This window comes from Oreochromis aureus, linkage group 22, assembly GCF_013358895.1.
Source record: "Oreochromis aureus strain Israel breed Guangdong linkage group 22, ZZ_aureus, whole genome shotgun sequence".
Taxonomy (NCBI): Eukaryota; Metazoa; Chordata; class Actinopteri; order Cichliformes; family Cichlidae; genus Oreochromis; species Oreochromis aureus.
The window spans coordinates 8,365,135-8,426,082 of record NC_052962.1 but is presented as its reverse complement, the minus strand read 5'-3'; the positions used below and the strand labels follow the sequence as shown (position 1 = coordinate 8,426,082).

Here is a 60,948-nt window from a genome sequence, read left to right as displayed (position 1 = left end):
TTTTCTTTTTTTTCACACATGTCAACTTGTTGTCCTGCAACCTGGAGAGTTAAGTGTCAGCAGTGGACGAAGTCAGCATTTGATAGAAAGTGTCTGTTGAGTAGGGATGGGTACCGGTATCCGGTGTGATGATGGCACCGGTTCTGACATAAACGGTAGTAGCCAGACCGAAAAGCAGCGCACATTTCGGTGCTTTATTTCGGTGCTTTTTTTTCCTGAGATGTGATACACTTTAGATTCTAGCCAATCATTTTACGTTTCCGAGGATAGTAGGCGGGCCCAGGTACGTACGTTCTTTTAGAGCAGAGCTACAGATTAAAAATGCCCAAGGCGAAGCGTTCAAAAGTCTGGCTGTACTTCACAGCAAAAGATGCAAACTCAGCAGCCTGCAACAAGTGCTTTAAGCTGATAGTGTGATACTGTGCAAAGGAGGTAACACCTCAAATCCGATGAAAAACCTGGCGACGCATAGGATTTTTTTAAAAGCCGAGAAATGCGCCGTATTTGATAGCTTGCTGCGAGACCTCACACCGTGCACATCTACTGCGGCTGGGTTGCCTGTTATCGGACCCAGAGTTAGCAACATCCCCTAAAAAACCCAAAGAGTAGAGTCCTGGTCCCTAGCCCTGCCAGTGTAGCAGAAATGATGACGGATGATGATGGCAGCAGCAGCCGTTCTTCTCTGCGTGAGTAGCTTCATGTTATTCGTGTGTAATTTACGTTGAGTAGGCTAACAATGTTAATTATATCATCATGCATTAATAATTAATGCATGTAAGGTGAACTAGCAAACACCGTCGTAGTTACATGCGGCTGTCTTCTTGTTTGATGGCAGATACTCCCTTCACCCTGGCCAAAAAGGCTAAAATGACCAAAGAAAAAGTGGGAAACAGCTAAACATGAGAGGTTTTTGGACAAAGTTTATGTTTTTCCATTGTTTAAGCACTGCTTCCAGCCAAGAGTGATACCACATATCCCCTATAGCTGCAGAAAAGGCTAACATTGTTATCTTTTTACAAAAAAACAGCTGAACATGAGAGGTTTTTGGACCAATTTTGTGTTCTCCATTCTTTAACACCGGTTCGAGCACCGTTTAAGCACCGGCACCATTTCAAAAGTACCGGTTTGGTGCTGGTATCGTATAAAACCTAAACGATACCCATCCCTACTGTTGAGTATACACTATATTAGCAATGAGAGATGAGAGATATGGGCATGTTCATCAGTGAAAGCTGGTCTTCATTGCATGTGTGGGTTAGTAGGCAGTTCAAGGTATGTGTATGGCGTGGACCTGTGGATTCAAAATGTCTCCTTCAGCTCCTTTTTCTCTCCAAAAAGCATTTCACATCTCTCTCTCTGTGTGTGTGTGTGTGTGTGTGTGTGTGTGTGTGTGTGTGTGTGTGTGTGTGTGTGTTTTGTTTGTTTGTTTTTTAACCATTTTATTGCGATAGTCTGGACACTTTTTCAACCTCCACAAGTCAATGGACTTGGCTTTTCAACCCAATCTTCATATTCTCTCACTGTAACAACATCAGCCTTCATTTTTCCTCCATGTTCTCTTCCCACTCCTCACAGCTGCTGTCTCCTCCCCCACATCTGCGGCAGTTCTTGGTTGAGGCCCAGTTCCACTTCAGCTTTGCCTTATGTCTTTCACTCTTTTCTTCCTTAGCCATTTCAACTCCCAGTATAGCAAATGTGAAACTCAGATAGTTTTTCTCAAGCCCATTTACACACAATGATGTTGCAGGTAAACCTCTCAGCTTGTGATCAGGAGCGCATGCTTCCATCTGCAGTGATATTTGTACATTCTACTGAACCCACACACACACACACACGTTTCTTGGGTTAGAGGGACAATTTCTGAAATTTTTGGCAAATCAGACTGGACATAGGGCTATTGGGACACCGGGTTCCAGAGGTGCTAGAGCTACAATATGCATATCAAAAATCATGAAAAAAAATCAGCAAACCTATACACAACTTAAAATTTAAACATTTTCTTTGCTCGACTGAGATATAAAAAAGGCTATTTTTTCAGACATTCTGGTGGTTTGTAGAGACTTTTCTGTAGCTCGGTCTATAAGGACAGTCTGGTGTACAAGGTCAGTGATGTCATCATACATATACACAAAGTATCGTCTGTTCTGAAGGGACACATGGTGTGTAAAGCCAGTCTACTGTACACACACACACTGAGTAAATCTGGTTTAAAAGGACACATGGTGTGTAAAGCCAGTTCACTGTACATATACTCACACATGCACTAAGTATAACCTTCTTAGAAAAGAACGTGTATTATAAGACTGTGACTGATACATCATTATAGTAAAATTGAATAAATTTGCTTAGGCTGCTGCCCCCGCGACCCGGCCTCGGATAAGCGGTTGAAGATGGATGGATGGATGAATAAATTAAAAATAATAAAAAGACTACATTTTGGTTTTCTCTGATGAGCATTACAATCTGACATACAAGCTTACATAAAACACCACAGATCATATCTGTTGTGATCTACTAACAGGTGGTCAAAGTGTCATTAAAACAACTAGAAGCATAACACAACAGTGCTTGCATCAACTAGAACAAACTATGTATTATAGAGTTTTCATTGTCCTGAAGAAACTGGCACTGAGTGGCTGACCAATAAAACAGCACCTTTGCACACCAGGGGTGAGTCGGGCTGACACCATGACTTATACATAAGACTTATATCAACACACAACACATTTGTTGAATTACTGAACTATATTTAATATAACCAACTCAATAATCAATTCCTTAAAAGGACAGCATTGTAACAATTATTGAAGGAAAATAAAAGTGAATCCTGGCATTAAAAGACTCAGGCTAACCACACATCAAAACAAAACACTGCCTGTGAGCACAGTGAAGTCAACTACATACTTTTTGAATGGAGAACACTAACCTTGAAATCAGGCCCAGAAAGGTAAAGGCTCAGACTGTCAAAAAGTGCATTTAGTGTTTAACATTTATTTATTTTTTTTAAAGGCCAGTCCTCTGTTGCGCACAAAATCTCGAATGTTTTGAATAGATCTCGTCTCCAAGATAGGTTGTTCCTTTTCTTTGCACTTCAGACACTGCTGGTTGGTGACAGTGATACCGTTTTCAATAAAAGGCTTCATATGTTTCATCACCGCTCCTATCTCCTCCTCAGACCATGGTCTCTTCACACACCTCCTTGATGAAACATGTAAACCTGTTCAATAAAACAAAACAAATTTGAAGTTTAAAAAGATCATGTGAGATGCACTTGTAGGTAGAGATGGTGTTCAAAACTGTGAAAACAAGCTGGTACTTGTCTAAACAAATTGTGTGTGATAATAAATAGACTGTAGACCTGATAAAATTTAAAGTTTGATTGTTTTCATTAACATGATAGTTCATCACACTGCTTGGTAAACACAAAATACATTCAGCTTCTTTATATGTTATATAATGTCTAACCACATGATGTTGGTGTTGACTGCACATAGTGCCTAGTGATGGACATGGCATCTGATTTATATCATACCTTTAGTAACTGAGTCAGGGACAGGAGGTGAACCAGAAGTCACACAGGCATCATTCCCCTGGTCATCTAAAAAATATTGCACAGTATAAATGTATGGGCTTAAAGAGGCTTTCTGCCTACCAATCAAACACCATGGGCACAGAGGGACAGTGACAGCCAGTTCTATTATACTAACTATACACATGGCAATGCTGCTGAACTGGATGAAGTCAACAATACCTTGGGTAATAAGTTTACTGGGAAATGATGTAGATTTTGCACAGGCCAAATCTTGCTTGGCCAAAGCTGATGAAGCATCAAAATACTAGTCATAAAGCATTAGTGTCACAATTAGGAATGGAACAACTAACAATCGACCATGTGAAAATGTACTGATGGTTAGTAATATTGTTCTATACACAATCCCAGGTTATCGTAATCAGCATAGTAGTGTTAATAGTAAAGTCTGATTTCATTTTAATGCAATGAAAAACAGAGATGCAAGTGGCATTAATGAAACAAGAGAGCATCGTTATCATACGTGATGTGCGGTGTTAAAATACGTTACTGCACATTTCACTGGATTTGTCTCTGAACAGGACTAACTCACAGATCCCAGCTCATTACATAAGATATGTTGGGCAAACTTTGAGTACAGCATTGAAAATGTACCTTGAGCTGCAGTCTCGGAGAAGTGAGGCAAATCAGAAGTCACAGAAGTTAATATTTCTTCATTGTCATTGATAGATTTTTCTAGCAAAAAAAAAAAAAAAAAAAAAAAATTATATATCTATATATATATATATATATATATATATATATATATATATATATATATATATATATATGCTGGGGTAATAGGCTGGCCAAAGGAGGAGATAGAAGCCACTGACATAAAGACAAGAAAGGTCCTTACCATGCATGGAGGGTTTCACCCCAAGTTCAGCACCCTGAGGCTGTACGCTAAGCGGAAGGAAGGGGCCGGGGACTGGTGAGTGTCAGCACCACAGTCCAGGATGAGACAAGAAACATCCACGAATACATCACGAAGATGGCCCCAACTGACAGCGTGCTCAGTGAATACCTCAGGCAGCAGAAACCCAAGAAAGAGGAGGAAGGCGAGGAACCATCATGGAAGGACAGGCCCCTGCACGGTATGTACCACCGGCAGATAGAGGAGGTGGCTGATATCCAGAAATCCTACCAGTGGCTGGACAAAGCTGGACTGAAAGACAGCACAGAGGCACTAATCATGGCAGCACAAGAACAAGCTCTGAGTACAAGATCCATAGAGGCTGGGGTCTATCACACCAGGCAAGACCCCAGGTGCAGGCTGTGTAAAGATGCCCCAGAGACAATCCAGCACATAACAGCAGGGTGCAAGATGCTAGCAGGCAAGGCATACATGGAACGCCATAACCAAGTGGCCAGCATAGTGTACAGGAACATCTGTGCCGAGTATAACCTGGAAGTCCCGAGGTCAAAATGGGAGATGCCCCAAGGGTGATGGAGAATGACCGAGCTAAGATCCTGTGGGACTTCCAGATGCAGACGGACAAAATGGTGGTGGCTAACCAACCGGACATAGTGGTGCTAGACAAACAGAAGAAGACGGCTGTAGTGATCGATGTAGCGGTTCCGAATGACAGCAATATCAGGAAGAAGGAACACGAGAAGCTGGAGAAATACCAAGGGCTCAGAGAAGAGCTCGAGAGGATGTGGAGGGTGAAGGTAACGGTGGTCCCCGTGGTAATCGGAGCACTAGGTGCGGTGACTCCCAAGCTAGGCGAGTGGCTCCAGCAGATCCCGGGAACAACATCGGAGATCTCTGTCCAGAAGAGCGCAGTCCTGGGAACAGCTAAGATACTGCGCAGGACCCTCAAGCTCCCAGGCCTCTGGTAGAGGACCCGAGCTTGAAGGATAAACCGCCCGCAGGGGCGTGCTGGGTGTTTATATAATACATACAGTGAGGAAAGTAAGTATTTGAACACCCTGCTATTTTGCGAGTTCTCCCACTTAGAAATCATGGAGGGGTCTGAAATTTTCATCATAGGTACATGTCCACTGTGAGAGACATAATCTAAAAGAAAATTCCGGAAATCACATTGTATGATTTTATAACAAGTTTTTTGTATATTTCTTTGTAAAATAAGTATTGGAACACTTGAGTCAAACTATATTAATATTGCCTTTGTTAACAATTACAGCGGCCAAACAGTTCCTGTAGTTCTTCACCAGGTTTGCACACATTGCAGAAGGTCTTTTGACCCACTCCTCCACACAGATCTTCTATAGATCTGTCATGTTTTGGGCCAACACAGACTTTTAACTCCATCCACAGATTTTCTATTGGACTGAGGTCTGGAGACTAGTGAGGCCACTCCAGAACCTTGAAATGCCTCTTACGGAGCCACTCCTTGGTTTTCCTGGCTGAGTGCTTCAGGTCTTTGTCTTGTTGAAAGACCCAGCCAGAACCCATCTTCAATGCTCTGACTGAGGGAAGGACGTTTTGGCCCAAAATCTCACAATCCATGTCCCCGCTTATCTTCTCCTTAATACAGTGCAGTGGTCCTGTCCCCTGTGCAGAAAAACAGCCCAGAGCATGATGTTTCCACCCTCATGCTTCACTGTAGGATGGTATTATTGGGATGAGACTCATCCTTCTTCTTCCTCAAAACCCAACAATGGAGTTTAGACCAAAAGTTTTATTTTGGTCTCATCTGACCACAGGACTTTCTCCCATGACTCTGGATCATCCAGATGGTCCCTGGCAAACTTCAGACGGGCCTGGACATGGGTTGGCTTAAGAAGGGGAACCTTCAGTGTGATGAATGATTTTAAACCATGACGTCTCAGTGTATTACTGATAGTAGCCTTGCCAACGGTGGTCCCAGCTCTCTTCAGGTCATTGACCAGCTCGTCCCGTGTAGTTCTGGGCTGATTCTTCACCTTTCTTAGCATCACTGACACCCCACGAGCTGAGATCTTACGTGGGGCTCCAGTCCGAGGAAGACATTAGCCTCTTCCATTCAGGGGCGCCTGCAGGAGTCTTGCAGAGGGTACGCACAGTCACCTGCACGCGCTCCATCGCGCACACGCACATGCGCAGCACGCAGCACTGTCGCTGCACCGAGCTGCTTGGCAGTGACTCTGGAGCCCTTTCCAGCTTTGTGAAGGTCTAAAGTTTTGTCTCTTGTGTCGTTGGACAGCTCTTTGGTTTTACTCATGTTGCTGCAACACTTTTGACAGATTGTGGGGTGCACATGTGTCTTTATGAAAGCTAATGGCATCAAACAGGTGCTGCTAAATTAGAATCATGAGCAGAGTGTAGTTGGACTGTTTAAAAGCAGAATAACAGGTCTTTGAGGGTCAGAAATCTGCATGATAAGCAAGTGTTCAAATACTTATTTTAAGCAGTAATATACAAAAATATTTTAATAAAATCATACATTGTGATTTCCGAATTTTCTTTTAGATTCTGTCTCTCACAGTGGACATGTACCAACGCTGAAAATTTCAGATCCTCCATGATTTCTAAGTGGGAGAACTTGCAAAATAGCAAATACTTACTTTCCTCACTGTAAATGGTATTAACTACACAGCAAAGTACAAACAGAACTGCAATAACATTATCTAAATACATAAAAATGTAAATTTTAAATATTTTATCAATACAACTGCAAAGTCTATAACACAGAATACAATAATTTCAGTACCTCGCAATGTGGAAGCATCAGGGAGTTGCTGTGATCCAGTAGCCATCCCATCTATGTCATCTATAAAATTGAAAAAATGTTATTAGACTATGGAAGAAATATAGTATCATCAGAATCCAACTATTTTTAGACATTGAATTTATAACACTGAATTTTTATCCTCCAAATTTCCTGCAAAAATATTCACCTGCAAAATTCACCTGCAAAAATTCAACTGCAAAATTCACCTGCAAAATTCACCTGCAAAAATTCACCATCAAATATTCACCTGCAAAAATTCACCTGCAAAATTCACCTGCAAAATTCACCTGCAAAAATTCACCATCAAATATTCACCTGAAAAAATTCACCTGCAAAAAATTCACCACAAATATTCACCAGCAAAAATTCACCTGCAAAAATTCGCCTGCAAAATTCAACTGCAAAAGTGATGAACTTAAATGACCCAAGCCAGAGCAATCAGCACTAGATCGAGTCGAGCGGCTCTCAGCCAATTAAATTACGCTGTTTGATCACATGACATCGTTAGCCAGCAGTGTGTCTCCTGAAAAGAGAGCTGTTTAGAGGTGAGGGATTAAGTTTTTCTCCTAAATAGAGATCATTACAGGACGCCTAGTCCTACTTAAAATCCCATTCATTTTTCTTTTATTTTATCATCTACTCGAACTGAGGAAAACGTTTGACTAACTCAAAGAAAATTTCCGCGCCTCCCCTGCCTGTCTGCAGAGGCAGTTTTGAATTCAGGAGCAGCAAGATGGCAGCGGCAAACCCTGGCGGTTCTCCGGTAAGTATATTATGTTTTATCTTCAAGTTTGTCTTTTGAAACGTTAATTTTATTTAAATCCGTTGGTCACGTATAAAAGTACACAGACGGGGTCTTTGCTCAACTCGTCTGATGCGTGTCTCACTAAGCGCTACATGCTACCATCCTGCTAACCGAGCTAACCTTTACATGCTGTGCTCTACAAAATAGGATACTCGGTATAAAACCATACTCCACAGATGTTGATAGATAGTAGTGATGGTAAATTTGATTCTTTTTACTGAATCGAGTTTTAATGAGTCACTCACCAAAGTGAATTGGGTTTTTTGAGTCATTTGAGTCACTGAGTGAGTTGACCAGAGAGTGCAAAAAATGTACATTTTCACTCAAACTTAATTTTTTTCTCTTTTAGTGTAAATCCTACTGCTAAGATGAGTGATTCTTAAAGAAAACAACTATTTTATATACCAAAAAAGAGCAAAAGAATTTCTAAAGGGAACATTTCTTTTGTTTATTTTTATTTTATTAGTATTTTCCTTACATGTGTCAAATATATATTTTCTCATCTAAATGTCCACTGAGCTGTGAGCCAGGGGGCGGTAGTGCGCCTTAACATTGGTTGCCAACGAAGAAGAAGAAGAAGTAGCTGCGAGCCAGGAGGGAGGGGGTGAGTGAGTGAGTGAGTGATTCGTTCGCTCTATGATTCAGCACAGGAGGGAGGGGGTTAGCGAGTCATGAGTGATTTTATGATTCAGCACAGGAGGGAGGGGGTGAGCGAGTCATGAGTGATTCGCGCGCTCTATGATTCAGCACAGGAGGGAGGGGGTTAGTGAGTCCTGAGTGATTTGCTTACGCTACGATTCAGCACAGGAGGGAGGGGGTTAGTGAGTCATGAGTGATTTGCTTCCCCTACGATTCAGCGCAGGAATGGAGGGGGTGAGTAGCTCAAATGTGCTGTTAGCATGTTAGCAGAGCGTTGCTACTGTGAACCGAGGAGCTATTGTCTTGATGTGAGCTTCTACTCAGGGTTTTTTCTTCCAGTTCAGAGCAGAAATGTTTTTGTTAAGATACTGGATGTTGTGTTTTTCTTCACAATTTGAATTATAAGCTAGATATATTTCTACTAGTGAAATTAGTTTGCTAACAGCAACAGGGATGAGTCAGTGAGTCAGTTGCGCTTGTGAATCATGATTCACGAGTCAGTAAAGTGATTCTCGAGTATTGAACGATTCGTTCATGATTCGCGCATCACTAATAGATAGACGAACACTGCAAATATAATGTGGGAAACGAGAACGGCATTTGGTGAAGGGGTAAAATACACCATGAATAAAGCCATAGAGTGAATGGCTGCCATGGTTGCAGAACGGCCTGATTTAATGACAAGAATGGGGAAGAGTGAGGTAAAGTGAACCAAAGCCACAAAACACGGTCAGACAAGGCGGGAATAGGGCAGTGATATGTCCGTCAGTATGAAGTTGGTGTATGCTTTGGTGACCAAAAACTCGAGACCGGTATCAGGAAGATGGGAGACTCGTGTTTCACTGGAGTAGTTGTGAATTAAAACATCATTTGTTGGGGAAATTTAGGTGTAAATGCATCCATACAGGCGAGACAGAAGCAGACCAGGCAGCGAAGAAAACAAGGCAAACATTAGAAATATTAAAACGGAAATATGGGATTAATATAACATACAATTAGGGAAAATTGAAGGAACACAATGTAAATTATACTGTAAAGTCATTAAAACAGCATAACCTGAGTAAAAGAAACATGTAATTGGGTAGGATGGTGATGATGATGATAATAATAATATTAAAAAACATGTACAAGATGGGCATGTATACTTGTACCCAGAATTTAACAACTATAAAGTTGTGGCATGACAGTACCTTACCCCATCCATTATATCCACACTTTCAGAAAAGGATATGGTCAATATCTTTACAAATCTAAACTTAAACAGATAGCATAACTTAAACGGGATATTCCCTCTGCTTTCTCCTAGAGAGAATACATCAAATTAAACAAATAAGTAGTCTATGGCATTTAAAAGTGGTTACCTACAATTCTGAAATGATAATACTAATTCTTATTGATGATGATACTGTATTTGAAATCCTGGTGTAACACTGAACCCGACATCATAAAATGATTACCCTTGTAATGTCAGGGAGCTACAACCAAGGAGGGAAAATATTACTGTCTCACCCCTTGTATCCAATTACATAACAGCACTGCTTGGTAAAGGTGTTGAATTAGCTGGGTCGCTCAGTTTGGGGAAAATTGTGGGTAGCCTGCAAGGGCCTCAACTTTTCCATTCCCACAATGTGCAACAAATGGGCACAGCTGATCTTCAAGATTGGAACATCGGCCAATTACTTCCAACTTTAACGTATTTTTGCAAAAATATTCTTAAACTTGTCTCTTTACACAGATCATAATGATACAAGATGGCACTTGTGTAATTTCCTATAAATTCAATAAATCTAAATAATTGTTACCAACCCGGTAAATCCTGAAAAATGTTTTAACAGCTGTGTTAAATTAAACTTCATACTGACACATGCTGGAAAGTGCATTCATGAGACAATTTTTTTTTTTATGCCTTCTAGAGCAGTAGCAATCAAAGATTTTAAGGATTCTTTTACATTTTTTAAAAACACTCTGATTAAGGCATAGATCTGATAATAAAGAACAACTTAAGTTTGTTTAAAGCTTCGAATGTTTTGAGGTACTTTTCTTTGTTTTCAGGATTCGTTGCAACCACGGATGGGAAAATGTGGAGGTTGCACGGCTGATGTTTACTGTTCGTGGCACAGGAAGAGGCAGTTTCATTTCAGGAATGAGTGTGCACAATCAAAGGTTTGTTCTCATAAAATACTGTCAACCTCAAATGTTTCTGACATAAGATGGAAGGTGTTGCAGCTTTATTTCCATTATTTAAAAATACATAAACATTTAAAGGGTATAATGTTATGATTTAATGTTGTCAGTGTTTTGTTTTATGTCATGTTTAAGGATTTTGTTCTCGGTTGTATCTTACGTTTAGTTTAGTTCAGGGTCCATGTGTCATTCTGTCTCTCAGTGTCAGGTCTTCGTCTTGGTGTAGTGTTCTCATTTCCTGTTTTATTGTGAAGGTCTGCGTCTCATGTGAGTGTGTTCAGTTTTACCTCTGTCTCGTCTGGTTGATTATTCCCAGCTGTGTTCCCCACCTGTGTGTAATCTCCCTGTGTTTCTCTGTGTGTATTTAAGTCGCGTCTTCTGTCTTTGTGCTGGCTGGTCCGTCTGTGTATCCACCATGTTCCACTCGTGTGTTTGGTGTTAGTGTCTTAGTTTTGTAAATAGTTGTAAATAGTCTTGTCAAGTAGCGATCGTACATTTTGTTCACCTTGTGTGTGTGTGTATATATCCTTCACTGCAGCAGCCTAGTAGGCGTGAGAAGCCATTTTTGTTGATTAAGTTTTCTCCTGTTTTTGTTAGAAAGTTAGGTAAGTGGATTGTCTTTTGGTTGGTTTTTATTTTGTGTAGGACAGCATAGGGACCAGGGCCCTGTTTCAGAAAGCCGGTTTAGAAAACTCAGAGTTAAAAATGATACTCAGGGTTGAGTAACCCCGAACTGTCCAACTCAGAATATTCGGTTTCAGAAAGGCTGATAACAATTAGTTCAATCAACCCGGAGTTGCTTTAACCCCAAGTTAAGCGCGCGCATAAAGCCCTGATTAGTGGAGCACAGATTAAGCGAGTCACCATGGAGACGGAGGGAAAGAAGGCGCGGTCAATGTATTTTACAGCGCTTGAGGCCGAGATTCTGATGGCAGCATACGCCGATAACATGCAAATTTTGCGGAAAAAAAGTAACACAGCCTCAGCTGCAAAAGAAAGGGAGCATGCATGGCAAAACATAGCCGACAGAGTCAATGCGTGAGTGTTAATTTAAAAATTGATCTAGGGATTTCCACCCATTTAACACGTTATTTTATTACATTTCATTTTATTTTTTATTTTATACATTTTATTTTGTGATGTGATGTGAGCGCAGGTGCAACCCAACAGGCCCCAAACGTTCCTGGCAGCAAGTAAAAATGAAATATAAAAATATAGTCCAAACAGGTACGGTGTAATTGTATTATGAGCCATAGTGCTTGGTCTGTTTGTCCTATGTAAATCAATTGCAGTTAGAGGCTACATTCATTTTCTTTCTGTAAGCACTTATTGAAATTATCTGAGCACATTACAAGTACATATTTGCTTACTCTGTATGCTCAAATGTGACCCGTTATAGCCAACAGAAAAAAAGCGGAGGCCCGAAAAACAGGTGGGGGTCCTCCACCACCACCACTCACAGAGGCGGAGCAGTTGTCCCTCAGCCAAAACAGTGGGCGCCCTGTGGCTGAAGGCATCTCTGCAGGGACATCCTCTGAGTCAATAACCCCGCAAGACACAAGTGCCTACATAAGAGGTTAATTACTATACTCCATTACTATAATGAAATAATTTGTTAGTTTGAAATGCTACAGGGAACTATGTACCTGTACATTAATGCTGTGGAAAGACTTCCTGTTCACATAGTCTCCTTCACTTACTGAAGGAGCAATGATTGGAATGTGAGTGCCATCTATACAGCCAATCACGCCTGGGAACCCTGATAATAAATGTAAAATTTAAGTAGTAGTTCAAGTATCACCACATCATGAATTAAGTTTTGTTCATCCTGATACCTGCAATTTTGTGGAATCCCTCTTTGATAAATCTTGTGGGTCTATGACCGGGGAACACCACAAACAAGTACAGGAGACGTTTCAGTGCAACTGTCACATTCCTGACTGCCCGACAGACGGTAGCCTTGGAAACGTGCTCAGCGTCACCAGTATTATACAGAAAGCTCCTGTTTGCAAAAAAACGAAGTGCAATACAAATAATATGTACAGAACTGAGAGAATGTCCGCGATGTGTCACATGAGCAATATAAGGCCTGAGGATGTTATTCAAATAAATTATGGATTATCCTGAAAAACGGTAACGTTCACACAGAAAATCATCAGGAAATGATAAAATGTCCAAACGCGCTCTAATCACTCTCTCCCAGCGGAGAGCTCTGCGGAGAATTTGGGCTTCAACATCTACTGGCTCTTCAAGGAAGGGGCACGCCATGTCTGACACTTCCTACAGTCAGGTTTCCGACAAAGAGGCGGAGAAGGTCAGGGTTAGTTGAAGTAAACCTGCTAGGGGGCAGGTTAGCTTCACGGAGTGTGTCGTCATAGTAACTCACCCAGAATTAATCTAAACTCGCTTTGTGAAACCGAAAACCCAGAGTTTTCGTTAACTCGGGGTATACTTACTCAGAGTTTGCACTAAACCGGCTTTCTGAAACAGGGCCCAGTAGGGAGTTTTGTTTGTTATTTTTGGCACTGCTCACAGCTGAAGCAAAATAAATGGCTGCTTAGCACTTTTAGAAGATATTGTGGTTTGTGTACTTATTTGGGTGGTGTGTGGGTGGGCCAACTTCTTGTTGCGTTCGATACTCGCCTAGACAAAGAACGTAACAATAGTTTTATGAAAAAAGTTTTATAGTAAAATGTCTTTAGAGAACAGTGCCCTATCCAGCAGGATATATTGTCTCATATGTGTCAGGTGTTTTTGTTGTTGTTGTTGTTTCTTTCAATTTCCATTATTTACCCCTCAAGGAAGAAAATATTGGACAGGTCCTACAAACCCCAAAGAGCCTTCAGGACTCTGCCCTATTTTTAGTTATTCACACACCTTTTCCAGTCTGTTACTTCCTTCCCTGAATGTTCATTCTGTGTTAATGGTCTGGTTGTCATCTCATGTATTGCCACTGATCATTACAACCCTTTTGGCACCTTTTAAGTGATATGCCTGGGTCCTTCCTACATGCCCTGATAATATATTATTACTGTTGTCATGCACACATTTCATGTAGGGTTAGAAACAAGCAGGAATTTCTCATACACACCAAAGAAAGGCCATACCTAATTTAAATATTTTTTTTATATATATATTTCAGAATAGAGCGACTGTGGAGAGACCTCTGGGTGGCCGTTGCATGCATTTACTACGATGTTCTTCACAACCTTGAGGAAGAAGGCCTTCTTGACATTTCAAATGCTGCACACCTCTTTTGCTGCCATTACATCTTTCTTCCTCGACTGGAGGATGATTGTGTGGATGCTTTATGCATCCACACTATTGAGTTCCTGTTTCTCTTTATTCTTTATTATTCTACTATATTATTATTATTGTGTGGATGCTTTATGCATCCACACTATTGAGTTCCTGTTTCTCTTTATTCTTTATACTTTATTATTCTAGTTGCCACTTTTTGTACGTTTTTTGGCACTTAACTACTTTAACAATTTTCAGCCGATTTTCACCGTTCAAATTTTAAACTATTCTGCTATTTCTGCTAATGATGGCTATGACTTTTGGTATTTTATGCTATTATACTTTTTAAAATATTAAGCTTTTTTCCTTTAATTTGTCCCATTGAAATGAATGGGAAACTTCCACAATTCTGCTAAAACTTGCTTGTTTTTGAAACTTAACTACATTCTCATACTTTCGCCTAGAACAACCATTCAAACTTTAAAATGTTCACAAATTATTGGGCTATTCATTAATGATTCAGCTTTTTCATATCTGTTACCGTTTTCATCTTATCCCTCTTTAAGTTTTGAGTTTCATTTTGTGATTTTTCAGAAAATACATGCGTTGTTATGGTTGCTATGCACTTGGCTTCCAGTGTGCCACTGTAGGTTTCACAGTCTTCTCTTCATGTCCGAACAACTTCTTGCTACTTGCTCAATTTTCACTCAACTTCCACAAATTATACATCAAAACGTAGGTATTTTTGCTGGCTTTCAGAAAATGTCACCATCATTGTTGTGAGATTTATAGAATTTTGGCAAATCTCCTCAGACCAACACAAAGTCGGAAAACTCTCCATAGAAAGTCAATGGAGAGTTTGTTCAAAATCATCGCTGATTTCTGTAATGACAGGCATATTCGAATCGTCATATCTCCTTAACGAAGTGAAGTTAAAACATGAGGCTTGTCCCCGTATATCTTCAGACACTCCTGACGCTCACAATTCAAGAATTTTTTTTCTCACCTATTACCGTTCTGAAATGAGTTAGACTTGTTTGAGGGTAGGAAATTAGTCCTTCGCTCAGATTTCTTCAGATTTCAAACTCTGAAATGAACCACTTTTTTCTCTCGTCATATCTTATTTTTGGATTTCCACAGAGACCTGAAAATTTCCATGACTGTTCACCAAAGCCTGCTGTCTCTTACGGTGAAAGAATGATATCGATACTCCAAATAGATTTAGAGTTAGAAAGCGTTGTTTGAGGGCAAGTCAAGGCAGTTTTCGCTTGCCTCTACTCAGTTATGGTGCATTACAAGTCAAATATCTTCAATAATTCATATTTTAATGATAAATTGTCAACACTTGAAGATTCCCCCATCTCTTCTGAACAAAACGGTGTAAGAATGACTGTTCTAGCCCCTACGGTTAGGAAATTATGGCCATTTGTTTGAGAGGAATCCTCACTATGAGAAATAGACTGCAAAAATCCTGCCTCTCTGTGTTCTGAGTGTGTGTAAAAACGGCTGCACCTGTTTTGGCGGGAAAAAGTACACAGCCTCTCTGATTGGTGGATTCAAATTTAGCAGCTCCCAGGCTGCTTGAATGACCTAGCAAGTTGCTCCTCTCTCCCTGTGTGTGTGTGTGTGTGTGTGTGTGTGTGTGTGTGTGTGTGTGAGACAGAGAGAGAGAAAGAGAGGGCGAGATAGAGTTTTTATGGGAGCATCTTATTGTATGATTTAAATTCAATATATTTAGACTGGTAGACTGAATTTGATCCTGTGTGTGTCTCTCTGTGCATGTGTGTTTCCATATGTTTCCATATTTGTGATTGTGTGACTGTTACACTTTTTTTGCTGAGTTTTTTTTCATTTAACAAGTACATTTGAAGGACCCTTAGCATGTTCAGCATTTTTTCAGCTGTCCATTTTGCTTTTCCAATTTTTCTGTTTAACTTATTACTATTGTGCTGAATCATACTATTTCTGCTATTTTATAAGATTTGTGCTAAATATAGTATTTCTGCCCAATATAGTATTTCTGATTAATTATAGTTTTTCTACCAAATCATATTACAGTATTTTTGCTTTTTATACCATTTTTATAGGATATTTATATTGCCTAATATAGTATTTCTGCTTTTTATAGGATTTGTGCTTAATATAGTATTTCTGCTTTTTATAGGATTTGTGCTTAATACAGTATTTCTGCTAAATGTAGTATTTATGCTTAATCACACTATTACTATATATTTCTGCCAGCTTCCCAGCCAGCCAATCATATCTGAGGTCTGCCGTTTCTTCTGTCGTCATATCTCAGCGACGGATGTACAAAGAGCAATGAAAATCGCAGTCAAAGTACACCAAAGTCCGCTGATTCACCCAGTACAAGAATTATGCTTCTAGTCCACCTAGTTTTTGAGTTACACGACGTTTTGTAACTCCAAAAAACGGCGCTCTTTGCCTCTCACCGCGATCTAATTCTGACTGCTCATCACCCTGTTTCCCAAGAGCCCACTGTCTTTCCCAGTGGCGCAGCTGGTAATGACACAGGTCTGCAACCTAAAGAACGTGGGTTCAACTCCACCTTGGACAACATGTTTTTTGCCCTACAAATTAATATACTATCACAGACCACTAATTCATATTCATCATTTATTACAATTCTGAAAACTTTTTACCAGCTTTTCTAATATGGACCTCAGATTCTTCTTAACACTCCATGGCACAAATACTCTTCCCTTTAGGCTCTGTGAATGTGTGTGTGTATCAATATTTCTCCCATTTTAAAGTATTACTCCTCCATAATTGGATTTCTGTTAAATCAAAGTACTTTTACTACATCTTAGTACTTCTGCTCAATCATAGTATTTCTGCTAAATCATAGTATTTTTGCCAAATCATGGTTTTTGTGCCAAATCATCAGAATGGTGTTTATTGGCCAAGTATATGTGCAGACAAATACAAGGAATTTGGTTCCGGTAGATGGTGGCTCTCGAGCACAGCAATGTAAATCTCACACACACACACACACGCACCCACACACACACGTATCTATATATACATTACACATGCATACACATACATACACAAAGCTGTGTAAACCAACTATAAATAACTAATCTAAACGTATATACATAAAATACAGAAATGAAATGAGGTGGAATGAATACTACAGAATGTACATAAGGTGCAGTTGCAGTCTGGCAGTGGGAGCAGTGTGACAGTTCAACTGTTTACAAGGGAGATGGCGAGGAAAGAAACTGTTCCTGTGTCGGGTGGTCCTGGTCTGCAGGCTTCTGTACCGTGTGCCAGAGGGCAGCAGATCAAAAGTCTGTGTCCAGGGTGTGAGGGGTCTGTGATGATTTTCCCTGCCCGTTTCCTGGTTCTTGAGAGGTACAGATCCTGGATGGAGGGCAGGGGCGCCGATGATCCTTTCTGCTGCCCAGACAGTCCGCTGCAGTCTGCACCTGTCCTGTTTAGTGGCTGCACCATACCAGACTGTGATGGAGGAGCACAGGACAGACTCAATGACTGCAGTGTAGAACTGGATCAGCAGCTCCTGTGGAAGACTGTACTTCCCCAGTTGTCTCAGGAAGTACATCCTCTGCTGGGTCTTTTGAGGATGGAGGTGATGTTGGTCTCCCACTTCAGGTCCTGGGAGATGGTGGTACCCAGCAACTTGAAGATCTCCACAGTCGACACAGGGCTGTCTGATATGATGAGGGGGGGCAGAGTTGAGGGATGTCTCCTGAAGTCCACTGTCATCTCTACAGTTTTAAGAGTGTTCAGCTCCAGATTGTGCTGACTGCACCAGAGTACCAGCCGCTCAACTCATCATAACATTTGTGTTATGTTATAGTATTACTACTAAGTGGAGGAATTTCTAAAATGTTACAGTATATGTACTGATTACAGTATTTCTGTATAATAGAATTTTGGCAAATCTCCTCACACCAACACAAAGTCTGAAAACTGCATAGAAAGTCAATGGAGAGCTTGTTCAAAATCACCACTGGATTTCTCTAATGAGAGGCATTTTCAAATCGTCATATCTCAACGCAGCAAAGTTAAGACATGAGGCTTGTGCCAATATATCTTCAGACACTCCTGACGCTCACAATTCAAGAATTTCTTTCTCACCTATTACCATTTGGCCATGAATTGGGTTTGTTTGAGGGTAGGAAATTCATCCCTCGCTCAGATTTCTTCAGATTTCAAACTCTGGAAATGAGGCACTTTTTTCTCTCGTCATATCTTTTTGATGGATTTCCACAGAGACCTGAAAATTTCCATGACTGTTCACCAAAGCCTGCTGTCTCTTACGGTGAAAGAATGATATCGATACTCCAAATAGATTTAGAGTTAGAAAGCATTGTTTGAGGGCAAGTCAAGGCAGTTTTCGCTTTGCCTCTACTCAGTTATGGTGCATTAGAAGTCAAATATCTTCAATAATTCAGATTTTAATGATAAATTGTCAACACTTTAAGATCCCCCCATCTCTTCTGAACAAAACGGTGTAAGAATGACCGTTCTAGCCCCTACGGTTAGGAAATTATAGCCATTTGTTTGAGGGGAATCCTCACTATGAAAAATAGACAGCACAAATCCTGTCTCTGTTCTGCATGTGTGTAAAAACAGGTGCACCTGTTTTGGCGGGAAAAAGTATACAGCCTCTCTGATTGGTGGATTCAAATTCAGCAGCTCCCAGGCTATTTGGCTGCTGCTGCTGCTAGTGTGTGTGTGTGTGTGTGTGTGTGTGTGTGTGTGTGTGTGTGTGTGTGTGTGTGTGTGTGTGACAGAGAGAGAGAGAAAGAGAGGGCGAGAGAGCGTTTTTATGGGAGCATCTTATTGTATGATTTAAATTCAATATATTTAGACTGGTTGACTGAATTTGATCCTGTGTCTCTCTGTGCTTGTGTGTTTCCATATGTGTCCATATTTTTGATTGTGTGACTGTTATACTTTTTTTTTGCTGATTTTTTTTCATTCAACAATTACATTTGAGGGAGCCTTAGAATGTTCAGCATTTTTTCAGCTGTTCATTTTGCTTTTCCAATTTTTCTATTTCAGTTATTACTATTGTGCTAAGTCATAGCATTTCTGCTGCTTTTCAGTATTTGTGCTAAATACAGCATTTGTGCTAAATCATACTATTTCAGCCATTTTATAGTATTTGTGCTAAAACATAATATTTCTACTAAACGCAGTATTTCTGGGTAATCATAGTATTTCTATGTATTCCTGCCAGCTCCTCAGGGAGCCAATCCTCTGTGAGTACTGTAATTTTCAAATTGACATATCAAGTCATGCATGACTTCCCAACCAGCCAATCATATCTGAGGACTGAGACATTCAAATTTGCATATTGAGGCCTTCATGCCTTCCCAGCCAGCCCATCACATCTGAAGGCTGAGACATTCAAATTTCCATATTGGGGCTTTCATGGGTTGTAAGCCAACCACTCATCCATGTCATGTATCTCTACAAATTCATATTTTTACTTTAAACACACAACACTTGACAATCCCCCCATCTCTTTTGAACAAAACAGTGTAAGAATGACCGTTCTAGACCCTACGGTTAGGAAATTATAGCCATTTGTTTGAGAGGAGTCCTCACTATGAAAAATAGACTGCACAAATCCTGTCTCTGTGTTGCGTGTGTAAAAACAGGTGCACCTGTTTTGGCGGGAAAAAAAGTACATAGCCTTTCTGATTGGTGGATTCAAATTAAGCAGCTCCAGGCTTTTTGACCTACCTAGAAACATACAGGAAACACTGTATGTACAGCCCCTATTTGTTCACTTGCTTCTGCTGCTGCTGCGTGTGTGTGTGTGTGTGTGTGTGTGTGTGTGTGTATGACAGAGAGAGAGAGAGAGAGAGCCTTTTTATGGGTGTATCTTATTGTGTGCCTACTGGTGGTGGTCAGAGGGCCGGTGGCGCCAGTGTCCAGCAGCCTCGCCTCTGTCAGTGCGCCCAGGGTGGCTGTGGCTACAACGTAGCTTGCCATCACCAGTGTGTGAATGGGTGAATGACTGGATATGTAAAGCGCTTTGGGGTCCTTAGGGACCATAAAAGCGCTATATAAATATAGAGCCATTTACCATGTCCATATTTGTAATTGTGCAAGTTATTACTATTATGCTAAATTATAGTATTTCTGCTACTTTTCGGTATTTGTGCTAAATACAGTATTTCTGCTAAATCTTAGTATTATTGCTTAATCATATTATTTGAGCAAAATCATAGTATTTGAGCATATTCTTTCTATTTGTGCCATAGCATAGTATATTTGCTGAATTACAGCATTTCTGCTATGTTGTAGTATTTGTCCTAAATCACAGTATTTGTGCAATGTTTAGGTATTTTTGTTTAAATAAAGTATCTATGTAATCTTGTACCATGGTTGCTAAAATCCTGTATTTCTGAAAAGTTATCTTGTTTCTGCTAAGTTACAATATTTATTCTAATTTCTGCTGCTAAGTTCTGCTATGTTATTGTATTTCTGCCAAGTATTATGTTTTCTTTATGTTATTGCAGTTCTGCTAAGTAATTACATTTTTGCTAAGTTCTTATGCTTCTGCAAAGTTATTACAATTTTTGCAAAGGTTTTACAATTTCTGCAACTTTTCAGCTTTTTCAGCTAGTTTCAGCTGACAGCTTCAGCTTTACAGCATCCACACTGCATTTTCGCAGGAAATGCAAATTTTCTAGTTATTCTAGTTGCCACTTTTGTACTTTTTTTTGGCACTTATCTACTTCCACAATTTTCAGCCGATTTTCACCGTTCAAATTTTAAACTATTCTGCTATTTCTGCTAATGATGGCTATGACTTTTGGTATTTTTAACTATTATACTTTTTAAAATATTAAGCTTTTTTCCTTTAATTTGTCCCATTGAAATGAATGGGAAACTTCCGCAATTCTGCTAAAACTTGCTTGTTTTTGAAACTTAACTACTTTTTCCTACTTTCACGTAGAACAACCATTCAAATTTTAAAATGTTCACAAATTATTGGGCTATTCATGAATGATTCAGCTTTTTCATATCTGTTACAGTTTTATTTTTATCCCTCTTAAAGTTTTGAGTTGCAAAATTGTTATTTTTCAGAAAATACATGCGTTGTTATGGTTGCTATGCACTTGGCTTCCAGTGTGCCACTGTAGGTTTCGCAGTCTTCTCTTCATGTCCAAACAACTTCTTGCTACTTGCTCAATTTTCACTCAACTTCCACAAATTATACATCAAAACGTAGGCATTTTTGCTGGCTTTTCGAAAATGTCACCATCATTGTTGTGAGATTTATAGAATTTTGGCAAATCTCCTCAGACCAACACAAAGTCTGAAAACTCTCCATAGAAAGTCAATGGAGAGTTTGTTCAAAATCACCGCTTGATTTCTGTAATGAGAGGCATATTCGAATCATCATATCTCCTTAATGAAGCGAAGTTAAAACATGAGGCTTGTCCCAGTATATCTTCAGACACTCCTGACACTCACAATTCAATAATTTTTTTCTCACCTATTACCGTTCTGAAATGAGTTAGACTTGTTTGAGGGTAGGAAATTCGTCCCTCGCTCAGATTTCTTCAGATTTCAAACTCTGGAAATGAGGCACTTTTTTCTCTCGTCATATCTTTTTGATGGATTTCCACAGAGACCTGAAAATTTCCATGACTGTTCACCAAAGCCTGCTGTCTCTTACGGTGAAAGAATGATATCGATACTCCAAATAGATTTAGAGTTAGAAAGCGTTGTTTGAGGGGAAGTCAAGGCAGTTTTTGCTGCGCCTCTACTCAGTTATGGTGCATTACAAGTCAAATATCTTCAATAATTCATATTTTAATGATAAATTGTCAACACTGTAAGATTCCCCCATCTCTTCTGAACAAAACGGTGTAAGAATGACCGTTCTAGTCCCTACGGTTAGGAAATTATGGCCACTTGTTTGAGAGGAATCCTCACTATGAGAAATAGACTGCAAAAATCCTGCCTCTCTCTGTTCTGAGTGTGTGTAAAAACGGCTGCACCTGTTTTGGCGGGAAAAAGTACACAGCCTCTCTGATTGGTGGATTCAAATTTAGCAGCTCCCAGGCTGCTTGAATGACCTAGCAAGTTGCTCCTCTCTCCCTGTGTGTGTGTGTGTGTGTGTGTGTGTGTGTGTGTGTGTGTGTGTGTGTGTGTGACAGAGAGAGAGAAAGAGAGTTTTTATGGGAGCATCTTATTGTATGATTTAAATTCAATATATTTAGACTGGTTGACTGAATTTGATCCTGTGTGTGTCTCTCTGTGCATGTGTGTTTCCATATGTTTCCATATTTGTGATTGTGTGACTGTTACACTTTTTTTGCTGAGTTTTTTTTTTCATTTAACAAGTACATTTGAGAGACCCTTAGCATGTTCAGCATTTTTTCAGCTGTCCATTTTCCTTTTCCAATTTTTCTGTTTAAGTTATTACTATTGTGCTGAATCATGCTATTTCTGCTATTTTATAAGATTTGTGCTAAATATAGTATTTCTGCCCAATATAGTATTTCTGATTAATTATACTTTTTCTACCAAATCATGTTACAGTATTTTTGCTTTTTATACCATTTTTATAGGATATTTATATTGCTTAATATAGTATTTCTGCTTTTTATAGGATTTGTGCTTAATACAGTATTTCTGCTAAATGTAGTATTTATGCTTAATCACACTATTATTATATATTTCTGCCAGGTCCCCAGCCAGCCAATCATATCTGAGGTCTGCCGTTTCTTCTCTCGTCATATCTCAGCGACGGATGTACAAAGAGCAATGAAAATCGCAGTCAAAGTACACCAAAGTCCGCTGATTCACCCAGTACAAGAATTATGCTTCTAGTCCCCCTAGTTTTTGAGTTACACGACGTTTTGTAACTCCAAAAAACGGCGCTCTTTGCCTCACACCGCGATCTAATTCTGACTGCTCATAACCCTGTTTCCCAAAACCTCACTGTCTCTCCCAGTGGCGCAGCTGATAATGACACAGGTCTGCAACCCAAAGGTCGTGGGTTCAACTCCACCTTAGACAACATGTTTTTTGCCCTACAAATTAATACACTATCACAGACCACTAATTCATATTCATCATTTATTACAATTATGAAAACTTTTTACCAGCTTTTCTAATATGGACCTCACATTCTTCTTAACACTCCATGGCACAAATACTCTTCCCTTTAGGCTCTGTGAATGTGTGTGTGTATCAATATTTCTCCCATTTTAAAGTATTACTCCTCCATAATTGTATTTCTCTTAAATCAAAGTACTTTTACTACATCTTAGTACTTCTGCTCAATCATAGTATTTCTGCTAAATCATAGTATTTTTGCCAAATCATGGTTTTTGTGCCAAATCATCGGAATCGTGTTTATTGGCCAAGTATATGTGCAGACAAATACAAGGAATTTGGTTCCGGTAGATGGTGGCTCTCGAGCACAGCAATGTAAATCTCACACACACACACACACACACACACATGCATACACATACATACACAAAGCTGTGTAAACCAACTATAAATAACTAATCTAAACGTATATACATAAAATACAGAAATGAAATGAGGTGGAATGAATACTACAGAATGTACATAAGGTGCAGTTGCAGTCTGGCAGTGGGAGCAGTGTGACAGTTCAACTGTTTAGAAGGGAGATGGCGAGGGGAAAGAAACTGTTCCTGTGTCGGGTGGTCCTGGTCTGCAGGCTTCTGTACCGTATGCCAGAGGGCAGCAGATCAAAAAGTCTGTGTCCAGGGTGTGAGGGGTCTGTGATGATTTTCCCTGCCCGCTTTCCTGGTTCTTGAGAGGTACAGATCCTGGATGGAGGGCAGGGGCGCTGATGATCCTTTCTGCTGCCCGTACAGTCCGCTGCAGTCTGCACCTGTCCTGTTTAGTGGCTGCACCATACCAGACTGTGATGGAGGAGCACAGGACAGACTCAATGACTGCAGTGTAGAACTGGATCAGCAGCTCCTGTGGAAGACTGTACTTCCCCAGTTGTCTCAGGAAGTACATCCTCTGCTGGGTCTTTTTGAGGATGGAGTTGATGTTGGTCTCCCACTTCAGGTCCTGGGAGATGGTGGTACCCAGCAACTTGAAGATCTCCACAGTCGACACAGGGCTGTCTGATATGATGAGGGGGCAGAGTTGAGGGATGTCTCCTGAAGTCCACTGTCATCTCTACAGTTTTAAGAGTGTTCAGCTCCAGATTGTGCTGACTGCACCAGAGTACCAGCTGCTCAACTCATCATAACATTTGTGTTATGTTATAGTATTACTACTAAGTGGAGGAATTTCTGTCATGTTACAGTATATGTGCTGATTACAGTATTTCTGCCAAATATAGTATTTCTGATTAATTATAGTTTTCTACCAAATCATAGTACAGTATTTTTGCTTTTTATAGGATTTTTATATTGCTTAATATAGTATTTTTGCTTTTTATAGGATTTGTGCTTAATACAGTCCATCCATCCATTCGCTTCCGCTTATCCTTTTCAGGGTCGCTGGAGCCTATCCCAGCTATCATAGGGCGAGAGGCGGGTACAGGTCGCCAGTCTGTCGCAGGGCCAACACACAAGGACAGACAACCATTCACACCTAGTGACAATTTGGATTATCCAATTAACCTATCCCCACAAGCTGCATGTCTTTGGACGGTGGGAGGAAGCCGGAGTACCGGAGGGAACCCACGCAAACACGGGAGAACATGCAAACTCCACAGAAAGACCCCGGCCTGATGGTGGAATTGAACTCAGGACCTTCGTGCTGTGCGGCAACAGTGCTAACTACCGTGCCGCTTAATACAGTATTTCTGCTAAATGTAGTATTTATGCTTAATCATACTATTTCTATATATTTTTGCCAGGTCCTCTGTGAGGACTGAGACATTCAAATTTACATATCAGGGCCTGCACGGCTTCCCAGCCAGCCAATCATATCTGAGGTCTGCCGTTTCTTCTCTCGTCATATCTCAGCGACGGATGTACAAAGAGCAATGAAAATCGCAGTCAAAGTACACCAAAGTCCGCTGATTCACCCAGTACAAGAATTATGCTTCTAGTCAACCTACTTTTTGAGTTACACGACGTTTTGTAACTCCAAAAAACGGCGCTCTTTGCCTCTCACCGCGATCTAATTCTGACTGCTCATCACCCTGTTTCCCAAGAGCTCACTGTCTTTCCCAGTGGCACAGCTGGTAAGGAAATTATAGCCATTTGTTTGAGGGGAATCCTCACTATGAAAAATAGACTGCACAAATCCTGTCTCTGTGCTGCGTGTGTAAAAACAGGTGCACCTGTTTTGGCGGGAAAAAGTACATAGCCTTTCTGATTGGTGGATTCAAATTAAGCAGCTCCAGGCTTTTTGACCTACCTAGAAACATACAGGAAACACTGTATGTACAGCCCCTGTTTGTTCACTTGCTTCTGCTGCTGCTGCGTGTGTGTGTGTGTGTGTGTGTGTGTGTGTGTGTGTGTGTGTGAGAGAGAGAGAGAGAGAGGGCGAGAGAGAGTTTTTATGGGAGCATCTTATTGTATGATTTAAATTCAATATATTTAGACTGGTTGACTGAATTTGATCCTGTGTGTGTCTCTCTGTGCTTGTGGGACTTTTTTCAGCTGTCCATTCTGCTTTTCCAATTTTTCTATTTAAGTTATTACTATTGTGCTAAGTCATAGCATTTGTGCTGCTTTTCAGTATTTGTGCTAAATACAGCATTTCTGCTAAATCATACTATTTCTGCTATTTTATAGGATTTGTACTTAATATAATATTTCTGCTTAATTATAGTATTTGTGCTAAAACATAGTATTTCTACTAAATGCAGTATTTCTGGGTAATCATTGTATTTCTATATATTTCTGCCAGGTCCCCAGGAGTCAGTCCTCTGTAAGGACTGTAATATTCAAATTTACCTATCAGGACCTGGACGGCTTCCCAGCCAGCCAATCATATCTGAGGCCTGGCACATTCAAATTTGCATATTGGGGCATTCATGGCTTCCCAGCCAGCCAATCATATCTGAGTCCTGGCACATTCAAATTTGCATATTGGGACCTTCATGGCTTCCCAGCCAGCCAATCATATCTGGGTCCTGGCACATTTAAATTTGCATATTGTTGTCTTCATGGCTTCCCAGCCAGCCAATCATATCTGAGTCCTGGCACATTTAAATTTGCATATTGGGACCTTCGTGGCTTCTAAGCCCACCAATCATCTATGTCATATATCTCTAATATTTCATATTTGTATTTTAAATGGTCAACATTTCAAGATTCCCCATGTCTTCTGAACAAAACGGTCTCAGAATGACTGTTTTAGCCCCTACGGTTAGGAATTTATGGCTGTTTGTTTGAGGGGAGTCCTGACTATGAGAAATAGACTGCAAAAATCCTGTCTCTCTCTGTGCTGCATGTGTAAAAGCCTGCACTTGGTGCACCAGTTTTGGCGGGAAAAGCACACAACCTCTCTGATTGGTGGATTCAAATTGAGAAGCTCACAGCTGTTTGACTGACCTAGAAACATGCTGTTAACAGCCCCTGTTCACTTGCTGCTGCTGCTGTGTGTGTGTGTGTGTGTGTGTGTGTGTGAGAGAGAGAGAGACAGAGAGAGAGAAAGAAAGACACACACAAAGACCTTTTTTAGGGCAGCATCTCATTGGTCGATAAAAATATAATATATTCAGACTGGTTGACTGGCATAGACCCTGTTTGTGTGTGTCTCTCACTGTACATTTGTGTATCCATATTTGATTTTCTGTGTATTTGGTGATTTGTGTATCCATATTTGATGTTGTGTATCTGTTGGCTTTTCTTATTTTTTTTTTTTTTCTAAATGAATTTTTATTTTATTTTTTCACAGGTGAACAAAAATTAGTTTTGAGCGAACTTAACCATGTTCCTTTTATTCAGCTTATCATTTTACCTTTCCAATATTTTCACTTAAGTTATTACTATTCTGCTCAATCATATTATCTGTTCTAAATCATTGTTATTAAGCTATGTTGTAGGATTTCAGCTAAATCATAGTATTTCTACTATATTATATTTTTTCTTTCTAAATATAGCATTTCTGCTATAGAATAGTGTTTCTGCTATATTATAATATTTGTGCTAAACTGGAGTATTTTTGCTAAAACATAGTATTTATATAAAATTACAATATTCATAGTATATTACAGTGTCTCTGGTAAATCACAGCATTTCTGCTATGTTGTACTGTTTTTCTAAATCATAGTATTTCTGTAATGTTTAAGAATGTTTGGCTAAATATATTCTTTCTGTTATCTTATACTATTTCTCCTAAATTCTTGTATTTTTGAGAAGTTATCGTGTTTCTGGTAAGTTACAATATTTCTGCTAAGTTCTGCTATGCTATTGTATTTCTGCCAAGTATTATGTTTCCTCTAAGATATTGCAGTTCTGCTAAGTTACTACATTTTAGCAAAGTTCCTTTGCTTCTGCAAAGTTTTTACAATTTCTCCAACTTCTCAGCTTTTTCAGCTAGTTTCAGCAGAAAGCTTCAGCTTTAAAGCATCCACACTGCATTTTCGCAGGAAATGCAAATTTTTCTAGTTTTAATACATTTTGCAGTGGATGGGACAACCATCCACTGCGAACAGAAAACAACACGAGTCCCAACCAGCTGTGGGAGTTGTGTCACAGATATCACCCTGTTCCTGTCCCAGAAAACACACAGGTAAAGGTGCACATTTTTAGTACTCATTGATTCTCTTACAGAGAATGTGATGATTTTATGGATAATTAAAGTCAGTCATAAATCCACAAACACAACAAGCTGAAAGTCAGTGATGCTGCTCGGTTTGCAGTCCTGAATATGACGGCACAAGCAGGATTCACTGCACTGTTAATGTTAGCTATGTTGTATTGCTGCCTCTGTTCGGTGGTGTCGAGCCAAACGGACTTTAACGTGTGTTTGAACGAGCTGACGGTTCACTCGTTAAGCTGAAAGAAAGATGCTTTAATCACAGGAGTCACACATGTGTCCACTGGACCATCTGGGAACTCTTCTTGTTTAGCACTCGTAATAACACAAACACTAAATCCTCCTTCTCTTGTGCTGTTTTGTAGCAGTGTGTACACCTGAGACTGTCACCTGTCTGTCTGTCCTGCACTCTCTCTCTTTCTTTCTCTCTGATTGTGGAATAAAAGTATGAACATGTATTTATAAGTTACACTTGTGTTTGAATCCTGCAGCTTATCACACATTTGATTTCCATGTGTGACAACTGCAAGTGTCCAGAGTGAGGACAGACTGAGGGACCCACTGCTGCACATCATCTGAGGCTTTGCACCCCTGATGATCCACCAGGACAAACTCAGCAGTGTGTGAGGAAGAGGAGGAGGAAGAGCCAGCAGCAGCTGACAGATGGAGAGAATAGACACTGTTCCCTGTTTGTGAAGGACTGCTAGGAAAGTTTAACATAACTAATTGTCTGTCCTGAATCAGTCTTATTAGGTAATGTTCAAATAATGTTATCATCCCAGTGTTTTCAGTGTGGGAGAAAGTACTCAGGGCCTTCAAGTTACACACTATGAAAGGCAGCAACAAGTTTAATGTTCAGAAACCTAAAGTATGTATCAGCAGCAGAATGGAGCTAAAAATAAATGTTTGTTTCAGTTCTATGAAGCTTTCAGTATTTTGGATTAGTAGTTTCTTGCATCATATTGTTGTAATTGTTTGTATGCTTTATATATTCTGAGGTAAGTTGATCTATAGTGTTACATCATATTCTATAAGGATGTTATGTGTTTGTATAGTTTCTGCCCAGTTTGACCCATTTAGCAGAAGTCAGCCTGTTTAAGGCTCTGATATCTATTCTGTGTGACTTAAAGCAGTTATGACATGGTCTGATTTTCTCACCCAATAAAGGAATATTTAATATATCAGTCTACTCTTTGTTTATTAGAAACAGTTTTCACAGCTCGTACATTTTCTTTTTACACATATATGTAAGCATTGAGCCAAATTTAGTAATGCCAACATATTAAACGAACAACATTTGTCTCTTATATATAATACACCTATATATGCACTGTCAAAGATATTTGTCTTTGAGTGAAGATTTAAGGTGATAGGACTTATAAATAACTGGAACTTGAATCTTTACTGAAGCTCAGTATTTGACACAGAGTTCACTCACATGAATTTCACTCACATGTGCTGTACCAGTGTACCTGCACATGTGATGTGACAATAGAAGTTATTTGATTTGAGAGTTCAAACTCACTGCTGTAATAACTTATAATGATTAATATAATAACTATAATATTGGCCATATCATATTTACACTGACTTTAGTCTCATGAACAACACTGGCTAATTGTTGTTTACTAGCTAATCTTAAATGACTGTTCAGTACAGATATGAAGGCCAACAATCATGTTTTACAGTCCTGTGGTCTCAGCCTCAGATACTTATTAAATCACACAAAGCTGGTGTAGAAACAAACACACGAACAAAATATGTTCTCCTTCATTTCTGTCAAACAAAGCTGTATGAAACGTTTCCAGCGGTTGGTGTTATGGTTGCTAAGCAACCTGGGAAGCGCGACGGAGGCTAGACCGTCCCTTTTCACGAGCCTCGCACTTCCAGCCTTAGCGGTCTTTGAGTCTGCGACCCTTGAAGACCGTTGAGGCTGCGTACTTTAAGGCTGCAGACCCTGAATTGGGATACAGCCTTAATCCCTCACCTCTAAACAGCTATCTTCTAGGAGACACACTGCTGGCTAACGATGTCATGTGATCAAACAGCGTAATTTAATTGGCTGAGAGCCGCTCGACTCGATCTAGTGCTGATTGCTCTGGCTTGGGTCATTTAAGTTCATCACTTTTGCAGTTGAATTTTGCAGGCGAATTTTGCAGGTGAATTTTTGCTGGTGAATATTTGACGGTGAATTTTTTGCAGGTGAATTTTTTGCAGGTGAATATTTGATGGTGAACTTTTTGCAGGTGAATTTTTGCAGGTGAATTTTTGCAGTTGAATTTTTTGCAGGTGAATTTTTGCAGGTGAATTTTTGCAGGTGACTATTTTTGCAGGGAAATTTGGAGGATAAAAATTCAGTGTTATAAATTCAATGTCTAAAAATAGTTGGATTCTGATGATACTATATTTCTTCCATATTAGACCAACCATATTCACAAACACCAAGCCGATTTAACAACATATAAACCATGCATACCACCAATTTCATCCAGAGTTTTTCCTTGAATATCCTTCACACTTCCCTTCTCCATGGCCATGAGCAACTTGGAGATCTTAGCCAGCTGAATTGTTGATTGGGGCAGTCGATAGCATTCTCTATGGACCCTAATGTCATGGCCGAGGAAATCGGCCAGTTGGTCTAGTTCATTATCTTTCAAGTTCATGACTTGGCTTATCGTGGCAATCTGTTTGCGAAGGTTAGTTGATCTGAGGTTCTGAGGATGTTCAGCTCCGCAAGCATCTGCAAACTGACCAAACTGCCCTCTGTAGTGACCATCACTACAAGGAATGGCGAAAAGGTACATATTGTTTTCAGATACCCCGCACTCTTTCCTCTTACTAACGAGGAGTGACAGGTTATCGGTCATATCAGAAGTCAGGATCACAGCCACCTTTCGTCCTTTTTTTTCCCTTCAGTTCCACTCTGGCAAACTGTTGGCAAAGCCTTTTCTCAACTTCTGTAAGCCCAGAGCTGATGTCATCGCTTTAGTTTGGACATGTCACGATCTTCAAAATTTTTGACAGTCATACGTGCTACTTCACCTTCCCTCCTCCTATTGAACAAAATCACTTGACAAAGGATCACCTTTGCTAGTGCTGCATAAGTTCCTGCTGTTGGGTTATCACCTAGTTTCTCCCTAGCCGATTCCACTTGCTGACCAAGATATAACTGCAGCTTCTGAACATCTCTGGTCAGTGGAAGGCTGTCGACCTTGTTGTATTTTGCCTCACTCAGGTTTGATAAGGCTGAATGGGAAACTAATTCAGACCACTTTGTTTCATGAAGTGTGTGAAACCTCCTGATTGAATCGATCGCCTCTTGATCCTCTTCCATGAGAGCACGACACATGATAATATCACTTATTTTTCTGAGAGAATGTCCAAGCTTCAGGGCCAAACTTGGGGCTTTGAATGTGCTGGTTTCAGTATCAAAACCTGAAACTCTCTTGACAGCATTAGTAAGAATAAAGAAGTTGGCTGGTTTTATTGCCTCTTCCATATTATGGATTCTTGTTGTGTGACGCAAAGTCACAAGTAATCTCCCAAGTTCCCTTACTTTCTGTCTTATATACTCATGCTTTGATCTGTCACTTCCATGCTTATTAAAAAGAGACTGAGCCAACTGCATAATATAATGATCATTCCTTATTGCACTAGACACATCATCCTTGTGCATCTTGCCCAGTACTGAGTAGAGTTCACTTGAAATTGGCTGAGACATTGTGGATTGAGTAGATGCTATACCAAAGACTATCTTTCAGCTTCTCTTCAGCATTATTCTCTGGTCTTAAAGCACATCTTTTCATATGCCGAGAAACTTCTTTTCTGGATATCATACCCTTACAGTATAAGCAGTACTCAGATGTCTCAGCGCTGCTGCTGCTCTTTTTGAGATCCTTTTCACTTTAAGACAACCTGATCCTGCGGTTTTAACAGCAGAGTTGTGCTTGAAGTTACCAAGGTTTCGTAACCTTTCAAGATGAACTTTTCTGTCCTTTGATGATTTGGGTAACTGAAGCACCTGGGCGACTTCAGCATTTTCATTTACATGCGTCTCCAGATGACGTGCAAATTTTGTTTGAGGTTTTCCACACACAAAACAAAAATTGACTGTGCTTTTGATTAATTTTGTTGACTTGGTTGGGGATTCATTTTGGCTAATATCCACAGTACTCTTTTTGCTACATGCATCTTTTGTTTTCTGCTGGCATGACTCTGAGCTGTCTGGTTCTTGGTCGGGATGAAGATCATCAGTAGTTTCAAGATCATTCAAAATGTGCTCAAAGTTGTTCTTAACATCCATGGTCTGTTCTTTTCAGCAAAAGTAACGCATAAATCAGGCATGCTAGCAGCATGGGAGTTTTTGATGGTCCAGGTAACTCAATAGACAACTCTGTTCCTGAGCTTTCTGAATCTGATGCAGAATTTGGGATGTATTCTTCATCAGATGAGACATCACCCTGTTCGTAAATACAGCATAGATTAAATAACAGAAATAAACATGGGAAGGATAAATGCTAAATTGTTCACGTCACAGAGCTCGGGACGTAAACCAAAGTCTCTAGATGTCTTAAAAGTACTAAGAAATAGCTCCTGATTTAAAGAAGAAAATGTGCAGCAGATATGTATTTTGTGCAAGTATTTTGATTCTGCTTGATCAATTTGCAATCTGTGATCGATTCAGTACTAAATTTGATATTTGTCCCATTTCTAATATCCAATTTATATTTTTTGAACAATGACATTAACAAAAAAAACCAAACACAAAACAAAAAAACTAAGACACCAGCCCTAACCTGGTCCCAGAGCCCCTCCCACAATGACCCCCACAGATCAAAGTTTGTAAAACCTTTGAGACTAGATTGTAGGGGTGCAACGGATCACGGTTTATCCGAAATCCGAACCGATCCCACTCCACGGTTCGGTACGCACGTGATCCGAAGATTCAAAAAGAAAAAAGTAATGTGTATGGTGCGCGTCGTCAGTCTGTCAAGCGGTAGCGCTTAGCGGTCCAAGCAGCGGAGCAGAGGAGTTTATGGCATTTAAGCAGCCCTTTGCTGCCCAGTCCGACCGGGCTAAAGCTAAAAGCTAATGGGGTGTTTAGCTGCAGACGGGAGGCCGTCGTCTGTTGTGCAAAACAAGGTTTAAACTGTGATGAACGTGCTTGAGCCACGCTATGATATCTCGCTATGCTGTCCACTTCAGTGACAAGATCCTTCCAAGCATGTATGAGCAGGAGAAGTTTAAAGTTATGGCTGAACTGTCCCAGGCATCTTCTGTTGCTCCAACTACAAATGGGTGGAGCTCCAGGGCAACGGAAAGCCACGTGACCGTGACCGCCCGTTATATCACAGCGGAGTGGTAGCTACAAAGCCCTGCACTGCCCTATAGATTACATTAGATTAGATGAAACTTTATTTATTTCTCGGGTGGGTTCCTCCGGAAATTCAGTTTCAGTAGCACAGCACCCACAGAAGTTGCAGAATGTGAGCAGAAATATACAATGTTTACACATATATAAATACAGAGTATACAAAGGGATAAATAGAATAAATAGGAATAAGGATACAAGGAAACGCCACATTTCAAGTATTGTGAGTCTATTGCACCGTTGGATATTAACAAAAACTATTGCACAGTGAAAAGGCACTACAGCTTACTTGTTCCCCCCTCCTCTGTCCCCGTTTTCCCTCCAGCGAGGAGTTAAATAGTTTGATGGCGTGTGGGACAAAGGACTTTTTAAGTCTGCTGGTCCTTGACTTTGGGAGAAGCAACCTGTCACTGAACAGACTCCTCTGGTTGTTTATGGCCATGTGCAGATGATGCAGAGGCTGCCCAGCATGGTCCATAATGTCCATATTGCACCTTAATTTGTTTTTATATAAGTGCGTGGAATGAGTCTTCAGTTGAATGTTTTTAATAGGCAAAAATACTTAAATAAGTAAACGGCGTAGAATTTTTTGTCTTTTTTTTCTATATTTTTGCTGATCCGAAAATTGATCCGATCCGTGACTTTAAAACCGTGATCCGATCCGAACCGTGAGATTTTTGATCCGTTGCACCCCTACTAGATTGTATGAAACTGTTTTTTTTTTTTTTTTTTTTTTTACAAAGGATTATAATAAAATCTAAGTAATATTTTTACAATGTGTTTATTTATTTCTGGCCTCTCTCACATAACTTCTACACTCTATCCAGTCCAAAATCTCTCTGCTTTCAATTCTCTATCTGAGACAACACTTACAAAACTGATTATCCTTATAATTTTGTGATGAAAGAAAAAGGAAGAGCAAGCAACATGTGGCAATCTTCACGAACTGCATCTACGTCAATATTAACTATATTATAATGAAGCCTGCGTAAATTCAACCTGGGAGACACACCTGCACATCGTCTCCATCATCATCATCTCAACTCCCTTCAGCTGCTCACTCCGGCGCAGCCAATCCGGAGCTCCCTCGCACCTACGCCTCCATTCAGCATCCGGGCATTTAAGCTCTTTCACCCATAGCTCGGCCTCTCAGCGTTTTCGCATCCCTCCACCACCCCTGCACCCCCATGCTTGCCCCCTGCCTCCATACCACCACCAGTGTCCAGACCCCGGGGGAAGACCTACTTCAATCAGCAATGCTTTTATCAACAGTTTTCCCGCCGGGGTCTGACCGCCAAATATTTAATGTTCAATAAAGCATGTCTAATTCTTTCTCCGTATCTGAGTCTTTTCCAGGTTGAATTTCACTGTACACTTACGTCGGACATATCCCAGTCTTCTGAAGATGTCTGGAGGCAGATCTTATGCCACACACAACAGCATTCTACAAATACAAAGAAACCACAGCATTAGACAACAACCGATGATTCATTAAGTTATAATTTAAAAAGTAGCGATCCCACACATCACAAATTATATTCACTAAGACCACTAAATATAAACAAGCATAAAGTGAATTTAAAACCAACGATAATTCAGAATAAAAAGCAGATTTTTTTTTTTAAGTTTAAGACACATTTTAAACTTATGAATATGATATACTGCATCATCCTAATAATCAATTTTTTTCATCAGATTTGAGATATAAAACATTGTTATTTTAAAAACAGACTAATTAGTAAACTATATATACATATATACATATACACATATATATATATATACACATATATATACACATATATACACATATATATACACATATATACATATACACATATATATACACATATATACATATACACATATATATACACATATATACATATACACATATATATACACATATATACATATACACATATATATACACATATATACATATACACATATATATACACATATACACATATATATACACATATATTGTAGTGAAAACGCCCAAGCGAGGGCCACGAGTTCTTTCTTTCTCTTCCCAGCAGCACTGTATCCCCGTTTCGTACCAAATTCTTTTAAAACATTGACTTTAGGACGTTCAAAATATTCAATATCGCTATCACACGCGGCCGTGTTTACTGTTTACGATGCACGCTGGGTAGTCGTGACCTTGACCCGGACCGGCATGCCTTGCGCGGTGAGATGCTTATTTAGCTTATATGAGCTTGATGTTGAAAGAGTGAAACAAAGATTTAAAGTTGTAAAGTTCAACAGTCTAATCAACAAAGAGTAAGAGGGCAATATACATTATTACAGTATGCTCTCTGTTCTCTGCCACACTAAGCAGACAAACTCAAATGCATGATATGTGATAGTATCTGCCATTACACTGTGTATCATTGCAATGGTTTGAATTGATAAAACTTTGAAGTGATTTTTTTTTTTTAATTCTTTACATATGAAAATGTAGACCTGACTCATGGTAACTTATGGTATAGTGAAAAAATGCATTAATTAACACAAGATAAATAATACACTTACGCTTGCATCTTAGACCGTGCCATCTGATAGCTGTCAAAGGTGAATGGCATATCCCACATTTGTCAAGTTTCACCGATTCAAATACCAGCCTATGAATTGTACACTGGAAACAATTAAAAACATGAAATGAAACATAAAACATTGTTACCCAAATATTTTATGATGAATTACAAATAATGTTTGACCGTTTTACATATTTTCTACCAATCCTTCAGGAGAGATGGAAAGGGAGATAGGAGTTACTTTTTAGATAAAATAGTGAAGCATATCTATTCAATTCCTGAGATTTGTGAGTTAGAGAGAGGGGAATCTATTTAGATGAAGCAAAAGTAAAATACTAAGAAGCTAAAGTGACTGTGAGTAAAAGGTGCATGTATATGTCTGACACAGAAAAACCCAAGGTTTTCAAGGACACTGTCCATCAGCCTCATAATGACATCTGAGCTCAAACTGATGCTTTCACTGTTTCACCTCCAGTGTGTGGCCACTCAGTAAAACACACTTGTTAAGGGGACACTGTGGTTAGAAAAGACCTCCTGTTCTAAATAGAGGACATTTCCACCACCGCTGCCAGATGTTTGCTAAAATACTCAAATGGAGTTTCATGTAAACACCATAACACTTCTAACCATTGGTCAATTTTAAAACAAAGGTCAATTTCAACTCACCTCACAAGCAGAGTCATTAGGCACAGCTCTGGATGATTGTGGCACCTCTTTCGATTTGCTCTCTGTACAAGGGAACACAAGGAGATTCAGTGCTTGACTTTCGTTAAGTCAAAAAAAACACATCTACGCATAACGCAATCAATTCACATCCCTGACTGTTACAATTCTACTCAAAATATCCATCAAGACACTATAGAATCATCAGAAATGTCCCAATACTGGCACATTTTTCATGCAGCAAACCTTCAGGCATGTCATGCATTGCCAGAAGTTAACAACATTTACTCAAAACTGACCACTGGTAAGTTCTTCTGAGAACGCTTGGGGTGACAACTCCTGATACTGGACACCAACTTCACCAATTAACTCTTTCAGAGAAGAAGTGCCACGCTGACCTCCAACAGAATGCACCTAAAAAGATGCAAAGATGAACAAGCATCAATGGTACAGTGTCCATCTGATCAAGAGGGACACTCTCAGTCAAACCTTAAAACACCCAAATGATGTTGAGAGGGAAATGCAATGTTAAATGATGACTACCTGTACTTACAATGATTTAAAGACTGTACATGCAGTATAATTGTAATCAATTGATAAACATGATCTTTACAAACCACACTATTTACCAAACTACACATTGATACAATCTTTAGTAAACAGATGAATCCATGCTAACCTCATGCTCAGAGTTGTCTGCTGTAGGTCTAGATGACTGACACTCTGCTCTTAATTCTCTGTCTGTAGAAGAGAACACAAGACATGGAGGCATAGTGCTTTGCAAGACCCCAGGGTTTAACAGGTAGTGCTTACTCAAGCAGGGACTCACCTGTGAATGAGTCTGTAGAGATCACATGGTGCTCCACGTCATGGGCAATAGGCTCTGCAACACACTGTTGACCAGAAGGGATGCTTGCGATCTTTAGCTGGGTATGAAAAGTAGAACAAATATTGTAAACATCTGGCAGCTACAGTGGAAATGTATTTAATGCACTACGAGTGGTCTTTTTTTAACCAGTGTCCCTCAACCCGTGTGTTTTTCTGAGTATGCCAAACACTGGAGATGAAACAGTGAAAGACTCAGTTTGAGCTCAAATGTCAGGACAGTGTTCTCACATACCTTGAGTTTGTCTGTGTCAGACACACACATAGTTAAGCATTTTCTGTTTCACCTTCAGTTAAATACAGTTCTAACTCTCACCCTAACTGCAAAGAAACAGAGTGATTAACCCTTACCTAGTTAAGTGAAGCCAAAGTAAGACAATACTAAGAAGCTAAAGTGACTGTGAGTAAAGGTGCATGTATATGTCTGACACAGAAAAACCCAAGGTTTTCAAGGACACTGTCCATCAGCCTCATAATGACATCTGAGCTCAAACTGATGCTTTCACTGTTTCACCTCCAGTGTGTGGCCACTCAGTAAAACACACTTGTGGAGGGACACAAAACAGATAAGCTTGCAATCATCACTTGGGAAAGTCATACAAATTCAAGATTTAGTTAAACCAGATTGAATACCACCAAGAGGACATTTAAATATTGTGACTAGGGCTGAAACAACTAATTGATTAATCGACAACTAATCGATTATTGAAATAATCGTTAGTTGCAGCCCTAATTGTGACATCTAGATATGTAGGTTTTAAACAACAATTCATAGGGGAAATTTTTTTTAAATGACCCACCTTTTTCCGCCAGGGCCATTCTTTCCCACCATAGTCATAAGTAATTTCACTTCCTGCCGCAATTTCCTTCAGTGCAAAAAGGCAGAGATGTGGCTTCCTTCTGCTTCAATCAACTTCATTCTGCAATTTGGTGTCCTGTGTTCATCGCTTTACTAGTCGCCCAAATGACCCATCTTCAAGCGCCCATCAATACTGCAAATTTGGAAACATACATTAAACAAACATTTATAGTGACACGCCTATGAACTATACTATAATTTTTAAGCACCAACACAAACACAACATCCAATACAAGTTTAGTTGTTAAATGCATAGTTGATAAGTTAAAGAGGGTCCATCAGTCAAGGACGCGTTGCTTTCTGACTGAGATAAGTGTTTGCGCTTCTACTTGTGCTTAGAGCTTAAACGTGGTTTTGTTGTACTGTCGCGCTGACCTAGTAGGTGTGGCTGTTACTCTTCTCTTCTCTTCCTCCTCTTGCCCACTACCTGCTCTGTGCTGCTGCTTGCGCGTGGCCGCTGATTAGACCTTGTGCAATCTACAGCTAAGCGCAGCCTGGTGCGAACTGCTCCGCCAGGTGAGTTGAATTAGAGCAATCAAGGGCGGGCGTGCCTAGTAGACCTTAAAATGCATGCAGCAGTCATTTGACCCGAGTGCGACATACTGAGAGGACAGCAAACCAAGCACAATCCACTTCCCACTGTGAGGAAGACTTTGAGTTAGACGGGCTATCGGTAAGCTTGGACTCATATTTGCTGCTTATATGTTTGGGAACTATGGAAGCTCAATTGTGGAAATGTATTTATGCTTTGGGAAATAGTTACTGCATTTAAGTTTAAAAAATTATATTGATATTAAAATAAATGTTTAAGTTTGAATAAATTGTTTATGTAGATAGTGTTTCCCACACATTTACGTTAATTAATACTAAAAGTAATTACCCCAAATCCTTGGTTAAATCTTAAAACTAGTGTAAATATGTTTGGTTTAATTTAAAGAAAATAATTCTTTGTAAAAGAAAATCCTTGGTTAAAGTCTTTATTAAAATATTTGTAAACTCTAAAATGTATACTTTAAAAATGTAATTGTTACAGAAAGTGTAAAAAATGCAAGGTAGACCACAGTTTATTTCATCTTTGTTGTTTGAAATTACTCACCTCTGATTTAAAAACTAATGAATGTAAAACTAAAACTAGGATAAATGATAGTTTAGACAAAAGTGGCTTTACTGAAGTGTGTATTTTTATTTCATTTGTCTTCTGTATAATGCATTTAATTTATCTGAATGATTAATGAAATGTTCTTTATTTTTTGTGTTGAAAGGTTTTTCACCTATCCATCAAGCCATCCATCTACCTACCTATCCATCTACCTACCTCACAGACAGAGAACACTTGACATGTACTATTTTGGCATTGTACATATTATACAGTAGTTTTGGACACAGTATAACAGTGCACGAGTCTCCGTGTCCACATGTGCCAAATGCGCACAGACACAGGGCCGCTCATTCAGCCCTGGCCATTTGAATTTTCTCTTATTATTTTCTCTATCTCTATATTATATTTTAAATCTTCACAGCAGCGTGAGCACACTGTCTTAGCTGTAAAATGTAGGCTTATATTATTACCCCTCTAACCCCGTACATTACGCCCGTGAGTGTGTATTAGAGAAGGCACACACAGGCTGAATACGGGGACTAACGGGCCCTCAGCATATGTGGGAGTCCCGTCAGTCCCCAGTACCGCGAATTCCTGGGGACCACAGGGTCACCGGGAAATGACGGAGCCTTAGTAAGAATGAGATCCCGCTATTCCACGGGTCCGTCACTCCCCCTTCTATAGATTCTGGGGACTAACGGGGCCGGGTACTAGAGGTAAGGACTCGTTAAAGAGCAATATGAGATGTTTGCTTCAGAAATCCTGACCTTGCAATAGAAATGTAAACGTTCAGTCATTTTGAATTTACCACAATGTCTTCTGCTTCCATATGAATTCAAACATGAAGACTGAACATGCGCTGGGGTACAGGTTACATCTGTGTTCAGCTTCAGTTGCATCAATAAGCTCCCCTCTATACTCGACCACAAAGTCTCCTTGTTTGAAATTGGCTAAAGTGAAGATGCCACGACCTGAAGACGCAACCATATTAGAGACACAGGCGTGGCAGCACTGCAAATAATCAATTCATTAAATATGTATATCTGTAAATTGCAAGTATGCAATGTTGTGCTTTTTTTCAATTCTACATATATAATAAAGAAAATATGTCCAAGTGCAGAAAACATAAATAGCCAGGCTCGCTAATAACTAAATTATTATTAAAATACTTTTAATTTATATTGACGTTTGTACAGGTCACCACTGGTGATGCGTAACCCCTCAGTCTAGCCTGCAGTGTGTCAAAGTCACTCACCTTTAACTGAATTAATAAATTTGATTTCTAACATTGAATTCTTGTCTCTTCTTGCAAGGATGTGATTAATGGCATCCTGAAGGGGAGTGGTTCTCCGTGACATGATTTGCTAAGGAAATGAAGATAAAAATGTAAACAACATCAAAACTTCAAGCCTTTATGCTTACAAGGGCATTAGTAAAGCCTGAATGAGAAGCACCCCCCATGTTAGCGTATTATTAGTTTAAGGTTATTTTAGTTTGGTGATGAGTGCTGGAGGATTCTGGTTAACAGATAAATGGATGGGGGCGAGGCTGTATTTGTGCAGATTAACTTGACTGTGTTCCACCTGTGTTGATTAAGTCAAGTATCTGACATGCTCCACCCAATTTTTCTTATTTCACTAATAGCATGGATACTGAAACTGTTTCAATTGAGTTCTATGCTTTCATTACATTCACATAACAGACACAGACAAGGCTGATGTCCGAGTTGTTTTAACAGAAAGCATGCACTTGCAGATATTAAAGATACTTAAATGTCCTAATTTAACTAAAGCCTAACTCTGACTTAGCCTAAACCTGTCTGTCAAACTAAGCTTTAGATCTCTCAGGAATAATGTGCTTCATCAACACAACTATAAGAGAGCAAAACAAAAATGTTTTTTGTTTGTTTTTTACAATATTTTATAAACAAATGTGTGCAGAGTGACATCAATACTGTCTCAATTTAATTTCATAAATCTAAAAAAGTTTATTTGTATTTGCCTTCCAATGTTTCCTTGGTATTTGGGCAAAGATCATCTTTTAATATCTTAAATGATCATCTCAAAACAGAACAGGAGGAAAACAGCTCCAACTACCACAAAAAAGACAGGTGTGACAGGTGTGAGTACTACTGCTACTACAACTGCATCTGCTACAACTACTACTACTCCTACCATTAGTACAATAGGTAGTAGTACTAGTAGTAGTTACTAGTTACAGAAGTAGTACTTATAGTAGTTGTAGTAGTAGTAGCAGCCATTTTACATTAAACAAGTGATCTTGTAGTGAAAAAGGCCTTCTTTCAAACTCAGTGAAACATCACACACTTGTGTAATTTCTTACCTTGAAACAAGTGATGAGATTAGGCCAGGGTAAAAAAAAAAACAAAAAAAAAAAACGATCCCGGTGCTTGGGACAGTCCGGGAATCCCCGCCCCGCGTGTTGCTGTGACCTCCGTGAACCGTTCCGCGTGCTCCGGCCCGCTCCGCCGTCCTCACCTCATCGTGGTCCGGTCCCCGCGGTGCGCTCTCCGCCGTCCGCTCGTCGTGGTCCGGTCCCCGCGGTGCGCTCTCCGCCGTATGCTTTCCACCGTACCTCGTCGTCGTTCCCTCACCTGCCGCCTCACCACGGCTGTGCCTACTCTGAAGCACTGTGTCTGTCAGAACGTCCGTCTTTTAAAAGTTTTATAATTACCTTCTTACCTTTTCTCCAAAGCGTGTCAAAACTCTGCCAAAATTGATGGATGAATAAGAAGCGCCCAATCAGTCAGTCTAAATCATTGATGTAAATATCAACGGTCTAAATGGGTAATGCTAAAATGCGCATGCGCAGCTTCCAATTTCGCGCGATGTGTATAATTTCCCGCGCTTGTGTGTGCGGCATGCGGGGACAACTCCAACCGACAGGGGGCAGTGGCGGACACACAAATATACAACATATGTCAAGTTTTTGGTTTACAAAGACTTTTGAGAAAAACACTTTTTGGGTATTAAAACATGCCCAGAAACTATTTTAAAAGGTCAATTTTATGAGGACAGCAAAATGTCCTCCTGTAACAGAGGGTCCTCATAGCTCTTTGATTTGTCTTGAAAATTGTCCTCCTAAAACGAAACACACACACACACACACACACACACACACACACACACACACACACACACACACACACTTGGGCCCACTCTCATGAAGGCTGTCAACTTTGGCAGGGATCCCTACACCCTGTCTGGTTCTTAGGGGTCCTCAATTTTGTTGCTCTAACACACTAGGACAGATCACACACCACCTCTTTGTGTACTGCAGCAAATTGACTCTGAGTATTTCATCAGCTTACAGTTAGACAATTACAACAGACAATTTAGATAAGCTCCAATATGCATGCTTTGGTTAAACAGGTGGTGCTTACCTTTATTTTAAAATGACCCGGGTCACTGTTCGCCTTTTATCACGAGCTCAGGCCGCCCAATCTGTCTTCCTTAGCCTCCTATTGGAATCCCGGATGAGCCGCCAATTGTTAAATATCAACACTTCACTGAGTTCTTTTGACTCCTTATAGGCATCTGATGTAAAACAACACACTGCTCGATAGACCATTTTACACTTTTATTACTTCCAGAAGGGAGATGCGTCCTGCATGACACTCTGCTGCGGATCTCAAAATGGCGATGGGCACCTAACAATTTTATTACAGGCTGCCCCACTCTAGTCTAAAAAACATTGTTACACAAACATTCAGTAGTCACATTGCATAGCGTACTCCCAGGTTATTGTCTATTAGCTGCAACACATCTTTTCTTAGCTCCGATGAGGCTGCGACCTTGCCCTACTCCCTTCTAGTAAATTTCCACTAGTAGATGGTTCCCTGTTATCAACTTCTGCAGACAAGTTTGGATGAGAGTCTCCAACATTCTAGCACTAAAAGACATGTAGTCTAATGCCTTTATTATCAGGGCCGCGTCCATTCAATACTACACTATATAATTATATGACACTTAAGTTAATATAAAGCACATCATTCAGATAATTTCATCTTAACAAACCTACAATCAGTTTAGGACTAGGCTAATATTGGCAGTTCATGTGCTAGCACATCCACACCTTCTCTGTCAACATTCATTTCAGTGTCAATAGAAATGTTCCATCACAGCAAAGCTGTTATGATTACCCTGATAGCAGCTGCACCCCCCCAAACAAACAAAAAAAGAAAAACAACTATGCAACACACCAGCTGAACAACATGTGCATTATGCTCATGGAACATAAAAATTCGGAAGGTTTAGAAAAAATGTTTAAGAATCAGGAGAAAATGTTAGATACAGGCAATGTTTTAATTGTCTAATTGAAAGTGAACAATATTTCATCCCAGTTGATTTTAGATCGACTGTACAACAAAGCACAGAATCCAACACATATTAACTCGCAATTAATTACATATTTATGTGTGGTCAAAAACCCTGTATTATCAAATGTAGTCACAATGGGAACAAGTTTTGCCTCATTAACTACAAATAAAAACTAGGTTTTTATTTTAAATCTTTTTTTTTTTTCTTTTTTAATCGCCTGAAGATAAGAATCACTGTTTTCATAGTGGTTGGTTAGATTTTGACATCAATGTGTCTTGGCTGTTTTTGATGTCTTTCATTTCCAGAATTGATCACAGTGACATTAGCTATAAAGCCCAACACAGTGACGACAACAACAACAACAACAGAGGTTAGCACTGATATCAAATGAAAATGTAGAAATTATTACTTACAAAAAGCTGAATGGTCAGTCTTTTCTTTAGTCAAGAGGATGTGGTTTCCCTCCCAAGAATTAAACATTCCCCACAACGCTGAACTGTGTGAAAAGTGTTGAACAAATAATTAGATCTAGAAAAAGCACTTGCAGTTACATTTTCAGTGTTTTATCATTAATCTACGGCTTACAATCCTGCAGAGCAAATCCTGCCCCATTAGGGCATTTTGAATATCTAGTTATGCCTTTTGGCCTCACCAACGCGCCAGCTGTCTTCCAGGCCTTCATCAACAATGTGTTAAGAGATTTCCTTAACCTATTCATTTTCGTGTACCTAGATGACATCCCGCTCTTCTCTAGAAGCCAAGCTGAAAACCAGACCCATGTACGCAGTGTCTGACAGGTTAAGACGCACCCAGACAAGGTTCAGACAGTCGCTGAGTGGCTGGTCCCAGCCTCACAGAAATGGCTCCAATGCTTCTTGGGATTCATCAACTTTTACTGATGCTTCATCAGAGATTACAGTAAAGGAGCAGCACCACTTTCTAGACTTGCATTTCCCAGGGTTCAATTTGTTTGGTCGACAGAGGCAGATCCAGCATTCTCGAGATTAAAGACTTTATTCACCTCAGCACGAGTGTTGGTACATCTCGACACTAGGTTGCCTTTTGTGGTAGAGGTGGATGCTTCAGAAGCTGGGGTTGGAGCTCTCCTCTCTCAGCACTCTGGACCTTAAGGTACTCTACAACCCTGTGCCTTTTTTTTCCTCAATGACTGTCCCCTGCACAATGCAACTATGATATCGGAGATTGCAAATTGCTGGCGATCAGGTTAGCACTACACCTATTCTATGGAAATCTTACCCGTGACATCGAATCCACAGTCCAACAGCATCTATAGGGAGGTCCTGACCCGGTTACTGGGCCCCCCAATTGGCACTATATGCCAGTGGCAGCCTGGATAGCTGTAATCCATTGGGGCCATGCCCATCACGTCACTTGGGGGGTAAGCCGAACACTTCCTTTTCTCATACGGTACTACTGGTGGGACACCTTGGAGAAGGACATGAGAGAATATGTGGCATCTCTCTCCGTCACTAACCTCGCTGTGTACTAATTCCGCTCACTCTCCTGTTTCAAGTGTTCTGTCCTGCGGGACTTTCACTGCTGTTTTGAAAAAACTATTTTGTTGAAAATAAACAGATTGTAAACGTGATCGCTTCTGTGCATTGTGTCTGCTTTTGGGTGCATTTCTGTGCCGCCTGTGAAGTTATCATCTTCCAGGACTCAATAAATGGGTAGATAAGTAGCTTAAAAACTGTAATCCATAGTGTAATTGGAGTTGTATATACTTTGCTATACAACTAATAAATGGCTTAATATCAGTGTTATTAATTTTTTATTCAAAATTTTGGTATCAAGTAAGTATTAAAATGTATGCTAGTATCCTTTTTGAAGTGTTTCTTTTACTCCAATATAGTGATGGAGTTGAACATTTGTCAATGTCCTAAACTGCATACAAATCATCATCAGTTTTAATAATAGAGTACTGTTACTTATTTAGAGACCTCTTTATATTGATGATATGTGTATATTGCAGTCACAAACTGAAAAACCTTTTAACTTCTCATCAGTCATACCGATCACATGAGAAAGTAAAAGTCCAGAACTTAAGCAAATGTAACACATTATTACCAGCCCTTTCTTCCGTACTATTGAGTTCATGTATTGACAACCTTAGACTGCGTCCACGCCTTCTCTGTCAACATTATTTTCAGTATCAACAAAACTGATGCCTCAGGGCACAGCTTGTGATTGTAAAAACAGTGACTTGTCTAAGAAGTTTATATCCAGTGGTTTCCACATAGTGGAAATGGCAGAGATAAACCCAATCTTTGCTACATCTTCCTTTCACCTAAATTTAAAAATGAAAATCGGAAATTTTGCAAGAGAGAGTTCATATCCCCATTAGTCTCATTCAAGGATAAACTTTCAAAAGACAGGCAAGCACGCCTTTCTAAATGACATTATTTGTAATGTTTCAGTTGAGAGAAAAATAAATATTAAGAGTCATGTGTCTGCAAACCTGCTGAAGTCACATGATTCTCTACTGATCAGAACCAGCTAACACATTATGAGCAAAGATAATGTCTATCTTAATTCAAAAAACATCATATAACACAGCTGTTTTTTTTTTAAATATTAAGTAAACTACTTTCCAATGTTTACTTCAAATTAGTAAGTATAACAAATGGTTCTTTTAAATTTTACTTGCAATAAACCCCAAACAACTTTTTTTATTTTAATTAATTTTATTAAATGTATTTTTCTGGATAATAGAAGCTACTTATTAAGTATGTAAAGCAAAACGAAGATTAGGTTTTGGAAGAAGTATTTTGCAAACTAAAAAGCAGAATGTGACACACTCTGGGCAGAGAGACATCAATAAAGTAAGGCTTATTGTTGGATGAGGACAAAAACACAATAGGTTGGAATAAATACCCAAAATTTCACCTGAAGACTTCAATGTGAGCTAAAAAAAAAAGAGAGAGAGAGATCACAGTAAGAACAGTGGCAGAGGTCAGAAATAATCGCATCAAAGGGGCCCAATGTACATCCCAGTGAGATGTAAAGGGGTCGTACCTAAGTATTAATGAAGATATCCTGATGTGGTTGTTTTGGCAGGATCTGGTGGCTTTATCAAGACAACTTATGCTGGTTTTCCTTTACTTTGTTATCTGTTGATTTGCTTTCTTAGTGGCTTCATTGAACCCTCCGCATTATTGTTTTTTACATGCACAAGTTTTTTTTTATGATGATTTTAATCTGATGATTTTTAGAGAATATTTAAATGTGAGGGTGGAATGCTAAGTTATCAGCTAATAATAGCTAGTAGGTTAGCAAGAGGTATGAATTAACTGTTAAGGTGTTATGGACACAAATATAAGCTAATTAGTGTACAGTAACAGTCTAATAAAATACAAAAATATCACTTACCATAACTGGTATACTGGTATATCTTGGCCACATTATATTAACAATTATAGTTATTCTATTTAAAAAAAAATAACTAATTAGTTTTGATGTGTTTTCAGATCAAAACGTCCATAAAACCTGAGCTTACATTGTATTATTTTTGTATAGTACATTACTCACTACCTCATGTTCCTTAAATAGTTTTTGTTGCAAACTGGGTTAAATTTGTTTACAATTTAGTGCAATTTGTAGATCAGCTGCAAAATCTTTCACTCCAAGTGAGTAAGAGGCTAATAAAAAAAAAAAAATATATATATATATATATATCTGTGTGCGTGTGTGTGTGTATGTTTTGTGGGTTGTCATAATTAAATGTGGCAATGCACAAGTCAGACACAACCTCCGATAATTATTTGCCCTTAGTCAACAACCCCTCCCTCCCTCCTCCCTCCCTCTCCCATCGAATAGTTCCTTTGTTGTTGAGCTACATAGATAGCTTAATAGATATATGCTACAGACTCTTCTTGACCCATATTCCTGTTTTTTAATGTGTTTTTGGTAAGACACTTTACATTTTCACTCTGTCTTATCTCATACTGATCTGTAGTGAACCTCTTAAGCGTGTTTGCATTTATTTAGTATGCATTTCCCAAATTCATTTTTTTCAAAAAACAATTTAACAATTTATCTTTTTCTGCCTCAAACAGAGCGGCCTCATTTTGTGTAGTCAAATTCTTCTGAAGCAAATACAATAATTTTAATGTGTGCCATTATGAGTTGTTTTGGGGGATTTTGTTTTTTAATTATTGTGCTGTTTTTGTTGCTATGCTGCTTCATTTTAGGTTACTCAGCATCAGAACTACAATGAAAGTATAACTGAACAGGAGTTTGTCAACAGCAATAGAGGTAAGCAGAGAAAACAATGAGATAAACCGTTCATGCAAATGCAAAATCTGAAGATTTGGAAATATTTTGTACTCCGTTTTCCTTTCTGTTGGGTGTCATTTTATTTTATTCAATGTCAAACAACAGATCTTGCTACTTACATGAACAATTAATGTGGCAGCCGATTTATGCTGGTAAATGCTATCCGTTCAAATACCATAAATACAAGAGGACATTAATTAACTTTTTATACTTATCCGATTTTATGTCTTCCAGTGCAATGCTGTTAATATGCTGCAAACTATAAATATTTTTAAGTAAAGAGCTACTTTTTCTGTTACTGTTTTCTTAAAACCTTAGTCCTATTTTTCATATTCACACATGTATTTGTTCTCAGATTGGAACTCTGCTAAGATGTATTTCAAATGGGGAAGATCCAGAGTTCGCATTTTCCCACTACTGAGTATAACAGCGATTGTTTTGGTCTTCAACCTTTTATGGATTTTTTCTGGATATACCTTCTGTCATCGGGAACCCAGTCTTTGTGACTGTCACAAATGTCTAACAGACAGTGTTCCTTGGTTTAATGACATCATCAGTGAAGCTCCTAAACCCTTTCTGTCACAGAAACATATACCTCCAGACGAAGATTTCCTCTGGTGGAAGGTAAATAATTAACAAAAATCAACACATCACTTTTTTGGCTACTGTGGTAATGTTAAAGTTATTATTATTATTAAAAAGCAGTATATTCAAGTATGTCATGACATTTAACAACATATTGTTGCTGTTAAATGACACGGTCTACCGCCATCTAAAAAACAAGCACAGATATTCCTCTATTGTTTAAGTAAACAAACTACACAAGTTTAAAGCACCTTGTGCTACCTACCTATCAAGGAAATAATGTCATTCACGTAGGTTACTGATTGGCTGTGCTAACTCGAAATTTCGAGTTATTTTCTCAAAATTTTGACTTATTTTCTTGAAATTTCGACTTATTACCTCGAAATTTCTAGTTATTAACTCAAAATTTTGAGAAAAGTAACTCAAAATTTCGAGGTAATCACTTTTTCACACATGGCCGTGTACATTTGAAATTTTTTTCCTTATAAATAAAGACCTTCATTAAGAAATTGAAATCTGAAAAAAATGTACATTTGCTTGTGTAATCTTTGTCTAATATTTAAATTTGTTTGATTAAACATTTAAGTGTGACAAACATAAAAATAGGAAATAAGGAAGGGGGCAAACACTTTTTCACATCTTTGTTCTTTGCCGTGTTTAAAATGCTTCAAAAGCTGGAATGAACAGAAAAATTATAACTCATGATTTAAGATTTTGTCTTCATCAGAAGTAGGACACTTATATTAAGTTGCTTGAGGTTACATTCAAACATTCCTGCAACACTAACAAAATGAGCCACAGTAGTTTTGAACTATTATGCACTATACATGATTTGACAGAACATCAAATGAAATAAAAGTACTCCATGAGTTTTCTGAACATGATAGCCATATTTTGACTGTGTCATTATAACAAGAGAGGCTGCATTCTGCGTATAGTTAGGTAACATATCAATACACACGTGTCACAAATCACTGTTTGGATTGTGCAGTTTTAATTACCATAAGAAAGAATGGAGATGTCCAGCAAAAAACTTCCAAAGCTTAAATCTTGAGTCCAAAATAACCAAGCCCCAAAGAAAGCAAAGTCCCTGAAAAACAAAACAAAACTAAATATGGCAATGAGTATTTTTTTTCTCAAAAAATGGGTAGGGTTCAGGCCCAGGGGTTGAGGTTCTCACCAAAGATGACTTAGAGCTCAGAGGTAAAGCCCTGAGTCTATCTGGATTGAGAAACAAAAAATATTATTTTAATTTTCAGTATATGTATATGTAAGTACTTTTCATAATTTAATTACATAAATGTGCACAACTCTCATGCTTAACGAAACAGATTAATGCTGGTGTTGTATCTTGCAGGTAAGTTATAAACTTTTCAGAACAATTCTAAATATCAAATGAAACTACTGGAATAAATGTCAGGCCTAAAAATATTTTTGCCTAAATCAGTATACAGGTTTTTACCCTTGAGTTTCATTGATCTTTCACAGTTTTATGTATGTATGTAAATGGTGCTGAGTCCATCATAATAATGATGCTGATATGGAAAAAAAAAATCACAGGAGTGGGCATTTAGACAAGATCTAACATGTCAAGCTGTGAGCTTAATCAAGAGGAGTGTATTTTTGAAAGGGTGTTTAACACTTTCCCAGACTTACTGGGGACTTATGAGCTTGTTATCATTCAGAATTCCCAGAATATTTTTTGTTCTGTGGGAAAGTTCGATTTTTCTGAATAACTTTCTCTTCTTTGTCAGAACTTACAGGGGGCAAGACATCAAAACTTGGCTTTCTACGATAAAACTTTAGAAAGACTATTTCAGACAATTACCCCAATTGCAGATGTTGAAGAACCTCGCCCTGATCACCGCAGGAGTTGCGCCGTGATGTGGAAATCTGGAAATTTAAGAGGATCGCATTATGGACCTCTGATTTCCATAACATCGTAATAAGGTAATAATCATTTAATACAAACACAAAATCTAATGTCAACAACGTTCTTGGCAGACAAAAAAAAAATATCTAAGTCTATGTGAAAATATGTGACAATTATATATCCTTCTATACTATTTAGAATCAATCAGGGGGGTGTAAAAGGCTATGAAACAGATGTTGGAACCAAAACAACTCACCACGTCATGTATCCAAAGAGTGCTACTAAATTGGACAACACCACATATCTTTTGTTTTTCCCTTTCAAAACACATGACTTTTTGTGGCTTATGAAGGCCTTAAATCCAGGGTAGGCTAATTTGGCTACTGTCTTAAAACCCTATGTTGCTAAAAAAAAAATGTATTGCAACTGTGTTGTTCTGAATATCAGATTTTAACTGCTTTGCAACATAGTTTTAGCTACCTGTAAGGAAAAATGCAGTCTAGTTTTTTTGTTTGTTTTTTTGAACAACCAAATTAAACATTTTTTTACTTAAAACCTAAAGGACTCAGATCCATAGCTGATGGTGGAATCCACAATATTGCTCTGGTGGTGATTTTAAGCTGTGAGTGGATCCTGTTCTAAGTCATGGTGACACTGTAATTTGTAGACTTTGTAAAGAGGCATTTTACTGGACAAGATAAAATCTGCTCCTACACAAAATCCTTTATTTACACCAACTCAGTATGATTCACGTTTCAAGATATCAATATCAGGTCTACAGATGCAGCCACTTAAAATCACCACTTCATTCCTGACAGGCCAATGACAGATACCTGGTGGATTCCTGGTTGAGTACTGGCTGAGACATGACTGTAATGATATCCCCACCTGTGAGATGTATAATAAGAACAGGAATGTTAAGGTCCCTGAGCAGCATTTATTAAAACCAGCGGTAGTATGTGTGTGCATCCACCAGGGGTTGCAGTGCGACTAAAACCCCCAAAAGTTGATTCTGTTCATCTGGACATAGCGTTTTAAGTGGGAGAAGTGTTTCGTCACTCATTCAAGTGAATTCTTCAGTCTCAGCTGATTGCCGGTTTCTCCAATCTTATAAACAGTACATTTGCATAATAACTGAAACAAGCACCACCGAAGGAACAATGGGCTGGGAGGTCAGTTGCTTGATCATTAATATGCAAATTTTCATGACCACTGATCATTGAACAGTGACCATTGATCAACGGCAATGAGTACCATTCACAGAGAGTTGGGGAATGGCTGCAATCACAGCATTGTAAGATGTTGAAAGATGTACCCTAAGGCCCCCTCCTTGATTCAGAGATGGTCTTTCCTTTTTCACGTAAATGGCCTCCTTGACTCCCCGCTCAAACCAGCGTCCCTCCCTGTCCAGGATGTGTACATCCTCATCATTGAAGGCGTGAAGACAGGCCTATAGGTGTAAATAGACTGCGGAGCTATTCTGTGTTTTGACACCCACTTCGCCAGAGGTTGTTTGGTTTCCCCGATGTATAAATCCTGGCAATCCTCCTGGCACTGAACAGGGTACACTATATTACTCTGTTTGTGTCGGGGGACCTGATCCTTGGGGTGGACTAATTTTTGACGTAGTGTGTTTTGGGGTTAAAAAGCCATAGAGATGTGGTGTTTAGAAAAAATGCATCTCAACTGTTCCTATACTCCTGAGACATACGGGATCACTACGGGTTTTTGCTTAGGCAGCGGTTGTCCGTCTCTCCTGGATCGGCTGGAGCTTTCTTTAGGTGCCTTCTCAGTTTTTACAAGTATCCAGCTGGGATAACCACATTTACTCAGGGCCTTCTTGATGTGATGTTCTTCTGCTTCCCTGGCCGCTGTATCTGTGGCAATGGTGTTCGCTCTATGTTGTAGAGTCCTGATGACACCCAGTTTTTGCTCCAGTGGATGATGAGAGTCAAACCTTGAATAATGATCCGTATGCATATCCGTATGCTTGTTGGTCCAATAAGTTTATGTGGTCTTGTGAATTGTGGAACGTCCTGAGATTTGATTTTCACCCAGGTGTCATCCACATATCTGAACCAATGACTTGGTGGTGCTCCAGGGTAGGATAACAAGGCCCTCTTTTCCACTTCTTCCATGTACAAATTGGCCACAATGGGTGAAACTGGGGAACCCATGGCACACCCATGTTTCTGTCTGTAGAACTGGCCCTTGTATGTGAAATAGGTGGAATTAAGACACAGTTCCAAAAGCAAACACACTTGGCCGATGCTGAGAGCAATCCTGTTGCTGAGGTTTGGGTCATCCTGTAATCTCTTACGAACTACTTCCAACGCTTCCAACTACCTCCAAGTTTATAAGATTGGGGAAACCTGCAGTCATCTGAGAATGAAGAATTCACTTGGATGAGTGACGAAACGTTTCTCCCACTGAAAACGCTACATCCAGATGAACAGAATCAACTTTTTGGGATTTACTTATTTGGATGACTGAGCATGCATCAAAAAGTGCTACTGAAAGTTCATTCACTTACAGCTTTCTAACCATATATCCATGCATGGTTTTGCATTGATCAGGGGTTCTATAAATTGTGCACACTGAACAAACAAGCTACAACCGAAAAGAAAACAGTTTCTTGAATGAGCATAGTAGTATAGACTCCATTGTTTTGGCCTTCTAACGTCCCATTTTGGGAAGGTGTGTTTGCTAACATTTCCCAGCCCAGCCCCCATAAAACACAGCCCAAATACCTGATAAGTTACATACATGTATCATGTTAATACTAGTCTAATAGACTTTAATTTAGCTTGAAAATATGTTCCCCTCTAAAGTACAAGGACAGGACTAAAAAAGATTTAAAAAGCAGCCAGTGTCCAAAGAACAGCTGTCCAACACCTTTACCTTGTTAAAGGTGTTGGACAACTTTAACTTTAACATTTTGGCTACGTCCACACTAATACGTTTTCGTTTGAAAACACACTGTTTTCTCACTGTTTTGGCCTCCCGTCCACACGGAGACGGCATCTTCGCTTATGGAAAACTCAGCGTTTTGAAAATGCTCTCGAAAACACATACATTTGTAAATGGTGCTTTCGCGTCATAGTGTGGACAGCGAAAACGGAAACTTTCTAAAAACAAATGACTCATGTTAGTCATATGATGCAGTCATGTGACCAGTTAAACTAAGATAGCGGAGGGCATTATACAGCAGTTGCTTTGTTTGCTCTCAATTTTGACAGCCCTATTAAAGATTAATATCAGTCTGTACATGCTCCAGATAGCTTTTCTTCAAATTCTTTAACTCTCACTCGCTTTTGCAACTTTGTACTTTTGTGTTACGCGCAGCAACAACTCCACCTCATTGTTAGTCCATTTAAAAAACTCATTGCTTTCCCTCAACATTTTGTCGCGACTTTTCAAAGAGCCGGAAAGTACGGCGGCAGACAGAAATGAGGCAGGTCGAATCTTCTTGCATTTCATGCATGCGTAGTACTGGAACGTAAGCGTTTTCGGCCGTTTCAATGTGGATGCGCAACTCTGTGAAAACGACTGAAAACACTAGTGTGGACGCGGAGTGTTTTTAGACAAAAACGCTGTTTTCAAATCTATCCGGGTTAGTGTGGACGTAGCCTTTGTTAAAGTGCCTTGACAGCACTTTAACAAAAACTAGGTAAAAGTCTGGCCTCTTTATACAAAATGTAGAAAAATTATGGGTAACTCAAGAATTTTTCACAATACAAGAGTTTAAAGAAATCAAAAGAATAAATCAAACTGTATACTGGAAATAGTTTTAGTGATTTGCAGTGTAAAATGTCTGAATGGTCAAACTGACTGTAAAGTTTTATCATTTTACATTTTCAAAAGTTAACTTTAAGTTTTGACATTTTAATGGATGCAAAGGTTTACAACAAAAACTATAAAAAGAATGTGAAATTCAATTTAGTTTTATTGATATAGCACCAAATCAAAACAGTGGCCTCAATTTGCTTTATATTATAAGACAAAGACTCTATAATAATACTGAGAAAATCATCTAGAGCTAACTATCCAAGTCAAAGTTTTTTTTGAAGAAGGCGTTATCTCTTAGTGACACTCTGCAATTGAGTGAAAGCTGTATGTTTATAGTGAAAAGTTGATACGCCCCAAGGGAAGGAGGGGGACTCTCAGTGGCTGACTGTCAGCTAACAGTTGGCTGACAGATAACTGTCAGCTGGCTGACCTCTAGCAAAAAGCTGTATTTTGCTTTGGCTGTATCTGTATATCTCAGATACAGCTAACCTAATGTAAGTACTTCATTTATTCATAGAGACTTGACTGAATTTGTACAGTGTAGCTCCCGGGTACACAAAACAAGGAGATATGTGAAGAAACATTTTAAACAGAAAAAGTGCATAAAGTTATATGAATTATTTTATGAACAACTTAATCTTTTCTTGTGATTTGCAAGTCTTAGGTAATTATTAGTATTTATTTGGTAAACAACCAGTTCTCTTTCAAATTTAAAGATAAATTTCATCTTTTTAACAGAGAAAATGGTGCTCCAAACTCAAAGAAGATAGCTAACAAGGATTTGGTGAGTATTTTAGGTTTACATGAACAAAACTGGCATATATTGATATCTAAGAAGTATAATAAGAAATAATAAATTTAATCTACCATTAATTCAGGCAGCCCACAAAGTCAGCTGATTTTACACACTGAACTGACAAATCTCTTATACAGGGAGTGCAGAATTATTAGGCAAATGAGTATTTTGTCCACATCATCCTCTTCATGCATGTTGTCTTACTCCAAGCTGTATAGGCTCGAAAGATGCCACTTGCCACCAGTTTGGCCATATTTCAGAGCTGCAACATCACTGGAGTGCCCAAAAGCACAAGGTGTGCAATACTCAGAGACATGGCCAAGGTAAGAAAGGCTGAAAGACGACCACCACTGAACAAGACACACAAGCTGAAACGTCAAGACTGGGCCAAGAAATATCTCAAGACTGATTTTTCTAAGGTTTTATGGACTGATGAAATGAGAGTGAGTCTTGATGGGCCAGATGGATGGGCCCGTGGCTGGATTGGTAAAGGGCAGAGAGCTCCAGTCCGACTCAGACGCCAGCAAGGTGGAGGTGGAGTACTGGTTTGGGCTGGTATCATCAAAGATGAGCTTGTGGGGCCTTTTCGGGTTGAGGATGGAGTCAAGCTCAACTCCCAGTCCTACTGCCAGTTTCTGGAAGACACCTTCTTCAAGCAGTGGTACAGGAAGAAGTCTGCATCCTTCAAGAAAAACATGATTTTCATGCAGGACAATGCTCCATCACACGCCGTCCAAGTACTCCACAGCGTGGCTGGCAAGAAAGGGTATAAAAGAAGAAAAAAACTAATGACATGGCCTCCTTGTTCACCTGATCTGAACCCCATTGAGAACCTGTGGTCCATCATCAAATGTGAGATTTACAAGGAGGGAAAACAGTACACCTCTCTGAACAGTGTCTGGGAGGCTGTGGTTGCTGCTGCACGCAATGTTGATGGTGAACAGATCAAAACACTGACAGAATCCATGGATGGCAGGCTTTTGAGTGTCCTTGCAAAGAAAGGTGGCTATATTGGTCGCTGATTTGTTTTTGTTTTGTTTTTGAATGTCAGAAATGTATATTTGTGAATGTGGAGATGTTATATTGGTTTCACTGGTAAAATAAATAAATGAAATGGGTATATATTTGTTTTTGTTAAGTTGCCTAATAATTATGCACAGTAATAGTCACCTGCACACACAGATATCCCCCTAAAATAGCTAAAACTAAAACAAACTAAAACTACTTCCAAAAACATTCAGCTTTGATATTAATGAGTTTTTTGGGTTCATTGAGAACATGGTTGTTGTTCAATAATAAAATTATTCCTCAAAAATACAACTTGCCTAATAATTCTGCACTCCCTGTACAGTAGGTTTTACTATTCAATTCAATTTTATTTATATAGCACCAAATCACAACAAAAGTCGCCTCAAGGCGCTTTATATTGTACAGTACAATACAGAGAAAAACCCAACAATCATATGACCCCCTATGAGCAAGCACTTTGGCGACAGTGGGAAGGAAAAACTCCCTTTTAACAGGAAGAAACCTCCAGCAGAACCATCTGCTGCGACCGGTTGGGGTGAACCTATTAACCTGCTTTAGCCTATCCACCATTGCTGCAGATGTGCAAGCCATTTCACAAGCCACCTGCACCTCAGCTTTCATTTTGTTGTAGTATTTGCTGTTTACTCTGTTCTGTGTTGGGTATTGTTATGGTTTTCCCAATCTCTCATACTTGACATTTATGTGTCTGGAAGCTCATGCAGGTCATTACCCCCCAAAATAAGTACTGGTTTCTTTTAGCTACAGTGGTACTAATTAAAAGTATTTTGGGGGGCATTCATTGGAGAAAGTACTAGTTCATAAAACTCAGATTTAGGACTATGTCTGATTCATAACAGATAATGATCCTCCATTCGGCTTTCATGAAATATGTTCATCAGATCTGGCTGGGAAAGAAAGGATATTATCCATCCACTGGCTTTCTTCCTGTGGTTCTCAGCCTACTTATGTGTGATGAGGTTCACTTTAAACAATTTGCAAATTATGCATCTGGCTGAAAGTCGTGCTAGTTAAACACCAAGAAACACTGCTTTACCAGCAAAGTCAAGAGCAAAATCTGCCTCAGTCTAAAACACAAATGTATCTGTGATTATTTCTTGACTCTTTGAGTGTGACTCAAAGAGTCAAGACGAGTGTGCCTCTGACGTTGTACTTGTTTGTTGTTAACACATTTACTTGCAAACCAAAGGTAGCAGGTATTCCACCTAAGGTATTCCACACATCCACTTTTAGGGCTGTTTTAGTTTAGTGGAATGAAAGATATCAAGTGTAAAAAGCTTTGCCAAATCAAACATGTAGAGCTCAAGAGAGCAGCTGAAAGGAGTTTTATGTAACTCTTAGATAGCGATGTGTAAAAATGCCAAACTTGGTATTGATCCAATGCCAAGTAAATAAAGGGCCAGTGTTGCAGTCAAACAGATTCAACCATTAGTTTTAGCTTATGAACAATGTTCCCTCTAAGCTGCACGCGTGTGCAATTGCGCACTGCTGGCACGGTCTCTGTGCACAGAAAATCTGCGTTGCGCAGAAAAAAAAAATCTAACCTGAATTGAAATTAAAATTAATACTTTAACAATTCTGTTTTGCAGTGTTAGTCAGTAAATGACTGGCTGCTCCCCTATGGGATTAGAACGATGCCACCTTATCCCATAGTCCAGCCAATAATGCGGGTCACATTCGTATATACGCAGCTAATCAACGTCGTTGACAGGCTGTGACAGCGTCCTTATGTGCCGACACCGGTGTTTTAGCTAGCAAAGCGGCGTGGCTGATGAGGAGTGAAGCCACGTTAATGACAACGTGGACAACCATTGGAGATGTGAGCAGGACAGACGGAACAATTGACGGAAAAAGTGTGGACTTTATACCAGTTTTTAAATTGTGCTGATAGGCCACGTAAAACCAGAATTATGATTAAAATATTTGCAATGTTTGGTTTTCTTCCTGAATACTATCGTTGTTTATATTTACTGCGGGAAGAAACGGAAAAAACGGCGTTTTATAAGGAAAATGCTCGAAAGCACTCTCCGCCTGTGAGCAAAACCAAAAAAAACAAAACAAAAAACCCCACCCTTTCCTATTGGTCGAAAAATGTACCATGTGGACCAATCAAAGAATGATATGGCAACATGGCATTTAGTTGTTTAGGAAGGGGGAAGTTTTAGGAGTGACGGCGGTGTTTTGAGATGTGAGAGATTTGTGACGTTTAGCGCAAATCTTTTGTTAATAGTTTTCTTGTGTGTGTCAGAAAAATGAGGCGACTGCTGAATGTTACAGGTGTTACAGGAGTGATACATCTCCTGTTGTCAGGCCTGCAGGTATCAGGCTTGTGATGTTCTCCTTTATCTCATAGTGGACAGAAATTATTTTTTGGAGTGGCACAAATAATTTGTGTGGCATCAAATTTGATGCAGAACACCTGATTGTTCTGTAAATAGTTTGAAATGTTTATTTAAAAAACGCCTTGGCTGCATTTTTAGGTAAATAGCTACAAAAAACTGTGTTGTTTGCAAAACTCAGTAACCTTTTTGAAGAATTAACTATATAATTAATTGCCCAACATTGGTAATTATATGTATTTTGCAGACAGAGAGTTACAGGACTCTCTCCCAGACCACAGACTCATACTCATAATACAAGTCCGAGCTTTATAAACAAAAGGAAAGAAAGAAAGAAAGAAAGTTTTGTTTTCAAAATTGGAGTTCAAGTTATTTTTACTTCCAATAGTGTTAACATACTAGACAGGTCATGAACAAGTTTTTAATTTTCATTGTAAGGGGGCTAAAGCAGTTAATTAAAAGTAGTCTAACATAAATGTAAATGCTGTAATTTGATTATTTTAATAAACCATGTAACTTGGATGGATTCGATGCTGGCGTGACCATAGTGTACACATCTACTGTTGCTCACAGTGGTCCAAGGGACCGCTCAGAGAGTTTGTGTGTTTGCTCAGACACATGAAAAATTAGAGGGAACATTGCTTATGAGCACAGCTTTTGTACTTCTATTTTGGGGAGAACAGTGTAACATGATTTATAAGCTGAAGGTATTTGTTTGTCTGAAAGCCAATTTTTGCATCAGCTTCTGTTTAAATGTATTATATACATAAAATTAAGTTGACATTTGAAAATCAAGGGTTACTACATTCAGACTTTACTTACTTTACGTTTGATGTATATATTTTATTTATTATATAAGTTCTATTTATTTATTTTTTTTAACATCTAACAGTTGGTTGAGTATATTTGAATGTCTGAATATTTTCTATAGGCAATAAGTCTTCAAAGGTTACAAGTATGATGACCACTTACACATTGACAACTAATATTAACTAAATCTAAAGATTGAAAAATTACTTTCATAGCAAAATATATAAGCTGTTTGGAAATGATCACAGACCTTCACTTATTAGTCTGTTTTTTATTTCATAGCCTTATTCTAAATTCATTTTTCAGAATTTCACACACAATATATCTCATAATAACAAAATAAAAAAAGTTTGCTTGAAATTCTCCCAAATTTATTAAAAAAATATTAATGAAGTCCTGAGACCAGCTGAAATCTTTCAGTAATTGGAAATCCTGCCACTTAGTGCAAATTAAAATCAGCTAGTTCAGTCCCAACTGATGATCGTTAAAAAGGTGTTTCATTACCAACGTGTCACAAAAGAAACATTTCATGATGGGTAAAACCAATGAGCTCTCTCAAGATCTCTACATTATTGTTGAAAGCATACTGATGTAATTGTTTAAGGAAGAATTTCTAAACTACTGAAGGTTCCAATGAGCACTGTGGCCATGATCTGGAAGTGGAAAGAACATCATTTCACCATAAACCTACCACAACTAGGTGCTCCCCACCGGATTTCAGACAGGAGTGAAAAGAATGATCAGAAAAGTTGTCCAAGAGTCAAGGACCACTTGTGGAGAGCTACAGAATGGAATCAGCAGGTACAATTGTTTCAAAAACAAAAATAACTAATGCACTCACCCGCCACGGCCTGTTCGCATTTTTACCATGCAAGACTCCATTGCTGAAGAAAAGGCATGCTGAATTGAAAGTCTGCTGAACAACATTTAGAAAACCCTTCAAAATACTGGGCATGTCAAGGCCAGGTGACCAGCGTGCTGTGGAGTGGACCCAAAAGCAGATGAATGAGAGACAAGACTGAACATAACAAAAAGCGAGTGGTTTATTAAGGCTATTGGCAACACAGAAAACAAAGGGTCAAAAGGCAACTAAGGCACATCTGAAAAAAGAGAGGCACCAAAAGGAAAGCAAAAACTGAAACGCTCGAGTCCAACACCAGGGCACGAGAGTCCAAAATAAAACACAGTCAAGGAGACTAGCTCAGTGATTAGTGGCCAGCAGTGGCAAGGTGGCATGGTTGGTGGTCGACCGTGTGACCAATGGTACCTCACAGGGGCCCAACAGGGTGACGAACCCTCTCAAGGGGCTTGGCAGGCGGCCGGTGGCTAACATGGGCGAGACTGAAGGTCCTTGGGTGGCTTGGCAGGTGGATGACACGCTGGATGTGGCTTAGCAGGTGCTGGATCTGACGTGGCAAGGATGGCAGGATAGTGTCTGGCATGGCAGATCTCGGTCCAGGTGCAGTGTCTGGCATGGCAGACATGGCAGAACCAGACGGTGCGATAAGCTCTGGCTGAGGCAGGGCTGGTGGTGGCCCGAGTGGTTGGACGGACTCTCCTGAGCCCCCAGCGGAGACAGGTGGTGGCGTGGAAGCTGGACTGATTTGCCTTGACCTCCAGCTGACTAGGAATGTGGCTGGATGGGCTCACCTCCAAGTGGCAGCGTGGAGGCCACAGGTAGCTGAATTGGCTCAGCTGAGCCACTAGCTGGCGAGGAAGGATGCTGGGTGGGCTCGGCTGAGCCCCCAGCTGACACAAGGAAGGATGCTGGGTGGACTCGGCTGAGCCCAGCTGGTCAGGTCATTTTGT

At 39.3% G+C, this 60,948-nt stretch overlaps 2 protein-coding genes and 2 long non-coding RNA genes across 5 annotated transcripts; 2 read left to right on the top strand and 2 right to left on the bottom strand.

Moving 5' to 3' along the window:
• Positions 1–2,640: 2,640 nt before the first annotated feature.
• Positions 2,641–30,747, bottom strand: LOC120435510. 2 transcript variants are annotated; one of them, XM_039605259.1, is made up of 5 exons: positions 30,324–30,747; positions 7,228–7,287; positions 4,184–4,264; positions 3,533–3,598; positions 2,641–3,217 (listed from the first exon to the last, which is right to left on the bottom strand). In XM_039605259.1, the coding sequence occupies exons 1-5, from the start codon at positions 30,712–30,714 to the stop codon at positions 2,991–2,993; spliced, it is 825 nt and encodes a 274-aa protein (XP_039461193.1). In that variant the 5' UTR covers positions 30,715–30,747; the 3' UTR covers positions 2,641–2,990. The 2 variants fall into 2 exon arrangements, with proteins under 2 accessions (XP_039461193.1, XP_039461194.1); XM_039605260.1 differs by lacking the exon at positions 4,184–4,264.
• LOC120435511 lies at positions 7,972–14,167 on the top strand. Its single transcript, XR_005609783.1, has 3 exons — positions 7,972–8,011; positions 10,745–10,855; positions 14,019–14,167. It is a non-coding gene; the product is annotated as an uncharacterized LOC120435511 (long non-coding RNA).
• Positions 30,748–32,139: 1,392 nt separating the features above from the next.
• On the bottom strand, positions 32,140–38,279 carry LOC120435745. Its single transcript, XM_039605810.1, has 9 exons — positions 38,260–38,279; positions 38,107–38,209; positions 37,251–37,347; positions 37,101–37,162; positions 36,721–36,835; positions 36,425–36,486; positions 35,757–35,859; positions 34,598–34,662; positions 32,140–32,307 (listed from the first exon to the last, which is right to left on the bottom strand). Exons 1-9 carry the CDS (start codon positions 38,277–38,279, stop codon positions 32,140–32,142), a joined length of 795 nt encoding a protein of 264 aa, XP_039461744.1.
• A 9,188-nt stretch (positions 38,280–47,467) lies between these two features.
• LOC116324649 lies at positions 47,468–55,091 on the top strand. Its single transcript, XR_004199789.2, has 5 exons — positions 47,468–47,531; positions 47,816–47,879; positions 48,256–48,524; positions 50,240–50,435; positions 54,886–55,091. It is a non-coding gene; the product is annotated as an uncharacterized LOC116324649 (long non-coding RNA).
• The last annotated feature ends 5,857 nt before the right edge of the window (positions 55,092–60,948 follow it).

Coding starts and splice junctions, on each gene's coding strand:
- LOC120435745 (XM_039605810.1), bottom strand. CDS start 38,279: ATGGGTCATTTGGGCGACTA. Junction 37,163..37,250: donor CTCTACAGACTCATTCACAG/GTGAGTCCCTGC, acceptor TCTCTTCTACAG/ACAGAGAATTAAGAGCAGAG. Junction 36,487..36,720: donor CTCAGAAGAACTTACCAGTG/GTCAGTTTTGAG, acceptor TCCCTTGTACAG/AGAGCAAATCGAAAGAGGTG.
- LOC120435510 (XM_039605259.1), bottom strand. CDS start 30,714: ATGACCGATAACCTGTCACTCCTCGTTAGTAAGAGGAAAGAGTGCGGG. Junction 4,265..7,227: donor TGATGCTTCCACATTGCGAG/GTACTGAAATTA, acceptor TTTTTTTGCTAG/AAAAATCTATCAATGACAAT. Junction 3,218..3,532: donor CCCTGACTCAGTTACTAAAG/GTATGATATAAA, acceptor TTTATTGAACAG/GTTTACATGTTTCATCAAGG.